This window comes from Haliaeetus leucocephalus, unplaced genomic scaffold (genome assembly GCF_000737465.1).
Source record: "Haliaeetus leucocephalus isolate CR32 unplaced genomic scaffold, Haliaeetus_leucocephalus-4.0 Scaffold506, whole genome shotgun sequence".
Classification (NCBI taxonomy): Eukaryota; Metazoa; Chordata; class Aves; order Accipitriformes; family Accipitridae; genus Haliaeetus; species Haliaeetus leucocephalus.
In genome coordinates this window covers 3,166,267-3,238,355 of record NW_010972942.1, presented here as the reverse complement: position 1 = coordinate 3,238,355, position 72,089 = coordinate 3,166,267, and positions in this window count along the sequence as shown.

Sequence of the window (72,089 nt, the reverse complement as noted above, 5' to 3'; positions counted from 1 at the left end):
ACTTTTATCCTGACATGCAGCCTATTTTCAAGGAAAATGGGTCAGTCATGACACCATTAAAATATTTTCCAAAGGATCTTATCTTTTCTAGGGGACCCTCATGATATTATAGCTTCATAACCTGAGTCATTTTTGCCATGAGAAAAATGCCTGGAGGTGTGCCATGATATAGGAGAGGGTTTTTAATATGGTAATTCAGGTAGCAGAATAACACACACAGTTAGCATAAATTGAAAAATCTAACTGCCTACTGGTAGCTGAAGGACAAGCATGCTTACTTTTAATTGCACTTATGCAGGTGTGTGTGTATACATTTGCATGCACAGCTTATGTATGTGTCAGGCCTGTTCCACAGCGTCTGCCCAGTTCTGCAGTTCTTTTACTCCTGTCCCAGGAAAGCCTACAAAGTTATCTAGCTACACACGTAGGTTTGTATATTGAGATCAGAATATGAGGAGCCATCAATTTCAGATCTCAAAGCTATCAATTTTCTCACCTATCATTTCTCAGATAACCACTTACTGTTCTGGTGTCAGGATTGCTTGGGTTTACTGAAAACAGAGAGAGAGACTTACCTTCCCAAATGACACCTGTGGCACAATCCATTTTTCTGATGGATTATATTAAGATGAGAGCACTAACTGAATGTACTCTGACATTAAAAAATTTTAGGCATAATTGGGTCACAGAATCAACAAGAACATAGCGTACAGAAAGAAAACAAGTTGCAAACCTTGCATAAGACAAATGAACATAAAAAGTATCATTCTCTAAGGGATTCTGTTAATTGAATACATTTAAAATTTTCAGAGGCAGTTAAAGCTGACACCTGCTGTTATATAGACTGACATGGTAGAAGCTATCTAGCTCTTTCCAGTAAGCTGAAGAAGCAAAACATCTAATTAAAACCAAAGATGTAAAGGAGTTTAGTCAAATTGTTTAAAGTGTTCTTTTTTAACACGTAAAATTGGCTGGGTTTTGTTGGCACAGATAGTTTATCAAAGCTAACGGATAAAATTGTGGAAGCCCAACAAAACTTGAATGTTTGAACAGACAAAGATTCTGTGGAGCTTCACTTTTTGAAAAGCCTAGAAGTGGATTAATACAGCACTTAGATTAACCTCAAAAGATAAATAGCTGTACTTTATCTACCAGTACAAGATTTAGGTCTAAGGCATAGTTATGGCCTAGAGGCTGAAAATGTGCCGATTGTTAATAAACCTTGCAAGTTTGTAATACTTTTCTGAAAAATATTAATTTTTGACATTTTAACATTTCGCATAATGTTTCTGGACTTTGTATGTGATATTTAAAAAGCTAGTGCTCACAATATCTATAAGTAACAGCAATGCTGGTATACCGAAACCTTCTTTGATTCCTTTATGCTGAAAAAAGGACGACATTTCTTGAGAACTGCCATGATTTGCCTTATGTAGTTGCTCAATCTATTATTAGTAGTATTTTCATAGCATCTTCAGTCCAAATTGCATTATACAGTAAGAGAAGTGTGAGAAAAGTGGCAGTTTCCTTCTCCAAGGACTTATCATTTAAGGGTCCTATTCAGCACTTCTTACTGTAGCGTATCACACACTGACTTCAGAGGGGGCTTTGCCAAAGGAGGGAGTGAATAAGGAGTGCTGAATAGGACTCTACAAAGGCACAGCAGGTACAGCTGGTGCAATTCCACACAGACAAAGCATTGTACAATACAATGTAGACAGTTAAAGCAGTGCATTATGTATCATTATGAAAACCATCCATTTTACATATAATTTATAATATGAAAGTGGTTATCCTCCCTCCAAGTTTTGCTCCATTTTTTGAGAGTTTTATCAAACTATTATTGCGTGATAAAGACCACTTAGTATGGAAATACTATGATAAAATTTAAATTCTGTTGATGAAACAAACAAGCAACAGATCAACTTCTCCTTTTAAAAAAGTAAGATGTCTCTAATTTGTTGATGTTGATAGAGAATTCTCTTTAGTATGGGACCAAGGATTTTTAAAGAAATCATTATTATTTCTCATTAAAGCCCAAAATCTATTATTCATAAATTTCAAGGTGCCATACATACATTAATGAAGGAAGCCTTACAGCATTACAGTGAGGACGCTATTGTTCTCTTTGTAAAGCAAGGAAAATCAAGATGGAAAGGTAACGTTACTTAAAGAGCTATACTTTTACTGATTATGGTATTTTAACATACCAGATAGATGCTTGGAAGGACTGAACTGTATTACTACTAGGCTTGCCTGAAATGTTAGATTTAGACCTTAAGCTAAATTACAGTGGCCTGAGAAGTTACCATGTTGGCAGAACAGTGTTAACCTGACCTCGTTTGCGTTCGTGTTGGTAGTGGTCCTGTGTTCTTCTCAATCACAGCAGCAGCATTAAGTATATCATTATATTTACAAATAAAAACACAAGTTCATGTCCTGGGACGTATATGAAGGAAGAGCTTTACATGCTTGAATTTACTGGAGAGTGGAGACTGGAAGGCCCTGGCAACAATAAACAACATCAAGTACGCTGTGAGATATAATAATACTTTCAGAAATCTGCTTCAGAGTGAATTTCTGGTCTCCATAAGTGCCCCCTTAAAAACAAATGGGCACATAGCTGTATTATAGTTTTATTAACTCTGCAGGTGACAGAGGGATAAGAAGGATCCTTCTGCTGCTACACCTTTTTTTAGCAAGCCTTAAGTTCCTCACTTGATTAAAAGAAATACATAAACTATACTAGTAAGAAAAAGGTCAGGAGGTTTCTGACTTTAAGCATTACTCCCATAAAACTTATTCTGACCCTGTATATTCATGAGACAATTTTGGTTTAAGAATTGGTGATTCTGGGTTGGGTATCACAATGCAGTAACTGCTGAGCATAAATGAAATTTAATTAATCTGAACATAGCTGCAGAAAATAAATGTATTCTCTATACCGCCTTCAGATTCCTAAAAATAATGTGGCAAATAATATTATTGCATTAAAAGATGAGCTAAAAGCCATCTGAAGAAGCAGATTACAGTATTGACTTCTATCACGAGGGGTGGATCTGCTGCAGACCAGTATGAGAGATCAGGAGGCCAGAGACAGGGATTCCAGCTCCTTGGAAAACAGAGACATACCCGAGATGATCTTGTTGCAATTCTATATAGAATTTTTAATTTTATGTTAGTCATTAAGTTTGAGTGCAAGTTCTGAGTCTCCAAACTACATTGTTCAAACAGACATAATTTATACAAACATAGCACAGGAAACTGCATTCACCACATTTGCAGTATAAACACTGTGTGAAACCAAAGAAAATGAGACAAATATGATTATTTTGTGATATATTTTTGATCACATGTTTCTCTGTCTGCCCACATATGAGTCATATATTTTGCATAACCACAAAATAATTTTCACTATTTTCAGTGATGGCTCTTTGTGGAGTTCTGGAAGGAAACCTCACTTAAAACTTGCATTTGTTCCTTGTGGTTTATTTGCTCAATCTATATATAGACCAAATTCTGAAATTCACAGAACTATGTTCTGAAAAAGAGCACAAAACCCTACCTTCTTCAGTTTCATAATTTTTGTGTGGCTTTCATTAGCAAATGTTTCAAAAAAAAGCTGTGTAGAAACTTTAAAAAAATAAACAGAACTGGCCCAGCATCTCATCAGGTTCATTTTTAATGTCCTATTTTTTTAGAGTTTGAGAGGAGCATGACCCAGGACACCATAAAGGCAGACATGTGCCCACTGGAGTCTCTCATGCTAATGGAGTGCTAGTAGGGAGATAAGGCTATTTGCTTCTCCCTTTTTGCCACAGCAGGAACACAAAAATAACAAACCAGACCAAAGTGGATTGTCGTGTCAAAAGCCCTTCAAAGACCACCAGGAAATTAAGGGTTAGTGCCAGGGCATGGGTGCCTGTCACCTGGAATTGACTACTGAGATTACACACGACGTGTGATTTATGGCCCAGACCAAGTTTCTGAGGCTTAACAAGCGACAGTACAGTACTTCCCACATGTATGTGTTCATTCATAGCATGCTGCCAGTTCGGCCTCGCCTACCTGTAGGCTTTAAGGTGAGTTACGTTATCTTGCCTTTGTACCAGCTAGGAGTGTAGGGATGGACAAGTATTGAAGCTCAGCTGATGTTTGGTAATTTGATCACGTGTCTCAGACTCTAGGCAGCCAGCCTAGCCTGGGTATGAACTACAATCCCAGAGTGGAAAGACACCATAGTCCACTAACTAATCATTGAAGAACTTGTGTTTTTCTTATAAAAAATGTTCAAAATCCAATCTGCCAAAATGTATATAGGGCTTTGGTTCAGCTGGGAGAAAAGCAGTATCTAATTTAAAATTGCTTTCTTGGTTAGAAACTATTTTTCCAATCACTACTTGTCAAGCAACTAGTTAAAAACGCAAAAATGTGTTTCAAAAGACTATCTTCAATCTAAGGTAGTGATGGTGAACAGAAAGACATTAAAGACATGAAAATTAACAAGCAGAGAACATAAATGATAGAGTAAGTATTTCAGACCAGTATGAATACCCCATTATTTTGCAAATTAAAAACTGTAAAAACTTAAGGAAAGATGCGTATAATCATGAACCAGTGAAGTCTGCATTCAGTTTTTAAAGCTGTTCACCCAGTACACTAACTTTTATTCCACACACAAATGAAGATGATACACACACATATGTATGTAGCTTTGAAACTGCTACTGAGATAGCTACTTTGAGGAGATACAGATTCTCAGTGGCACATTACTGCAGCAGGGACTTGAACTAGAGCCCTTGTATCACTCGCTAGGCATGCACACCAGAAAGCAGCAGCTAAGTGGCCTCAGCAGGAGGGCACTTTCTGCATGCACAGCCTGGGACTCCAGCGAGGGAATGGCAAGCTGCACAGAAGTGTGCATACTGCACACAGGAAAAATATCTGCATCTAAAATTTATCTTGTTTAAAAAATAAATCAGATTTCCTCATTTAATAACAATATTTGAGTTAGATTAGGAATGCAATAACTATTTCTTAGTTCATTAGTTAAATCTTAACTACAATTAGCGAGTACTTCTTTCTGACTGATTCCTAGGGGATTTTAGGAGAAAGGAAGTGCCAAAAGAATGTTTATGGTCTGAGCTGAGGTGAAGATCATAATTTGTTAAACATCGACCAAAATAAATTTCAGCAAGTGCTACAACATTTAACAAAAGATAACTGATGATCTGGCACACAGTGTTCATGTACTTTGAGTCTTAAATGCCTAAAGTATACAAAAAAGATTATAAAAATATAATAATAATAATTTCTAAGCCAAAGTGTAAAACAAAAACCCATCAAGCCCATTAAATTTTAAACTTGACACTACTAAATTGCTTTAATGCCTTCAACAGCACACAGTTAGAAGCATAATGATGTATTTGGTGAGTGTTGTTTACTTTTTGACATAAATTACTTTATTTGCTTTTTTTTTTTTCCTTGTAGCTGGTAAGACAAAAGACATTATGCGTGGTAAACACCATTACATAGCTGGATCAGAAGTACCCAAACATGACTTTGAGCAAATGTGCTTAATCTAAAAGAATGTAATTGTATTTTTATCGGCACTTCATGTGTCATCATTAATGGACATCTTCTGAAGATGATCTCACTAAACTGCGATGCCACTGGAGGATGAAAAAGACTGCTGAATGCCATAGTAAATACTTATCCTGTGTTCTTGGCCAGTGCAGCACTAGGTTTCTTGGGAAATTAACACAGGGGTTTACATCAGGCAGATAAACCACATACATATTTCTAAAGACTACCAGTTAACATAGGACTTTATAGCCACCTTAAAATAAAGCAAAATCACATATCTTCAGCTAATAAACAAAGCTAAACTTCCAAGGAAAGGGGTGTGTGTGTGGGGGGGGTGTTTTTGTTTGGGTTTTTTTTTTCCCTGTCATACATATGTAATGATGTTTTCTTAGTGTATTTCCCTAAAAATATCCCTAGAGCAGAAATGCTTAGGAGTTTAAAGAAACATAAGACCCTAAGGGGTCCTCACTTCAGTTAAAGATTTCCTACTTGGCATACAGTGAAAAAACTCTATGTTCTTTAGAGCTGATCTTACAAATTCCCGCTTCTTACAGAAAATTCAGAGTTGCTGTATGCCTGCAGTGTGTTAGCTTCACTGGGATCGTGGTTTGGCCACTGTATGAGTGCATGGAAAAGTAACAAGTCTGTACAATCTACACACAGAGAAATGGACGAAGCCACAAAGTGTGTTGCATAGATGCAATTATTGTGGCCTAAGTTTTCCATTGAGTGTTTTCTTTCCATGATGGATGAGCCTTTTTTCATCCTCCTGGGTTCCTTCACCACCTTTCTGGGGACGTGAGTTCTGCATACTAATGTCAGTGTTTTGCTAGCTATTGTTATAACCTTTAGCACTGAGAGGGATGTCATGTCTAGCATGGTAAGGACATGCAGCTAGCTACATAGCAATGAGTGGCAAAGGAAAAAAAAGAAAAAACGACAAACAGGTTTCTCCTCAGCAACTGGGAATGAGTCAACAAGAAGTCATGGTCAGCTGCAAAATCCCTTCAAGGTTTTTCATCAGCCTACACAGGCCATCAATGAGGAGGGGAGTGGAAGTGCAGGGCAGTCCTTGGGAGCACTGTGAACTGGGGAAAGAGAAACGAAAGGAGCATCAAGTCTGTGTTGTCCTAAGATGCAGCAGGGCCTGAAAGGTGAAAATGATATGATTACTCCTCCAGTTCTCTTCATATAAAATGTGGTGGTTTCTGATTCAATGTGTCCTTTCCACTTTTGCCTTATTTTGATAAAAAAAGGCCTCAGATAATATTTAAATTGTGCTTCTGACAGAGCTGGTTCACATCTGACATTCCTCCTCTCCCGGTTGTCCAAGGCAAGGACTTCTGTTGAAGATTGTGACTTACATCTGGCATGGGTGCACAGCTTTCCTCCACAGGAAATCCAGGCCCCAAGCAGAATGCTGTATGCCACAGGCTCATCCAGGCATGAGCTTGGAGATCTCTTCTATGTGCACTGCTTAGAAATAGCCTTAGTATCCAAACTGGTCTTGATAGGGCAGCTAAACTGTAATGCTTCTGGAGTCTAAGGAAAGGCTCTTTGTCTCCTAAATCGTTCTCAGAAGGGAACATTTAGAAACTTATTTATAAAAAGTTTAAGCACATTATGCATACTGTAGGGAGCACAGAAGGAGTGTGTATAACCTTTATAAAACCTACACATAGTCTGTCCCAGTGTGAAAAGATGATACATAAAAACATTCTGAAGTGATTATTTAAAACAATCTTTGTACCTTGAGGGATGCATAATCATTGCAAATTTTATACAAGTCCACACGTAACTTTTTGTCTTCCACTGAACCCTAAAATTTCCATGTTTCCTTCTGCTTTTCCTTGTTTTCATAGGGAATTCTGCACTCCTGTGCAACTCAAAACTAGTTTATCCCTATCAGCCCCCCACTCACCCTTCACACAGAGTTTTATGCATCTCCACCGCCCCCACTCCAGTGCTCCATGTTGTCCTTCCATGACAAGGGAGTTACTTTCTTCCTTTCCATCCACCTCTTTCTCAAGCCCACATCATACGCTTCTTCTACAGGTTATTGACCACCGTCCTAGCTACCCTCTGTTATTAGGGTTTCTTGTCATTCCACTACCTGTTGTCATGCCTAAAGCTCTGTGACAGTTTTAATACGCACACATTTCCCCTGAAAAAAACTCTCTGTGCTCACTCTCCCTTATTCTCTCAGAGCAGCTATGCAACAGCCCTTCTTTACCAACTACTGTTATTGGCTTAGAAGTCACACTATTCAGGCTGTCCATGTGCCAATATCTTAAAGTCTGTTTGGAGGATGCAGAGAAGATTGACAAAGCATGCAAGGATATTGTTTGTCTCTTACCTGTTCTACACACAGCTGCAAAGGTACTTGAAACTATTATGTTCAATAGATAAGGACCCTTTGCCACCTCAATTTTTTTCTTTTCTTTCTGGCTTTACTGTTTTTCTTTAAATTAATTGATTGATGCATTGAATACTCCTTAAAATTGATGAGATGTGGTATTCCAAAATTAGTGTCATGTTACACAGATACAGACAAATGCAGAAAGGCCTCTGAGTTGAGCACAAGATCTCAGCAGGCTCAGATAATTAAACTTTCAATGACTGAAACATACTCCAGCAGCAATAAGCCACACTGGATGTGTTTGCTTGGCTACTGACACTTCTTGGGTGATTGAAGGCACTCGACCCCTGGCCTCATACCTCAAAGTGCAGCTTAAATAGGCACCAGTAAGCCCTGTGGTAGCTCACTGCTCAATTGCCACTCATCTCCGATACCTGCTATGTAAGTATGTCCCCATGGATATGAGAAATATTTCCTCCTTAGCTAAGAGGACATAACAATCACCAAAGAGGGGTGATACATGGCTTTGTACTCTGTGATGTTTCTTGGAAATGTCTTCTGCAAAGGCTGAATTGATCTGAGTTTTCAAGTTGCTCAAAGAAACAAGCTTTGGGTCCTTATGTGCATGCATGTGCTGTGTGTGATTCAGGATTCCTTTCTTGGAACTTGTAGAAATGGTGCAAGTGCCTTTACTTAGTTTTCTTTGAATGGCTGAGATGACAAAAATTAATACAGTTGTTCCTAAAGTGTTTTTGAGGGGAAAAAAATCCATAATAACATATGAAGTTGTTGAAAACAACCCTCCTCCCCTTTCTTTGGTTCACAGAAAGTGTTTTTGGGAGGGGGAATGGGAAGGAACAGGGCTGGGAGGGAAGAAAAACATTAAAAAGCTGTGTTTGGGATGTATAAGAAGGCATTCAGGTAGGGTAAAAAGCCCTACAGCCAAGTTCAACAGCCTACAGTTTCACAGGGAGGAAGAAAGTAAGCCACCAAGCAGGCCATGTGGCTAGTCTGGGAACCCTCTGGAGTTCTGAAGGTTCAAACATGTAAACGAAATGGAAAAAAGTCAGGGGATTCAGCCAGGCATGAGTTTATCTCAGTGACTGGAAAGGACCCATCAGTACAAGCAGGTTGTTGAGGATTTGTTCCTATATGAGTTACAGTGTGTAACGCATAGTCACAAGGCTCTTAGCCATGAGCTGCGCTGTCTTTCTCTGCCAGAGTCCTTCTGCTCAAATACGGAGCCATAACTGTAAACCAAAACCTGCTGCCGTCTCCTTAGCAAAGAGACTTGGTTTCCTCTACCACTGCAGCTGTGAGCAGCTCTTCAAAGAGTGCCTCTTGCAGACTCTCATATTCAGTGCAGGGTCATGAGGCTTTTCCCTGTGTTTTGAGAAGAGGAGGACACAGCACTGAAATATTTGTCATTTAGGGAGTGAGTTTTGAAATGAACTGAAGATGAGTTAGAAAGCCCACTTTACACACTGTAAGCTCCAACCCCTGTACTGGAGTAAAAATTCTGTGTATTACCTGTGAAAATTTATCCATAACACAAAGCCAGAGCCCCAGGCCTGGTCTACACTAAAAAGAGGTTGTTATGTGAATTATACTAGAAAATTCTTTGAATTGAGAGATACTTTATATAATCAAAAGATTCCTTTTCAACAGTTACTTCTATACCAGTTTCCAAAAAGAATAAGAGGTAATATTGCAAGTAAAACATCATAGCTGTGTCAGTTAGGGAAATTATATATTTTTTTCACACTCTGTCAGAGTTGTGTCAGTAGCACTTTTAAGTTTAGATTGGCAGAAAAAGAGGCAAAGCCCTGTGTCAGAGTACGAAAATTGTCAGCACTAATACCCCACCCCTGAAAGGCCCTGTATTTTCCCTTAATAAAGGACTGGAAACTAAAAATTCTGCTGCAGAGGTTTAGAAACACCTTTCACTTAAACTGTGATGTGTCTCTTCTCGCCAAATGTAATTCATGAAAAACATTTTTTAAGTGCTAAGAACTAGTTAGGCTTGAGGATGTGTCAGACTTCACTTTTTAAAAATAATTTAACAAAGCAGGAAACCTTGCTTACTTAGGTTTAGATTAAAGTTAAAATGCACCTGATGTGTGATTGTACAAAATACAAATTATGTTAGTTTTAATGTAAATTTTAAGCTTACTAATTTGTTACTTATTGATAACACTAAGCTTGAAATACATGCTAAAAATTGTCTGGTGAAGAGAAATTCAGTATTACTGCTTGCCATGTGCAAATGAACGCTTAGTCTTTAAGAATGGCATTGAATTTCAATATGTATGAGATATTCTGCTGTTTTTATTGGAAAAGCTTACAAAGAATGGCTTACAATGGAAGGCAAAATGTTTGATCTTTCATATGAAAGCTCACTTACTGCTACAACTGTGGTCTTATAAAACATGACTGAAAACAGACCTGGTTTAATATAATCACGTTTATTAATACTTATTACTTATGTAGCATTTTGTATGTAAGGATTTGGCATATTTTATAAATATCAGTTAAACTTCACAACCAGGCTGCAATGCATGCAATACTGTGTCACTAAGCCCATTCTCTACAGGGATAAACTGAGATCCCTAGCCTACATCTATTCTGTGGGCTCAATCACTGAGACAGAATTGTCCATACAATTAAACTGCTAACACAGTCCCTGGAATCATTTTCGGCCTCAGCTAACCATCTCTTCCAGATAATGCCAGGGCAAAGGACCATTTCAAATAGGTCATTTGGACATAGTCACCCTTTTCTGGAGACAAGAGAGCTTGACTGTATGGATTTAAGCTCTAAGTCCTGCTGTCTGAGAATGGTCTCTGGCCAAGTCCATCTATTAGCATAGATGTAACCAGAACACTTCTAGCACACAGCACAACGTCGTTCATAGATTCCTCATCTAATCTGGGTTCTGCAAGCAGCACAGCCCAAAGAAGCATGCACTAGTCCTGATGGAGCAAAGAGCTAATGATCTTATTCTACTCCTTGCTCAGAGTTGTGTTCTTGATTTCCACGGTAAGGCAGGTAGAAGGCAACTGCTTTTGCAAAAAAAGCAGGAAGGGATAGAAAGGTGTATAAAGATATTAATGGATGGGACACAATGGCTGACTAATTAGAGGAGTTACTTGGGCAGTCGTATGTGCAGAGGTAGGAAACCAGACACATACACTAGCGCTGAGGGGCTCTGGAGCCTAGAGCTCACTAGCTTTGAATCAGGGTGGCCAGAGTGGTGGGTTGCCCAGCATAGTCGGTTTCTCAGTGCCTCAGGAAACACTGTATGTTATCATTCCAACAGGGAATGATCTTATCACAGAAAATGGAAGAGTCAAGACAGGAACTGAAACAGGAAGCTGTTTAATAACAGCTTATTAAGAACTTGAAACTCTTGGGAGAGGTAAAAATATGGAAAATAAGGAAAGGATGGGTGGTGATGGCTGCTGTTGGGAAGATTTGAGGAGGTTTACTGCAGCACCATTTTGGCCTTTCTCTGCAACAGTTGTTGCTCCACTCATCCCACATCCTTTTCCTCCGCTGGAAGCAACAGAAGTACAGCAAGCAGCAGTAAAACAAATCCCTGACTTTCCAGAGGTGTGGTCTAGTAGTTGGGTCTTTTCTCAAGTAACCACATATCTTTGGCAACTGACCACTGTTCCCTGGGGTCTAAGCTAATTGGTTGAGTAGCTGGACTCAGTTCAAGCCACACTGCAACACTAATGTAGCTATATTACTCTTGGGGCTCAACTTAGTCTCCCTGCAGAGCACCAAGTGGAGGTAGAACCATGCTCCTGGCCCTATGCATGCTTCATTGTGTCATGCAAACTTGCCCAAGCTCCATTCATTTCATAACGTTATTAATTCTATTATTTTATGAATTCATTATTTTATGGATTATTATATGGATAAACTATTCAACTATAAATATCATTTTATGTCTTATTGAATTATATGAAGTAGAGCAACTTTTCAGATGAGACTGAAAAATCTTCTCTCAGAATGTGTGACTGAGACATCTATTTGCAATGAAATCCCTGCACCTGCCAAAACATGAAAAATATGGAGCCAGCTTCCTGTGCCTTAACTGTGAGCCTTATGCATATGTCCCATGGCTTTTTGTGAGGCTGCATTATGCATAGGCATGTGCAGAATTAGGCCTTAGTAGCAAAAGATGTTCTCATATGAAATATTTGGGTTTGGAGTCTCTTGGACTTTATCTTAAACTAGGTTTCAAGACAGCTAGTGGGAACTTTGGAACACCTGTGAGTAGACAGCCAGTCACATAAATACCTTTGAAGACCTCATAACCTGACCATGAAGGATAAAAATCAAGCCTGGTTTGGAAGCCAGTGGCTTAGTTCAGTTTCTCTCTTTTTGTAGTTTTCTCTGTTGTTCCCCAATTCTTATTTATGCTATCGCTTGCTGATGAAATTTTGTTTTGATAAAATTGCCATACAGGTAACCGGTTTATCCATGTAAAAAACAAACTAATAATAGATGTAGAGTGTTGAATATCCTATTGCTTATCATGTGGCAATATCATTTTACAGGCAGAGAATGAGAACTGACCTCCAAATTCTTATGTTTTGTGTGTACATCCACTCAGGTAAAAAGAATAAGCACAGTTGCAAATCTTGAGATGCAGGCACTGTATCAGGCAGGTGCTGCAACAGGTAACACCGCAAGAAAGGATAGGATAATCCTGTTCCCGGAGCAGTGGCAAAAGGAGGCAGTGGAGGGGGAAGCTACAGAACCTGTGACCAGTGACCAGATCCTCCTTTCCCTCCATCTCCATCCCTGATCCATCTGCTTTCTCTTCAGCTGGTTTATTTTTGTGAAAACACAGCTTCCACTGGCTAAATCTTGATGGCAAGAACAACTTAATTTTGTAACTGAAGATCCACAGTGAGAGATGAGGGCAAGCTGTATTAATACACTTTGTGTGTGTACTGGCTACATCGCTTCTGAAGTCAAGGCCATTGCTGCACGAGTCCAGCCAGTGAAGTTGTCTTCTCCATGTTCAGAATGGAGACTGAGACACAGAATAACTGATGGCTTTGTTTTTTATTTACTGAAGTCAGCAGATATACCAGCTGATTTCAGTGCAGCGTTGCCAAGACTAGGTGCCAGCAATGAAAAAGTGTTCAGAGCTCCTTGCATTCAATCCTTTGAAACCAGGATAGAATAAAACACAACAAAAATGTGCTTCTTCGGAAGTTAATGAGCTAGAAAGAAGCCAGATGAGAGGAAGTTTTGAATTATGGGGACCGAGTGAGCAATTTTGCTTTTGATAGCTTCTCAGTGGGTCTAAGCAAACTAGAAAATATGGAAGTCTGGTGTTTATGAGCCAAAACACAGGCCAAGCCTGTGAATGGCAAAGTTCTTTATAAATATCTATTATTGAAAATCAAACACATATTATCACTTCATACTGTGATAATTACAAAGCAACACTGACCAAGTATCACTGGACTGGCTCTTTCTTGACTTATTCATAAAGAAACATCAAGCTGGAGACAACCCCTCAGCAGGAGTCTTCACATTTCCCCTACCACTACATCTAGCTGCTCTGTGAAGGATTTAAGCTGAAGTCAGAAAACGTAAGTGAAATTGAGTCATGATTGTTCCAATTCTGGAGTGAGATAATTTTAAAAAAAATATTACTCTTCAAAGACAAGTGAGCAATCACCTTTGAAACGTTTGTATATACTGATGAACAGATTTTAAGTTTTGTCACTAATTTTGTCACTAATCCATATGTGTTCTAATGAATCACTAAAATTTAAAGAATCAGTTCAACAGATAAAGGTCAGATGACAAAAACAATGCAAAGTCAGTATTCGGACAGATGACAGTCTTGTCAAGACCACATTTAAGCGTGAGGTATTAATAATGTTATGCTTTTAACCAGAGGTTAATCTGCAATTTTTTTTTTTTTTAATTACCTAGAGAGAGATTCTTTCTGGACTATTAACTTTTTCTTAGTATTTAGATCACAACTCCTAAAGACTTAGCTATATTTTGACAGATACTGACAAAGAGTGCCATGGAATTGTGACTCAATTGTCACCTTCGGCGTTTTCAAGCTGAAAAACTCGGGATGAGTGCTAGGTACTAATTAGAACTGTTATATTAGGAAAGCAAATACAATGGTGTCTAACATTAAACAAAGCACAGTTCTCATCACAAATGGTTTCTTTTGTGTGCGGGTTAGTCTAAAAAACCATTTTGCATGCTAATGAAGCACAAACAATAATTGCCAAAGTAACTAGTTTCACGCAATTACAAAAACCACATAAAAAGCCCTATTGTTTGTTGTCTTATGATTTTTAATGCTAATTTTGCACTTGATAATTTGGGGATTTCATTTGTACCACAGTGTGCAATTTGGGTTTTGTGTGTGTGAAGGTGAAGGCTTCTAATGAGGAGTAAAGGGTAGGAGGAAACAAGCCCGAGTGTGCAGAAGTAAAAGAAACAGTCACTCTCAGGGAAGAGATCGGACAACCGGAAAAGAGATGGAGAAAAAAAGCAGTGGTGAAAAGGGGACATTTCCTCTATGAGAAAGAGGGAAATCAGAGCCGAGAAGAGGGAGGCTGTAGGAGCTGGGAGGCGCACAGACTAGCTAATGAATATCGTTAAGCTGACACATCCTGTGGCTTGGAATGCATGACAAACCGGGGAGTCGCACAAAGATCTGAGGGAGCACGGAAAATTAGAGAGTAAAAAGTCAGATGGTTAAGTAGTTAAAAATAAAAAGTTTGGGGCCCTGCTCTTCCCTCGAAGGGTCTCTCATTACAGCCCATACAAACCATTTATAATCTTGTGAAAGAAAGGTTGGACCCCTTCTATTTTAGTGTAGACACTGACTGCTCTGGCTGAAATTTCGCCTGCATTTCTGTGATTTGTCCTTTCATCTTACAGTCACTTGTCTGCAAATTAAGTGGAGAAAAACATACCATATGGCATTTTTTTCCTCTGATTCACCCCAGCCTTTAGTTTGTTATTTTCTAATTGAATAAAATATCATATGGTTGAACTGGGATTTTGCACTAGCTTAGAGAAAATGTGCATTGCTTGGAATCTTTATACTTCTCTGAGCCTAAAGAAAATGTACCATTGGAAGCAGAAATACTATTTTAAGGTCAGGATTGAATACATTTTGCTCTAAAGTACATTCTCTACATTGTTATCAGGGGATACAAAATTTCTTGTTCTTGTTTCTCTCTAAGAAAACATGATTTTGTGTAAGGCCTATGCTACTCCAAAATCGTACCTACAGCAAGGTTCTAATGTAGAGAGCACAAAACTCGAGTGATGGTCAGAATTCATTTTCCTTTTGTGACAGTCGCTCTCCTTCCATTTACCGTGATGTTAAGCATTTCTGCAGATCTCTCTCTCCCTTCTTTTTCCCTGTGTCTTATGCTACCAGTGCTGGTACAGGAAATAAATTTGAAATCAATACATGTTGGTATTGTTAGATATTGTAATGTGTTGTGTTTGTTTTTTTTTTTAAATCACATTAATCTCACTATAACTAGCCGAGCCCAGCACTTTCACCCTTTCATCCTGTATACTCTTTCTTTTTCTGTCGCCAGCTTTCTGAATGTATTTTCCATAATAATATATCCCTCTACTATTGTTGATCTCTTCAGCATGTTCCCACACACACATACTTTCTCCCATTCAGTTTTTGTTTATGGTTTTTACTTGGAAAAATCATGAAGTCTCCAGGAAAATGCTTTTTACATTTCCTTGCTAGTCTGCAGCATTTCAGAAATATTACCAATTGCTACGTGAATAATTGATTCATGGCTGTCACAGCATGGAGGTGACATTGTACCTTCTTACTCTTCTTCCCCACCCCCTAGTGCTCGTTTAACCTTCTCTTCTTTTCTTATTCTTTGTTGACAAAAGAACCATTTAGATTTGGTCAGCACTAGGCTCTACTCATGCAAAGTAACTGGCAAACAAAGACAGAAGAATCCCTCTTAGGAAACTTTACCTTAGGTAGTGTAGATATTGTTGATTAATTTCGTATAAACACTATAATAATTGAGAAATATATAATCAACATTGTATTTAATTGGCACAGTACATTTGCTATATAAAGACTATTTAATTCTCTAGACAATTAATTAAGTCTGTTTATATGAAAACACATTTGAGGGAAAAGCAAGAAGTTTATGTAATAGCTATGCATGAAAAAAAGCCACATTTTTATCAGTTTGAAAGGCACATTTAATATAATACTCAAAGTCTAATTGGTCCACTACATCGGAGCATTAAATGCTAATTATGATTTGCCTTTCCTCTGCTATGTTATGATGACATTAAAATACGTTATTTTCTTTTTCTCCTTTTCCTTTTTTTACTAGCTTGTTTTAGGCACACACATCTAGATAATAGCTTTATTCAGCCAAAATACAGGGAAATTGAGTTTAATACTTCATGTTTCTGTTGATAGCATATGTAGATAAGAATTAGACTACTTAATAGCAAGTCTAGGAAAAATGCTGCTTGAAATGGGGATAATATTTTGGAAAACCCAAGGACGTTGGGTATAATGTCTTGCTAAATTGGACATTTATATGCAATCATGATCAATCTTAATAAGCGTAGGAGATACAAGGAACCTCAGATTTTTTTAAAAAGAAGCTCTAAGACAAATTAAAACAGATTTAATGCATTCTTTCTATTAGGTTGTAGAATAGGTCCTTATAAATAAAAAGAGTTAATGCGAAAGCATTCTCAGGAAGTTATTCATGTGAATGATCTACAAAAGGCAGATCTGAACAAACATGCAGAGTGCGAAGTAGAAGGGGATATTAGTGACAAATTACCTAAGGTAAACTGAAGTGCTAAATAAAGGTTAACACATATATTTCTGGGGTAGAACGGGTAGAAGAAAAGAGTAACAACTTGGGCAAATCACTTTGTAGCTCCATGCCTCAGTTTCCCCAGCCAGACACATTGAAGGAAAACTAGAGATACGTGTTATGAAGTAATGTGTTGGGTATTCAAGACTTATTCTTACACTTGGAAGTGCCAGCGGGGTTGCAGTCAGCATGCCTGACAGACAGACACAGCACTTCACAGAGGCCATGCAGGCTGCGCCTGGGCAAATGCCATCTCTTCTGAGGTTACCACACTTAGATTACCTGCTTCAGATTAGCTGGTTTAGATTAGCTGCTCTCCACCAGCTCCTGTTCGCCCCATAGAGGTGACAACAGGGAGTGATCTACCTCCCCTCAGCAGCTCTGGAGAGTGAGCGTGATGGGATCGCTCATCTCAAACAGTCTCAGCAAAAAGATTGCAGCTGTGCCAGCCGCTAGCACGAGAGCCAGTGAAGAGAGACTTAAGAGGCCAAAGGCTCCTCTTCTAGCTTCCATGCCTTGCAAGGCCACAGGCTGCCTGGCCTTTAAGCTTTTCAAGAGCTTTGAAACCTTTGTCTGAGAGGTGTTGGAATTGCTGGGTAGCCAGGGAGCTTCTCATGCCTGAGGCCAAATCCAGGTGTGAATATAATCCCCAAGAAAAGAGAAATTCATTTGAAGGAAATCCTGAACTCCATACCCAGAAACACAACACAAGCACCTCAGTGGGCATCATCTGGCAGCACACAACCCACTACTTAGCTGATCAGGATCATCACAATGAAGCCCCTAGAGGGGGCTTTATTGCTTTTCATCTGACCTACACCAGGAAAAACAGTATGTAGCAGTGAGGGGACTAGCATTCAGGGGACACGTTGGTAGTGCATGTTGAAGCTATAGTTACCATTACTTTACAAATTGGTAGCAATCATGTTAACTAGTTTAAAATTCCAGACACATGTCTAAAAGATATGTGCGGTGGTTATGCCCACATACATGAATCATTGCAGACTCACTGATGATACTTGCACCCCTCTTCATCCTATTGTCACATATCATTTCCATTACCCACTACATTCATCTTCTTTTGCCTTTCCTTTTGCAGAAGTGGAATCAGGTTTCCTAGCCCAGAGGCTGTTTCCAGTTGAAGTTCATCAGGCTACCTTATATTTCAATATCTTCCTGTCTCTTCTTTGGTTTATTCTTTTTATTTTTTTTCCTTAATTCTGCCCAAGCTGATCATCCTAGGACAAGAAGGACAAGAAACTTCTTCAAAACATGAATGGTTTCAGCAGGATACTTTGGCCAGAAGATGCTATAAAACTACTGCATGTTTTCCTTTCCTCTTCGATAAATGAGCATATTACTTCATTCTATGTCCAGCCATAACCAACCTAAGGGTCTGCCACCATAATTTTAACTTCCCAACTGGCCTTCCAGCCAGTATCTCAATACATCCTATGTACAGGATGACTCGCTCCACCGTTTTATTTACGATGCAATCAAAGGCTGTAGGAGAGTGAGCAGTAACTGTTTTCCCAATGCATAAAACCCCCCTCTTTCTTTTAGCCCTATATTATAAACATTTGAAAGTCTCCATTTTTTCCCCTTCCTCTTTCTTGTCCTCTCAGAAAGAGCAGCAGGGGGTAGATACAGTGTGCTGAATACAAGTCTCTAATTCGTCTACATTTAGAGCATGCTTTGCAAGATCTATTAGCAGAAAATGTATTAGTAACCCTTACACAGAACGGTTTTCTTCAAATCTTCTTTGTTTCCTAGCTCTGGCAACAATGACCATTTCTTATAAGAGAGAAAATAAGCATCCACCTGCAGCTTTCACTAAGGTAAAAAGTGAGAAAGATGTCTTGTTATTTCAGCAGTATCAGTGACTCACGGTGATACCAGGAACTTTATCTTTCACTGGGGAAGGACAGCTTCAGCAGCTATGAAAGCTCTGATGACAAGCTATCAAGCCAGCACCCAAAACAGGATGCAGATCTTACCATTATTCTTAATTAATATTTGCTTATGGGAGATTCCAGGAAGTGAGAAATGCTTTCCAATCATTCATAAAATGCAGGTCCCAGGTCTAAGATGCTTACATTTTCAGAACAGAGAAATACACCAAGAGGAAGAGAAAAGAAACAATAGCCTACAATTTATACATAGCTCATGAAGAGCAGCACAGCAGAAAAAGAGAGATGTAAATAGAGATAGGAGAAGGCTTGTCCATTTTTCGGAATTATTTTCAACTGCAGTCACAAATTTTGTAGTCTGCAGCACCAGAAACAATGACAGAACATTGGATTTAGCATCAAAATTACCTGCCTGGTACCAGAAATGCATCTCCCAACCTGCAGTGCATTAGCTGACTTCATACTGTAATTGTAATGAATCTCTTATTGGACCCTTGCTTCCCTGGACAATGCCATATTGTAAGGACTAAATACATCATCAGTGAGCCTCATTCTCGTGTATTACACTAATATATCATTGGAATGACAACTGCTTCTGATGATATATTAATGTAATACATCAGTAGTGTGGGGCTCCTATGGGGTATTACTCAGGAACAGGGGCCATCTGAAGAAAACAGACCCAGAGTCAAATTCAGTTTAATTACTGAATGAAAGGGCTATCAGGACCAAGGTTACACGTAATGCTAACATTCTTACATCATCCATGAGATTAATTTGCAACCTTATTACATATTAACCTTGCAATTTTAGATAGTAATTGCAGGATTTGGATTTGCTTGCTGATGTGAGTAACTCACAAACCATAACCTCCCCACTATTTTATAGTGGCCCATGAATAATGCAGCTATTTTTATTCTGTCCATCTTACATTCCATGATAGTCAAACAACACATCAAATGTGTAGCTATAAAACCAGATTTAGAAAGACAACAGTCTATTTGAAACTGTTTGTAGTCACTGGGCACCATATAAACATTTGCACTTGCACAAGGCACTCAAAAGAAGGCGACAACTGGTATTTGCTTTTGCAGTCAATTATGCAGCACGTTTTCATGTATCATTTGTCTTAAAGCTATCATAAAGCATGTACAATTCTGCTGGTTTTTTGTTTTGGTTTGGTTTGGTTTTTCTTTGTGTTTTTGTGGGGGTTTTGCTGTTCTTTTTTGTAGGAGACATGTTTTTTTCAGAATTCCCCAGGGACTGAAATGGTGTATTCTACTGTTCTTTAAGTTAAGTTATGAGTTGGATTCTGAAAGGCTTTTAACAAAAGGACTTCCATAACAATATTGCAGTGTCCACCGACACAAAATATATCCAGAGTCATCTTCCCTTGGCCCTGTTTCTCCCTAATTTTAATGATACTATATTATAAGTTATCCAGAGAATCCACCTATATATTATGAATCAAACTGGCACCAGAGGTGATATCATTTAAGCTAGAGCTTCTGGTGGTCTTTTATTTCATGTTTATTAAGATTATATCCAAATGCTGAAAAAAAATTTTCATAGAACAGCATATAGCATCAAGCCAAAACCATAATGTATATTCGATTTCATAAACACCTTACTGCATTTAATACAGATGCTATACTTATTCTTGAATAGACTGTTTTGTTTAATAAGCATTTATCTATTGTTAATGTCTTTGGAGAATTCATCTTGGGGTTTATACTGAAGATAAATGCAAGCGTGTGAAGGTTTATGAAAAATGTCTCAGCAAGTGACAGGAAGCCTGATATGAGTTACCACAGTCCGCTTCACATGTGGGGCAATCCACTACTTGTCTTGCATTTATTATATTTTCTTGCTAGGCATTTTCTCTTTCTTTTCCTGAGACTCTTTGATACTACATACTTTTAAATACCAAACATTGACAGTAAATCTGAAAAGAATGCATGATGTAGAAAAAGAGACAAAACTACTGATGTAAAATGTAGCTACAATAAAATAAAGACACCACAAAGATTTTCTTTTTTTTTTTTTTTTTTTAAAATAGTGTGTGCATGAGGGAAGGGAATCAGAATTTAAAAGGAATTAACTGAACATCAACTGCATGTCCCAACAATACATGTCATTTTACCTCACTAGGGTGATGTACGTATTATTTAGAAAACCATTCAAAGCTGCAGTTAGAAATTCTCCCAAGAATAAATGGAATTCTCAAAAAAAAAAAAGTGTCATTGTCTTGCGAGGAAAGTAAATTCTGTGCATATCTGTCTATATCTAATCCTACCTAATCTTTGTGTGCGTTATACCTGGGATGATAATAAATAATGTATTGCGGACGTGGAGAGAGGTTACGGAAGTACAGTAAATTAGTGAAAAGCCCCATGTGACCTATCAGCCAAGTTCCCATGATAGGTTTCTTTTCGTTATTTTCTAATTAGTAACAACTCTCCCTTCCTCTGTCGCGTATTTCCCTTAGCCCACAGTCTGAACTGAAGGCAGATCTGTTACAAACTCTATTGTAGAATCTTCAGGATGTCAGTAGTAGCTGGAATTAAATTAGATTTCAACTCTCGCAAATTAATGAGTAACCTTGAGGTGTTTGAATGTATCTGGTATGTCAATAACGTAATGTGCAACAGAAAAAGGATGAACTTTGCTCATACACCATGTGGAGGCTTTCCCCTGTGAGTTTTATATGGTGAATTATTTACTAGTTATTGAATTAATCAGACAATTTTTACTTTTTGGCACTTTTAAAATCTGATATTTAAAATCTGCTTATGTGCTTAATTGAATGGACATCACATGCAAACCTGCTCCTCGGTGAGCCAGCCCTGCTTGTTTAATACAGGAATTCAAAAATAAAATAAAAGGGCATTTCCCCCTCAGCATCAGCAGGACAGCCTGGTGAGAAAGCGCGCTGTGCTGCAGACACCTTGTGCAACTAAAGAGTGTCAGAGGGAGGGGAGAGATGGACTAGAGTGCATCAGTCTGGCTGTACTCAGGCGCTGAATGAATTTGAAACATGACCAAGTCTGAATGGAATAGTGGTCAGAAAGCCAGGAACAATTACTTCAGATTACAAAATGCTTGAACGATTTACTTCACAAGACAACTGCACAGTCTCCTTGTGCTAAAGGACTATCAATACTATATTTGGACAAAATTTGATGAGAGGAGTTGAAGGGGTGGTGGAGGTGTGGGGCGGGGGGGGAGGTTCGCATTGTGTAAGATGAAAGCAGAGAAGTATTTAAATAGAAATGTATTCCAGTAACCAAAATCCCTGCCCAACATCATCTTTGTTTCAGAAAGTCTGATTAGTTAACATATTCCATCACCTTGGGAAGAAAGCTGAGGTAAGCGGCTTAATTTATAAATGGATGGAACAAACTTATTTAAAAATTCTCACTACGTTATCATGAATCATGTAGGCCTATTAAACTAATTGCTAAGTAAATTTAAGCAGTATTACAGTAGATTTCAGTGAATTTATCATCAATCTAAAGAGATCTTTGGTGGTCTCATGCTGCCCCCCACAGATATGTCTCAGAACATTCATTATGCCATAATTACAAAGTCTCTTTGAAGAGGCTAAAAATCCCAAGACTCCTCTCATCAATTATTTTCACCTGTTAATTCATTTTGTGTGAGGTAATAACCTCAGCATAATAACAAATGTGCAAGTACTCCGATTTTGCAATTAAAAGCAGCAGGGCTCCTATTTTGATCATACAGACTGTGACATCCATCATAGAAAACAATTTGGGCCTAGCGGGATGACAGATGCCACACTGATGGCTCTACTAACTAACTGCCTGTCCTGAAAAAAAATGGTCCCGTTTCAGCCTGCAGCTGCAAGCTATCTGATAGCTCCTGACCAGTCAGCAGGGGAAAGCCTGCAGTGACTAAATTACTGAAAGGTAATTTTACTTCGCAAAATGAGGATTTTGGAGCCATATATGTATGCATTCCAGTGGCTGGTGTAATTTGGAAACAAATAGTCCTTTTCATTTGAAAATGACTGGAATCGCTGCCAGTGTTCAGAGAGTATTGTTTCTCAGCCTTTTACATGAGAAATACAGTGTAATACTCATTATTTCTCCCCTTTCACATCTTATTAGACACAGAAGGCAAGGTGGTTATCTCTGCTTTCTTTAGCTAAATCCGCACAAGTAGGATTTCTTCCAACCTCTGGACAGGTGCCTAAATAATAGAAGAGTGCTCATTTTAGCCTTTCAGTTTGTATCGAAGCTGAGTGAGCCCTGTCTGGGGAATGATCCCGCTATCACCAGCAAGCCTTAAAGTGATATGCCCTCATCTGAAACTCCACTAAAAACAATGAAGAAAACTGCAAGCACAGGCAGCTCATTAGCCTCCAGACTGATTCACCAAGGAAATAATTTGACGTTGAATTAATGACAGAAAAGCTGTTGTCCTGACTGGGGGGGGATGGAGGGAGCTGGAGGAAGCAGGGGGGGGCATATACTCTAAAAAGAATCTCAGAAAACGCAGCCAATTTATTTTCCTCACTAAAGTGCATAATGTGATGCTTTAGTATTGGACCAATTAGCTTAAAACATTTAGTGCTGAAATACTGCATACTCTGAGTAAACAAGACGACTGATTAAGCCTATAACTTTCTAACGGGAAATGCACGATGTTGCTGTCAACTAATATGAAATATGTCAATACGGTCTGGGATTTTTGGGTTTGTTTTTGTTTGTCCTTTTTTTTTGGTTTTGTTTTATCCAGTAAGGCTAAAATCTGGTGACTGGGGGTAAGAAGCTGGACTGTTCGGGCTGCTAAAAGCAGCAGATGCAAATTATGAAGGAAAACCATACAACTGAAAGAAAGGTGGTAGGTATTGTAAGGATTATGTTTTCAGATTTCAGCACACTAATGCAGAGCAACAAAAGATCAGCAGAGGGCCAAAGGTTAAGTATAGCATGAACTTTCTCAGTGGCTGTGCACCTTAAGATGAAAAGATAGCTCTGTTTATGACATCTGCAGACTACAATGCTTACCATTTTATACTTCCCTCCCACATTCTCTGCGGACAAAGAGCTGTGCTTGGCTTCTTGGGAAAAATCTACTGTTTCTTATTCCGTCATATTACACTCATAAACCCTGTCAGCAATAATGCATGTATGGGTAGACAGAGGCAGGGATGTGCAGCTAGTAAACTACGTAATCATACCAGAAGAGATACCAGCATTTCAGTCTTTCAATTGGCTCTCTATTCAGGAATCTGCACCTGGTGGAGGTGAGGCTGATTCCTGGGGCAGGGGGTGCTCCAACTCGGGCGGACAGCCTGGCTGAGGTGTTTGCCCGGCATTTCCAGATGCAGAAAGCAGCCTTTCCTAACCAGCTGCAGGATTTACAATGCAGAACGTGTGAGATTTTTTTTGTAGGATTGTACTGTGATAAAAGCAAACAAAAGAGATTAATCAAAACAAGTAAATTAGTATTACCCATCTTAGATGTTCTTTAATGCAAAGCCAATAGTTCTTGCCCTTTATGCACATGCTCGTACAGTAACTAATGTACAGTGGCCATCAACAAATTACGACTCGTGACACTTTTGCTGCTACAATATTAAGCCCAAAGTCCTATGGAGAAAATATATGGTTTTTATTACCAAATTGTTCTTGTTTACAATTCTAATATCCTCTTCATTATCTACTTTTCCAGACATTTTAGGCAGTTCTGAAGACCTGGGGCAGCACTAGTCCTGTCATAAAGAGAAATTAATGTTGTTAAAGATGGCCTGGCTGCCCTCTGGGACAGCTGAAGATGTGAAAATATAAGGTTCTGTTTTAAAGATGAAAATGATTAAAGGCACAGACACCTTGCTCTTAGTGCAGCCACTAAAACTTTTAATAAAATACTTCAGCAGAAAAAAGCTGCTTTACTTCTTCCACTGTAAGTCTTAAGAAAAAAAATGAGAGAGGGGAAGGGGGGGGGGGAGAGAGAGAACTTTGTTCTATAAGAAGAGGCTTGCTTTAAGGACTAATAAGCGTAAAAAAGACCTCATCATTATAAAGAACCTATTCGTCTCAGCAACAGCTCACTTAATAAAGACTGGATGATAGAAAAACCAGTAGAGCTGTCTCCAAATAGCCAGTAAGCTAATTAGGTGCATTGTAACAGGTAGCCCTTACAAAAACTGACAGGCTTAAGCCAGCATGCCACAAATACTTAAGAACATCGTAGCAGATGTACAGCAGTTATTGTATCCTCTTCAAGGCTGTTGCTGCTGCCACAATTTTATAAGCTTACGCACCTCAAGCCCTTAAAGAAGCTCAAAACGGGTTTCAGTGGGAGAAACGAAAAGAAAAAAAAAAAGAAGAGAGCGTGAGACAAGAAACACAAACCTGCTGAAGATATTATATGAGCTTTTAGGGGCCCCAGACCAAAGAGACCTTTCAGAAGGAATGGTTCAGCTGCCTGCAAGAAAATGGCAAGAAACACAAAAGACGAGAGCATAACCTTTGTCCTAGCAGGGATGGAAGAATATCTGTCAGAACTTCACCTTCATAATCTTGCCCACCTCAGTCATTTTTTACTGGTTAAATGAAGGTTACAGGATTTGCTCTGAAGACAAAATGTCCCTTCCTCCTTAAAAAATATTGGTGAAGTTAAAAGGCAAGTTTACATTCTCATTTCCCCAAAGAGTCATATTCAGTGCTCTCTCTTTTGTTTGGTTTTGTTTGTTTTCTCTACTTTGGGAAGAGGTCAGATTTTACAGTTGTGTCTCTCGCATATGCTTTTGATTTTCTAGCAATAATCTGATGTAATTGATGGTATACAGAAGCCATTTGAGGACTTCTAGGTCCCTTAATGCTAGTAGTAGTGCTGCAAAGGAAACCACTGCTGGTCTGGACGCTCAGGGAAGTCTAACTTCCCGTCGTTGGAGCTGGGACTGTGGTACTAACTCGCTTTGGGTAAAAGCCCGTGGCAACAGAGAGGTCTGGAAGCAAAGAAAGCTTTGCTCTCAAGCAGCAGTGGCTCTTCAGAAACCAATGGCTTCTGCTGGAAACCATGAGGGAGCCAGAGGCCTCAGTATTAGAGAAGCAGAATTATGCGAATACTCCCCCACTCCGGCTGCATTCATGTGGAACAAGTGATGCAAAAAATCTCTGTCAGGATACCTTCTTTCTGATCCGCAAAGCTAACTTTATCATGACACCAAATGTAAATTAATATCTGCTAGCATGTATGTGAAAAAGGTATTTTTCAGTACAAAGTGTTATCAGCAGACACTTTAAAATCCTTGCCATCCCCTGGGGTGAATACACTGAATAACACTGTATTCCTGCAAGAGAGATCTAGTACTATATTCAAGACCGGAGAAAAATACTATGAGCTTTGCACATCCATAGACAATTACAGAAGTAACTTTCCATTAGGGAAAACATCAGTGCCAAAATGTGGTCTACAGGCTATAGAGCTCCAAACAAGTGTTATTACTTCCAAAGATGTAAACTACTACATCAGATAATTAAAACGTATTCTTCTTGTGATATAGACTACGAAAGTGTTAAGACTTAGTAAATAGGATTAGTTTGTAATTATCAATGCTCTTTCAGGGCTGAGTATATTGTATGATGATCTCAAGTATAAAAGCATCTATGTTAGGATCAGCCTACGCTATATTACACATACGCTTGCTCACACATAAGCTGTTATTGGAAGAGAAGTTCAAAACTGATAAGTTAGAAGGTGCCAGAATTAAGGTTGTTTGTGCAACGTTAATTCATTCATTGAGGTATATGCATGACAATGTGGGGTTTAATTACATGAGCAAATTATTTTCCTTTTGTAGGAAGTCTGCCTCATTTACTTTGTGGCCTTGTGTCTTAATAATTTTAAGAAAATGACACTTTTCAAATCCTTCTGTAAAGCCAGGCCTATTAATTTCCTTGTGTACTTTCTGAGGGCATACACTCTCAAAATATCTGAAACACTGGTTTCTTTCCACAGAAACTATTTTTGTGAGGAAATTCCATTATTCCCTTTTTACAGATGAAGACTTAAGGATGAAAAAAAATTTACATCAGAAATGTCTACTAATTTTGGGTGCCCAGGTGAATGAAACTGGACACTAAGTTTTGAAAGAATTTTAGATTTTAGAGAACATAATCTTTTTTGCATGGCTCCAGTAACTTCAGTTGCAACTTTAAGTTTCCAGCACACCTGCAAATCAGCATCTCAAGAATATGCAGGACATACAATTATTGTTAGTAGTGCAGCTTAGGCAGCATGCCTAGCAACATATAGGAATGCTGTGGCAGAGACAGATACAAAACCCAGTTTCCCAGGTCAGCACTTGACTGTTTCAGCTATGAGGGTCTCCTTTGTCTTCTTCCAATCCCTTCCCTTGTCCACTTCATGATCCCCAGCATGCCCAGCACATGAGATTTCTACACAACTCTGATTGCTCTCAAGAACATCATACGTCCCCTATACTAAAAATCTTTTGGAAAAATAAAAATGTGACATATAATTAAAGACTGCATCTTTGTATACACACATAAAAGAAATAAATTGTGCCTTTAACAGTCTTTTATGTTCAGTTTCCCAGGTATTTAAAAAAAAAAACCAACAAACAAAACCCAACAACAACAAGTTGAAAACCAAGAAGTATTACCATGTTAGTTCAGCTGAATAGAATAATATTCTATCATGTAATTTAATGGTCACTGAGATGATTGCCACTATCTCCACATTAGTGTATTTAAGGATGCCAATTTAGTCATTCACAAATGACATCAGCTATTTACCTTTGATTGTTAGCAGTAAACAGATAAGGAGAGATGTTGCTGAAATGAAGGCAATGGAGATGCCAGCCTGGGACAGTAGGTCCTCCTTCTGCAACAAACAGTCACAGATGCAGCTTGGTGGGGCTGTAGCTTTATTCTATACCCCACTCAGTTTTGTGATTTTTCTCAATAAATCCATTAGGATTTTGAAAAATTATAAACAATTGAAAGCAAGATATTCAAGTGGGAAGCACCTTAGTAGCTAGCAAAACTAATAGCTAGCCTTGCCTTACAAAATTATCACAGTCAACAGGAATCTTTGCTTTATTGCTACAATAATGGAAGATGGGGGAATGTGCTGTCACTTGATATTGGAAGGTACAGAAAGGAGTGCTGTGACCTCGCCTGTGGGAAGGAATATAATCAAAGGAACCAACCAGCATCAAAATAAGGACAGCATGATGTGTCTCCTAACAACATTTCAGAAAGTTTCACAAACACTGAACAGCATTGATTAAAATTACAATTTCCACCACGACAATGCCACATGTGCCACTGGCCTATAACACTTGCTCATACTTGCTCATACTCAGTAAAAATGGCATGATTTTATCTTCCTTGTCTCTACATACTGTGACAAGTGGCAAGACGGGGACTTAATTCAATTGGCAGACATTACGGTACGATCACAAAAGTGAGTGAGGCGTGGAATAAAACTTTAGTCACACAAAGTGCATCTGTGACTTCTTGTCCCAGTCAGAGTCCCAAAGTGGGAACTGCAGGAAAAGAGTTGCCTCAGCCACAGCTCTAGTTGCAGCTTTATGAAGAATTCTGCATGCAGTAATACCTTCCTTCCCCTCCCTCTGAACCTCAGGAACTCTCCTAGTCAGCATCAACAGCAATAGGACCATGATTCCTCTTTCTTTTTAGTCATCTTCTACACAGAGGATGCGGTTAGGGAGTCTTCCCAGGGCTTTGCAGGGTGCAAGATTTACAGACTTTAGGAGCTCAGGATCTGGTCCACAGTTAGTAGAATTTACTGGGGATCGGTCAATTTATATATAAAGTTATTGTTAAAAAAAAAAAAATAAAGAAAAAAAACACAAAAAAACCCAAAACCAGAAGAAAAATCTGGTATTTTCTTAGGACAGGATCACAGCTGATATTTCTTAGATAGTTATGTCAGAGGGTAGCATGAAAGTTAACATATATACACATAATGTAGGCCATTAAAAACATACTGACACATTAAAATAAAGTGGTCCAAGAATAAGAACTTGTTAAATGCTGTTTTCATTTTCTTCAAAATATAAGTGGGTAAATATCTTTCAGAATGAAGGTAAACCTGATGTCTTCTCAAGATAGGAGAGTTGCGAAAAAATAATGGCTACATGTGTTTTTTTATTAATTCTTTATAGCTAAAATTTCCAACTTTACAAAACAAAACCAAAAACAACAAAAAAAAGAGGAGGTGATGATGAGAGATGCAGACAATAAAAAAATCTCAGTGGTGTAAAAGAGCAGCAATGCTGGATGCTAAAGTGTTTCAGAAATCAAACAAAGAAATAAATCAATTAAATAAATATAATTCACAAAGCTCCACAGTCAGTATAAACATCAAGCAAGCAATGTCTCTTGTCAGTCCATGAAAGGAGAACTTTCTGGCCTCAACAACCACATGCTGAGATTTCTAGATCTCTTGTATTTCTTATAGAAATCGAACACTAAGAGATAACAGTGTGAACTTACTTAGTACTAATAAAGTTCTTCAGGATGCTATGGAGCATAAAACCACTGAAGCTAATTTAAAATGTAATTTAAAATGATGAAAACTGTGCATACTTTTTGTCCTGGTTTCAGCTGGGATGTAGTTAACTCTCTTCCTAGTAGCTGGTACAGTGCTGTGTTTTGAGTTCAGTATGTGAAGAATGTTGATAACACTGATGTTTTCAGTTGTTGCTCAGTAGTGTTTAGACTAGAGTCAAGGATTTTTCAGCTTCTCATGCCCAGCCAGGGCACCTGACCCAAACTGGCCAACGGTGTATTCCATACCATGTGACGTCCCATCTAGTTTAGGAACTGGGAAGTGGGGGGGCAGGGAATCGCCGCTCGGGGACTGGCTGGGTGTGGGTCGGCGGGTGGTGAGCAATTGCCCTGTGCATCATTTGTACATTCCAATCCTTTATTACTACTGTTGTTATTTTATTAGTGTTATCATTATCATTATTAGTTTCTTCTTTTCTGTTCTATTAAATCGTTCGTATCTCAACCCAGGAGTTTTACTTCTTTTCCTGATTTTCTCCCCCCTCCCACCAGATGGGGGGGAGTGAGTGAGCGGCTGCGTGTTGCTTAGTTGCTGGCTGGGGTTAAACCACGACACTTTTCTAGCACATTTTTACATTAAAATAACATATTCTAATAGTTCTTACATCAAGCTGTATAAACAGAATAAGATCTACTAGTAGTTGTGCCATTAGCAGAGGTAAACTGCAGCCCCATATCACCAATATGTGAAAAAATATATACTTGATTTTGTATGCAACTTCAATAAATATACAGGAATCATTTGGTCATGTTAAATTAATCTCATGCACTTCTGCAATTACTTCTTTCAGAGCATGGTCTACAGGCTTCCATTATGCAAACATATTTTGGGAGTATTTTCTTGTGTGGTTTTGGTTTTGGGTTTTTTTTTAAAGCAAAGCCATGTTTCCATGTGAGAAGTGTGTTCTTTTGATATGTAGGTATTGCTCAGCTTCAAGAAACTGCCAATGTCTCTGGTGAGATGAACAAAATTCTCTCTCAGGCTTAGGTCCTTTCCAGTCCCTTTCCACCGACAAGAAATGTGACGTCCTCTTCATTGTGAATAGTGCATAGTCTTGTGCTATTCCAGAGGATACTGTAGCCTTTTGACAAACCTTCTTATCTATAAATTGTGAAAACATAGTCTGCTCTGCTTGAATGCAGCATAAAGCAATTTTACTTGTTAATTGCACCTGCAGTTAAAGAAAATTTCCCAATCTGATTGGCAGGTGGAGGAAGACATGGGGATGAGAAGGCAAGGAAATAACCCATTCCAAAACTTCTGGCAAGCACAGTATTCGTCATCTCGCATCCCAGGGTGTCTGAGCACGCTTCTCCTCAACTCTCACTGTGCAAGGGGGAAGGCTAATCTTCAGTTTGTTTCCTTCCATTCTGTCATGCAATACTGGGCAGTGGGATCATGAGTCCTGACCTACTCAAGAGAAGGGTGCCTCATTCCTCACTTTCATCCATTTATGATAATCTAGCTCCAGATTAAAAATCAAGACAGAAATGAAAAAAACTGTTCTCTTCTCTTCCTGAAATCTGAGCAATTTCTTTTTTAAATTGCTCCTCTGTTAGAATTGTGGCACAGATCAGGTCTGGTCTATAAATTCTACCAGCAGACTCGTTCATCATACTCAGACTCATTTTTTGTGTTGTTGATGTTGTTCTCAGAGGCTGGAACAAGTGTCTAATTGTTTACTTATGGAATGAAGAAAGACCTAAACTGGAGGAGTGATGCCAGAATTTCTGCACTTCAATGTTACCTTTAAATCTTGGTCTGCCTTTTGGCCTGACTTTTTTTCTTTTTTAAGCAACGTTTTTGTACACAAATTTGCTACTAATTTAGCTGTTTCATTCCCCTTTTATTGCTCTGTTAGATTTCTTACATCTGGACCCTGTATTCCAGGTGTATTAGATCATATTAAAAGCCTTCCTTCTGCTCTTTGTTCTAACATGTGCTCTTTCAGCTGTAAAAGATACTGCACAGCAGTAGCACTTTGAACCAAAAGGTCAAAGAGCTTCCTGAATTAGCAATGGTCACTGCTGGTCTAGATATCAGCTTATTTGTTGTTTGGATTTACCTGAAGTCTGCAGTTCGCCTGGCTGTTTTAGGAATTGTATTCAAAGGATTATTTGAAAAGGTTCATATCATTCAATCTCTTGTTAAAAGACCAAAATCTGAAGGTAAGCCTGCTCTGCAGCTAACTTGTCTGACTTTAATTGTAAAGACAAACCCTTTGTAAAGGATTGCAGAGGGGCATTCAAACATTGAAAGTTTGGTTCCACTGTATCTGAGGACTTAGGTCTGATTCAAGATGAGAAGGGAAAGGAGGATTACAAGCTTAAAGTAAAGATAAAAATAAGTTTGAAACAAGCTTACTGGAAGAAAGAGAAACAAGCTTGTCGTGACCTTGCCACAGGGAAGAGAACAGGTTTACCAGGGGTTTCCAAGAAGGCTAAGACAAAGGCCATCTTGAAATTGTGATCCATTTGCTGCTTTAACCTGCCCCAATTTTAAGTGAGTCAGTTGTGGTTAAAGCATTTAGAAAGGGTGAAGTTTGATCTCTTCTTAAAAGTGCTATCAGTTCTTCTTTTATAAAAACAAAAGCAACCTGTAGCTACATTGATTTAATATTTTTCTATCTTTGCAAAATAGCAGGCTTACTTTTGCTGCAACCACAGCTGCACAGATCCATGATGCATAGTAACAAGAAAATGTATCAGTATCCCACATTTCTGCAGTACCAGGACTCCATAAAAAGGGAGGAGGCAGAGGGGTAAACAACAACAAAATCCTCTCATTTAATCTATGCTACTGGCTGACTTTTCTGTTGACTTGGATTAATCAGCTACAGTTGTTGCATAGAAGCCAAAGCAGGGGAAAAATCTCTAACTAGACTTTCCTCTGTATTTCTGATAACCATAGCAAGCTGCCTTGCCAGCAACAGAAACATATAAAGTTCAGTTTCTTTCCACAGTGAGATAAGAGGATCTTAACCAGTGACTGTGAGCACTGCGTTTCCTATTTCACGCTTAGTGCATAAAACTTTGGTTAACTCTCTTCATATGTCATGGACTCTTTAACATGAAAGCTGCCACTACTCCCCACTCTGGAATCTAATTCTTTTAGGATATTTCTTTTTTTTCTTTTTAATGGGAGACTAAAATAGTTTTGCAGTAAGGTGGAACACCTTTTTTTTTATTATTTTTTTTCTTTCCCTATGTTAATATTTGCAGATGCACTCATTACACCTGCAGATTCTAGCCCTCTTATCTGCCAGCTTTCCTGGCTTTGAAGTTGCCATCCAGAGCTAGGAGGGAGGACTTCTGAAAAAAAAAAAAAACAAACCAAAACAAAACAAAAACCCAAAAAACCCAAAACAGTCTGTGGCTGAGAACTTAGTACAGCTTCCACGTGTAATTTGGCATTCAGCAGCTCCCTTGCCCTTCCAGGTTCTCCCTGCTTCTCATACCAACAAGTTTCTATGCCTGTTGCATCTTCATCTCATTTTCCTTGTGGGTGTTACTTCTTGGTTCCAGGCCATATCCCCATCATGATAGCATCCTTATTTTCTCTCCCTGGGCAAGATTGTATACAGGCAGATATTTGAATAGAGGTGGCATAAGGAAAAGCAATAATTGAATTTGAAAATGTCAATGGGGCAAATAACTAGCTGTTATATTGGTAAGATTCAGGGTTCCTCTTCCAGATATTGGTCTGCTCAAATGTAATTCTGGTCCAAATAAATCAGAGACAAAACTGTTTTCTCAGATTTCTGCAGTCTGGATTTTGCCTATAGCTATCACTGATGATAAACAAGATGCAAATAATTGTCCCAGTCATTTCAGAATATTTGTACCTTTCCTCATTTTACTGCTTTAGATCTATTCCCTCATTCTCCTCACCTCATGCTCCCTTTTGTGCTTTCTTCAATATCAGCCCAATGACTACAATAGTCTTGTAAAAACCTGATCCAGAAGGAAAGTGACTATCAAAGCTAATCTCCTATTTAAAGACACCTCATCCATTTTTACCCATAACTATTATATCCTTATAGCTATATATTCTCAATACCTATATATCAACTGTGAATACAAAGTAGTGGATACAAATGAGCCATATTTTGCATGGCTAAGCCACCTGGGTCCTCTGGTCAAGGTTGAACTGGGCTCAATGGTTACACTGTCTGTTGTAATAAATTAGTAGTGCTTTTGTGCTGTGCCTCTAGCTGTAATAAGGATACATGCATTATGGGTGTCACCCTGTCTCTGAGGACAATTTTAATATAGCTTAGACAATAGCCTAGCTAAATAAACAATGAACCAGTCATGATATAGAAAAACAGTGTAAGCTCCAGGGTACGGAGCTTAGCAAGGGAAAAGAAAGAAGCAAACAAAACATTAAAAAGATTAGCAAGCAACAATAAGAGAGACACTTACAACACCCTAGATAACCTAGGGTAGTCATTTGGTATCGCTGTTGAGGATCTGATTCAGCAAGGCGTGTAAAGATAGATGTAACATTAAGCGCTTGCTAAACCATCGTTAACCAGCTTTGAGTAACAGAAACATGCTAAAAATGAAAGTCACTTTAAATTGTTTGATGAATCAAGGCCTGGAGCTTCAAAGTACAACCCTAATAAACAGAGTGATATTAGCAAACTAAAGTAACACTGCTATCACCACTGCCAATGCTCAGCTAAAGCTGTGGTCAACAGTGTGACAAGAGGAAATCCAGAATGGATGAAAATGAGAGTAATGTGATCAACAGTGGTACATAAATAGCAGGCGTTCCTGACCAGACTATTTAGAACTGTCTAAATTTCGATTCTCACAGTGAGAATGAAACTTAGCCAGTTGGCTCCTGTCTTTCATTTCCCTGTAATTAAGTCCATGTCTCACTGGACCGTAGTGTGGCCTCCACCTTGATCTATGACTTCTGGTCAGTCTGTTCTCTCAGGGTGCTGGATGTAATGTAGTTTGGGATATCACCTACTGGTGGGCTAACCAAAAAGAAGTCCCAATAAAGAATCATAGAATCATAAAATCACAGAATGGCTTGGGTTGGATGGGACCTTCAAAGATCATCTAGTCCAACCCCCCTCCCATGGGCAGGGACATCTTTTACTTGATCAGGTTGCTCAAAGCCCCATCCAACCTAACCTTGAACACTTCCCATGATGGGGTATCCACAACTTCTCTGGGCCACCTGCTCCAGTCTCACCACTCTCATCGTAAAAAAATTTCTTCCTTATGTCCAATCTGCATATACTCTCCTCCAGTTTAAAACAATTACCCTTTGTCCTTTCACTACAGACCCTGGTAAAACATTTTTCTCTGTCTTTCATATATGCCCCTTTTATATATTGAACAGCTGCAATAAGGTCTCCCCAAAATCTTCTCTTGTCCAGGCTAAGCAGCCCCAACTCTCTCAGCCTTGAACAGAAATATGCTGTTTGGTTGCAAATTAGTGCCATAGTCCTTTCCCTCCCACAAAATGTCTTCTTCCTCTCTGACCAATGCAGAGGATTTCACAGACTGGGAGAGGAGAACCTGATAGGTCTGGATCATTGTGTACAAAGTTTTGTAGCTCACTTCAACCAATTTGCCTCATCAGCTCAGTCTTTTTGTTCATTCAGGATGTCTTTGTACCTCCAAGCAGTGTGTGATACCCAACCTTATCTGTAGCCTGTCACTTAAACCAGCATTGAGTAGAGAATTATGAATTTTGCTATGTACATCCTTAAAACATTCATTAGAGTGTTCCACAAATCTAAACTAATTAAGCTTTGCAAATACTTGTATGGAGTGGTATTATTTTTATCCTTTTTTATAGAAAGGAAATTAAACCACAGAGGCTTTAAGTCAAGGAGTCCAGTGTCCATGAATTTTGGGTCCCAGAATGAGATGCTTAGATCCCAATTTCCCAGGACATTTACTATTTTATAGCACTTTACATGCTTTTACAGCATGTTATTTACAGCGTTCCAATCAGCCACAGTTATGTTTGTGAGACCAAACACTTCTGCAAATGTGAAAGCTATCAAGTAGATTACAAGGAAAATGAAGAGCACATTCAGCAGTCAATTGTAAAAAGTTGAAGTGACTTCCCTAGCCCCATACGGGCATTCTGGTAGGAGGCAATTTTCCAATGGGACATTTAAGTGCCTTACCAATAAAACAATCTTTTCTTTTCTTGAAATCCTAGCCTCATTTTTACATGCCTTCAAGCTTCTTCAGAAAGTTCATTTTTTTGCCTCACCTCTAAATGAAAAATAAACATTTTTTGTGAGTGGAATTCTTGGTATTTACTAAGAGCAGCGTGTGAGACTGTGATACTCCATGTTCCTGGGATACTGGGGCAGGCAGAATGGATAGCTGTAGATAGCTAAACTCAGGGTCTAACACTGGGGGTGGAAATGGCATGCAGGGCTTGTGTTTGTGCTCATGGAAGGATGCATGGAGCGGTAAGGGACAAGCCCCAGAGTCACGCAGCATCTGAAAGCAAGGGAAGCCAGACAGTGGCCTCACTGAAGCATGGCAGTTCAAGGGGACCCTTGTGGGTGTAACTGGAAGGTGTCCAAGCTCCCAGGTGTGGCTGGGAGCCTGGTGGTCATATTGACCTCCACTCTGAGGTTAGGCAGGGCGCTGGCAAGGTCCAGAGCATACCTGCTGGATTTGTGGCCTCTTTCCCCCTCCGAATGCTTTGGCTGCCTGTGCTCAGGGTCAGCTCCCGTGCCTGGGTCAAAGTTGGGAGGAAGAAATGCTGTAGGGACCTTGCCAGAGGATCCCTGCTCTGCTTGGAGTCCTCGCCCTGGGTCCTTGCCTGAGCTGCACCACAGCCATGCCTGCACCCAGCCTTGTACCTCCTGATCCTGACCTCATGAGCTCGCTTTCTGGCTTGATCCTGGACGTGGCCCATCACTAGGGGTGGTGGTTGTGATCCCTGGTCTGAGGCTGACCACGGTCCCCATCACCAGACCCTGCCCTGTTCTCCTGGTTGGGCACGCTGGGATGGCACTCCTTTGGTGTAACACTGACTTGCCAGCCTGGCTGTCACCCGTGGCCCCCAGCCTGACTCCCCTCATGGAGCAGCTCCCTCTGCCTCCTCCCCAGTGGGCATGTCTGACGCTTTGGTCTCACACTTCTTGCTCCCACTGAAAAGCAAGCCAAATGTGTGACCCAAACAAGAGACACATTTCACTCCAAAGAGATCCCATAGGCGGGCAACTAAAAGACCTGATCTGCAAGGGACATGCTGGGGCATCACCAAAGGTGTCTATGTTACCCAGGATGACTGTACTTCATGTACAATCTGTACTTATTCCTGATTTCCTATTACTGTATTCACTGGTAATGATAGGACATCTTGTTCAGTGAAAATTCTTGGTGTGCAAAACGGAAGATTTTTTTCTTAACCTTTTTCCTGGAAATGACTGTACCTTTTGTATTTGAAATTTTCCCCAAACATGCAACATGAGGCAGCTGTCTGGCATGAGAAACTTCATCCTGAACAGTTTAAGTCTAACAATACAATAAGCAAGAGTTTTATTGTGGAGATTGTTAGTCAGTCTTAAGTATAGGCATCATTTTCTGTGTTACCTATAATAACAGGTAGTACTTGTACCCATATATTAAAGGCTGCTGAGGAAAAAGATTGCACATGTTAAAGCATCACCTGTTCCAAGAACTGTGAAGCAGTCTCTTATACAAAAATCTAGTCTAAAGTAGCTTGTAAATGACAACATCAGAATACAAACGTAGACCTCTTTCAGAAAGCTTTCTGTACTGATTTGTAGGAACCTAGCTTATGACATAAATAAATGAATGCCATTATATCAGGGAAATGTTATCAATATCCCCAGAAATTCGCCCAGTATTTACCTTTTAGAAAGCCCTCCCTACTCCCTGCATAGAAACAGCATGTCTTCATGGACGTTTTAATATATTACATAGGCCTGATACACAAATGTCGTGGTTTAACCCCAGCCAGCAACTAAGCACCACGCAGCTGCTCACTCACTCCCGCCCCATCCAGTGGGGTGGGGCAGAAAATCAGGAAAAGAAGTAAAACTCCTGGGTTGAGATAAGAACGGTTTAATAGAACAGAAAAGAAGAAACTAATAATGATAATGATAACACTAATAAAATGACAACAGTAGTAATAAAAGGATTGGAATGTACAAATGATGCGCAGGGCCATTGCTCACCACCCGCCGACCCACACCCAGCCAGTCCCCGAGCGGCGATTACCCACCCTCCCTTTCCCAGCTCCTAAACTAGATGGGACGTCACATGGTATGGAATACACTGTTGGCCAGTTTGGGTCAGGTGCCCTGGCTGGGCATGAGAAGCTGAAAAATCCTTGACTTTAGTCTAAACACTACTGAGCAACAACTGAAAACATCAGTGTTATCAACATTCTTCACATACTGAACTCAAAACATAGCACTGTACCAGCTACTAGGAGGACAGTTAACTCTATCCCAGCTGAAACCAGGACAACAAAATATATGTAAGGTGCCTGTTGCAGCCAGTGAGGTGAATGAACATATTATTTAAAGTTAGATCATGACTTTCACGTGACTTTCAGATTTGATGTGAAAGGCAAGGAGGTTATTTCTTCCCAGCTCTCAGGAAGGAATTAGGTTACAAATTAAAACAAAAGGTGTGAGACACAGGAGATAGCAATGATGCCAATTTGTTTTATTATACACACATCTATGAATACTGCTTACTGTTCATGCAAAGAATTTTGCTAAGATCATGTGGTACCATCATGGAAAGTTTTGTGGAGGCTTCTGAATGTGGCTGAATGTGTAGTTGCAACACTCAGGCAACATATCCATTTTTCATGGAATTATACCTGCTTTCATCTGGCGCCTAAGCAGAGCATGTGAATAAAAGAATTAAGAGACCCAAGGCAGATCAGTGCTGCCTTGTTACAAGTAAGTGTCCTGTTTTATGTGCCTGATGTCAACATCAGAGGAAGCTCACTGCTTCAAATTCATTGTGCTGGTTAGCATGAAAAGCTGACATGAAATGGGAAAGTATTTGCTTTAACAGCTGACAAAGTGAGCTGTGGCAGCACTGAAACAATTCCACTCTTCAAGACACAGCCTTTGAGAGGACAGAGGGACAGCCTGCTTGCCGTAGCACAACCTGCCAGTTCAGCAGATCCCTTCAGTCCAGCTGGTGTCTACAACTAAAAGCAAGGGGAGTGGAGAGACCCAGATGTGCTCAGTGTTACCACTGAGCCAGGTGAGCAGGTGCACCATAACTGGTAGAAATCACCTACATTATAGTCAGCTACCCAGGAAAATTAATTGTGCCAGTTCCTTCTGATAGGAGAGAAGGATGCAACTTCCCTCTTTTCTTACAGGGAGAGAGAAGAGTCTGGCACTGTGCCAGAGCTTGAAAAACAACTAGTGCAACCTGTGAGCATCTTTCCTTTTATGAAAGTTCTACCACAGATGTGGAAGAGGATGGCAACAGTGGTGCTGTATGTTGTCACACCAAGGTACCAAGAGTACTGCTGTGTAGCACGGAATAACACTGGGAAGAAGTAGATGTGAATCCAGCAAGTGACATAATTCTATCAAAATAATACTATGCCTAGGTTAATTAGTCCTGTATTTCAAGCCTCCTGCATTTATTTGTGTAGTTAGGTTGTTCATCCCTGCATATATCACATTGTAAAATTGAGGAAAATAGTAAACAGGAGAGGACATGGAGGGGGTGGAACACAGTCCTGGGAAAACCAGCTATAAAGACGCAAGTCATATCATGTACATGCAAATAACTACCTACGTGCAAGCAGACACAGATGTACATATTTGTGGGCCAAAGTACTCCTGGCAAGCTTTTTAGAGGAGGTAACTGATGAATGAATTTCCTGGTCCTCTGCAGTTTGTGGGCAGCAATGACTCATTCATCCCCAGTACTGAATTGTGAATAAAACCAGTTCTTCAGGGAATAAAAAATTTTATGAAATTTTATGAGGAACTACCCAGGCAGTCTTCTCTGAATAAACCACTCTTCTTTCAGGTGAAAGAAAAAAAATATTGTTGTTTGCAATCTTCTTAAACACCTGCTCCCTTGCCCACTATATACCGCTAATGGCAGCACTGCCAGACTGAATGGTGTAAAAGTCATGGTTTGTGCCTCCGAATCATGAGATTAGTTTATGTGTCATTAGATTTCTTTTTAAAGTTTTGGAGTCAAGCTACTTTTTCCTTCCAGGATCTGAGCCATTAGTGCAGTTGAATGAGTAGCAGTTTCTGAATATACCAATAGTATTTTCTGAATAATTTCCTATTCATAACACACATTGTGAAATTGCCAGCCTGCTGACAAATTCAGTGTATTTGAAAAGTGAGGCAACTTCTCCAGAGAACCAACTGCCATTTTGCCGTACAGTGCTTTGGCTGCTGGAAAAGAAAATAAAAGGTGGACTGGAACCCAGAGTCATCTTAGTAGATTAGTGCTTCATTGTCTATCACTTTTATGAAACAACATTTTTTTGAAGTCAGATATCATAAATCATTATTGATTTTCTCAGAGAAAATTTTGTTCAGGTCTTTGTCCATGACCTCAGAATGCATTGCAGATGAGAAAAGAAAGCACAGATTTTCCTGGACTGAAAGCTGAACAGCAGGAAGCAAGTATGGTGTTACAGCCATGGAAGCTGTACTCTTTGATAGCATGAATGTTATCTAAGCACAGACTGCAGGATAAAGGCTTTTATTACTATGTACCAATGATATTAGTGATTTGGATGAAATATAAATATATTGTACTGACAATAAATGTATTTTGCTAACATAGTGGTCTTCTTAACTAAGGTAAGTTATACTCTGAAAAAAACCTGCTTAAATATAGGTAGAAAAGAATTCCCACACAAGTCACTCGGGCTTGGAACACACTATTTATGGAACTTTAGTTCTCCTGTAGAAAGGGCATTTCTGGGGTTAACTTGGCCAAGGAGATAAATTTGTCACTTGCATTGTGCACTTCTGCGAAATGCAAATACAGAAATACAATAGGATGCAGTTTTCATGAGTGGTGTAAAGCATATGACAAAATCCCTTTTCAGTGACTAAATAGCAGCTCAATAAATGATCCTGCTAAAGGGAAGGAATTTATTGTTTTTAAAGGTGAGATGTGTGAAAGTTTCTATTGTACTTGATTTCCTCCACCTTCTTTTTTCACAACATAGAGTTAGAGAGTGGAAAAATATAATTAATAGTTTGGGATTTCTGAAGCCCTGACATCAAAAAAAAATCTTGCACAAACTGGCTTGTCTCCATCAACAAAAATTAAATTTCAGAGGAACCTAAAAGAAGATTTAAACCTTTCATTATGGGAAACAATAAGCACTATTGAAATGTCTGTCTTGCCACAAATAAATGATCTAATATATCACTTGGTTAGGAATGGATGATTACACTCCTTCAGAACTTGATAAGCTCTTCCCAAATTCAGCTCTTCTAAAAAGGTTACAAAAAATACTTTTATCAAGCAGCTGATAAGAAGTGAAAGGAAATACTTTTTAAATAGCACATGCAATTAACCTGGGGCAATCATTGTCAATGGGTGTTATTGAAGCCAATTGATTATTGGATCTTTAACAAGGTGAGATTCGAATATGAACAATGAGAATATTCAGCACGTCATTAAACTGAGAGAAAAAAGTGGTAGGATTGTGCACCCTCAAGTGTCAGTACAGAAACCAGTAACTAATTGATCATGGTTTAGAAACTTCATAAACAGAGTTATTCGTAATCATCCATCTAAGGACTTCAATATCACTCTGAGTCATGTTCAACCTATCAGTCAGAAACACTGTAAAGGACTGAGCTGTCTCTGGTACAGTGTAGTACTTGATATTCCACGTTCCCTAAAACTTCCCTCTGCAGTCAAGAACCGTATAATGGGGTATTCACTGAACTTGGCCTGAAGGAGAGAAAGATGGCCATTTGGGCTCACTTGCATAAGGTGAGTGAACGTGTGTGAGTTGGTTCAGACAAAGTTTGTGTTGAGTAGAGGTCTACAGCTCTGCCAGAGCCCTTCTCCCTCCCAGCTAAAAGCCCATACCTGTGGTGCACCCTGAAGTCATCAAAAGGCTAATCAGTAGAAGCTTAGTTTCTGGTTTTCCCTTCATCTAAGTCTTTCCATGTATGCATGGTAATTTCAGTGAGATTGAAGACCTTGCCGTTATTTCGTGTTCCCAGTTATAGCATATATATGAATTTGGAAGCGCTCTCTTTTACCCCAGAGGACCTTGACTTAGGTCTTCTAGAAATACTCACTACATGTCTTGTTTTCTTCTGGTTTTAATGTTAATAGGTCTAGGAATAATTTATTGCTCAAATTTCTGTATGGATAGAAATCCAGCGATATGTGAATATAAAGCTGGGGCATCATTTCCATATGTGATGAGTTTTTATAAAAGAAAAAAATATTTGGGGCTAATTTATCCTTCTAAAATATAAATGTTGCGATTAGCACTGGAATTACTTCTTACAGTTCCAAAATAATTAAATAATGAGGAAAAAAAATGTTCACTCACTGCATAATGAATCCATCCAACAGGGCACAATAGACACAGTCATATTAAAACCTGGATCATTACCCTTCTTTTCCTGCAATTAAGGGCTCCACAGGATGTGGATGTTCCACTGATATCAGTCAGTCTAATAACACTTTAATTATTTTTAAAAGTCAGATAAGACATGCAGAATCTGAAATAAAACTAGCTCAATATTGTCACACAGACACATCGGCTTACCTTCTCCCTGCTTGCATACACTTTCAGAAAATATGCGAGCAGAACATGAGCGCCAGTACCACATGCTCTAATGCTATCTTACTGAGAAGTAACCCTATGTCTATCATGTCATTTGTTTCCTTTAACTGTTCCTCAGGGATTAGTTTGACTAGCCTATTGCTTCATGTTTGGATAATGTGGCTAATCCTTTCCAGTTTCATTATTCTAATCACTTGCAAGCTGGCTCCCTTTTGCCTGACTATATGGCAGCCAGACAGTGCTGCTTTCCTTTGTAAAGTGGCATGCACTGAAAATGCAGAACACCTTTTTTGTAGCCTCTATTTAAAAGCCAGGTTTGGCAGCTGGTTTAGTGTATGTTTCAAAACTACGTAGACAGAAGGGCCTTTGGGAGATGATGCTTTGCATCAGGCTGTCTTCTTAGATCAGTGCAGATTTTTTAGATTTTCACTTCCAATTGCATTCTATCCATAATTTCTGTGTTTAATTGCTAGCTATAAATGTGCATGCCACTGAAATATCTGAAAACTTTGAAAGGTTTCATTTTAAAGTGTCCCTCTGGTGATATAATATGCTCTGTAAGAAAAAGATATGTTGGTATTACATGCACTCCGCAAACTCCCTCTATGATTTCCATGTCATGTTTGCACGGTTTACTAGTAAAAACATGTTTGTGCTGTCCTCACTATTTCAAATTCAGCATAACTTATAAAAAAATGGATGGACATTTTCCTCTGCTTTGTGCATAAACACAAAAAAGTCATCATAAATGTCCTAAGAAAACAAATTCAGACACCACTATAATGAGCATGGAAGATGCCTTAAATAATGAAGCAAGAGCCTAAGAAGAAACAAAACAGTTTGTCATTTGTTTAAGAAAGGTAAAAAATTTGAAATGTTAGAGGGAGCAATCAGATTTTACTACCATGATCACTACCAGAAGAATTTACCACAAACAGACAAAACCACTTTTCACTATTTTCAACTTATTGAAACATTTCTCAGCTTCAGATACTGCATCTGTAAAACTGAGGCAATCATTCATACTTACTTGGCTGCTCTCACTGAAGACATGTAAAACTCTATTTTTATGTTTGTCACAAGCTAAATACCACTTACTACTCCCATTTTAAAGGTGAAAAAACTGAGCTTTAAAGAGGTGAATTGTCAGCTCTGAAAATTTCCCCTCAATTACCGTGACCTAAACTGAACTGCTCATATCATCTTGAGCATATACCTGAAATGAAGCTTTCCACTTTTTTTTTTTTTTTTTAATACTGTCTACTGAACAAATGTCAATCTTTTTCTCCTTTGGGCAGAACTGCAAATCGTGGGTTTGTCTGATGCAAAAAAAATGGTGGAATGAATTTAAAGATCAGTTTCATCCACCTCATATTCCTCCTGGTGTTTTTCCAAGTGTCTCAATTTCTTCAGAAAACATCCTGAGTACATTTATTTGGCTTCACCTCCAAATTACCTATTGCATCTGTCCAAATATGCACTTTCCAAATGACGAGCTCCACCAGTCACAGAAACTTTCTGTTCTCTCTGTCTTTTGCCAATGGGAAATGCTCCCTTCTAAATAAAAAACTTCAGCTGCCACTGAATGTTGTCCAAAAGAGACTGTCTTTTGGAGTTACAGGTGTAAGAGAGTATTGGATGATTTCTTTTTGGAACTCTGTAGGGTTTTGTGCCTTCTGTTTTGTGCAAGGACAGCCATTTGTGCATTGATTCAGTGTTGTAAAGTCTGCCTGGTCCTACAAGACCAGTCTATTTCAGTTTTAAGTGTTTTGAGTGCTAAAGTGTTTTGGAAAAGGCTCATGGAAGACATCTATCAATGGCTCTGAACTTTGATTGCATCTCAACTATGGACCTGTCCTCAAGCATAATAAACAATAAATGACGAGACATTTGCATTAAATATTTATGTGATTTAAATAATCTATTGCAAGGACATGGGAAAGAGGAGAGAAGGGGTGAAGTGGGCTGTGTATTGGCCCTCATTACAAATCTTAATAATAATGTGAAAATTAGATTGGTGATCCTCTCTCAGCCACCGTTTAAGTCTATTGCCAACCTCCCACACGTTATATGATGCTGCTGTTCACCAGTAAACAGTATTATGATCTGTAATGTGGAAAGTGTCTAAGTTTCACATCATATACATATACATCGACTCACCTATATCAACTAAACATCACAGAAATTAAAACTCCTGCCAGGCTTTCTTGACAGGATGATCAGGTTGGGAAAACAAGACTTGCTGGAGGCTAGAGTTGAGGTGAATTTACAGATCTGTGGTGAATCCTGTATGTTTCCCAGCTGATTCAAACCACACTGATAGGTTACTATTTGTTTGATAATTAAGTTGGTCCTAATGTAGTAAAAAAACCCAAGGGGCTATGGGGAAATGGACAATTGCTTTAAATCCAGATTTCCATAAATACCCTTTGCCATTGTCATAAATATACTACAGTTCAATTTTTCTGGGGAAAAACCTTGCTATTGTCTGTGTTGCTTGCTAAATCTAGGTCAAGAATGAAAGGTTTAAGTGACTGAGAAAAAACAGCTGATAATTTTTCAAGCAGTTAATAAAAACCTGGTTAATTGTTTCTATTGCACTCTCAGGGAGGGAAAGAAATAAAATGAGAATCAAACTACCTGGTAGCATTAGCGTTTGCTAAACCTTTTCTTCACCTGTCTGATATGCAGAAAAGAATTCAGTATTTAAGAATTTGTGACAAGTTTAGTTATGAGATTTTATAAGGAGGATGCACTTGAAATTTCTTTTAGTTACAATATTTATTCAACAAACTACAGTGCAGTTATTATGCTTTAAAATTGGTATAAATGAAAACATAACGCTAATGTGTGCATTTTATACAACTGTCTTGTGATTTAAATGGTCCATTGTAACAGGCTAAGACCTTTTGTAACATTAATTCCACTTACGTTATTGTGAAAATGGCATGCTTTTACTCTGATTTGTTTCTGCATACACAGAGTCCTTGTATACCTCCTTCAGTTTAAAAAACAAATAAAATATTGTTTTGTCTTGAATTTGCAGAGTTAACCTTACAGACAGAGCTGGTATTAACATTTCTTTTTTGATGCATTGTAGTGTTCACAGAAGGTCTAGCACTGCTTCACAGAAGGCAAAAAACTTTTACAGGACACAAGGTAGAGACTTTAGGTGTTCTGCTTCATGATGCTGGAAAAGGAAGGAAGGCAGGCATGTAAAATACATTTTTTAAAATATTTGGAGGACTTTATTTAAGGAAAAATGTATCGTGAAGACATCCAATGACTTTTTACTGTGCTTCTGTCTTAATGCTGGTATAAAATCAATTGAAGACGATGCAGGCTACAACTTGAATGGTCTGTGGAAGATTTAGAACTTTGATGTACTCTTGAATGTAGGATTTCTAGACCATTTTCTTGGCTTTTGCGTTTACTAAATACAGCTTAGGTTGCTTAATATTACTTTACAAGCACCCATAAGTCTTGACTTGGATTAAAACATCATGTTAGAGAAATCTGGCTATGTTATCTTTTCCTTTTGATGGTCCTAGCTGATCAAGGGCTTTTAAATACTTTGGTGACTCTGGACCTAAGCAGCCTTGCCTGCATTAAGGAAAGGAATGCAGAACTTGCCTATATGATCATAGCTCATGAGAAAAATTACACTGATCTTGAAAGACTGTTTCTACTCTTTAAAAATGTCATTTTCTATTTCATTTATTGTTGTGTACACTGTCTGTCTACTTAAGGGCAAGTAATAGATAATGTGTAAAGAGACTTTGTCAAACCCACCTGATATTAAGCCATGCTTCAGCTTTATCAATGTTGTGTAGAAAGATTGTGAATTAGAAAATAATAGACACTACATTTGATAGCTTTCCTTTCACCAGCCACTTTATGTGTTTTCTCAGAACACTTTGTCATATACTAAATTAGAAGAAACCAAGAAGTCTGGATAAATATTTCGGATACTAGTTCATAGTTGTACGATTACTCAGTTTGTCTATTTGTTAATGCCAGCTTCAGTTTGAGAACACATGATATTGAGAAAAAAACCAAAACATAATGAACTTTTTGTTATAACTACAATAGATTTTTTCTAAGACCAATTAAAAAGAATTCTGGCCTTGAAGCAATAATTCAGTTTTCTTTATAGCATAATCTTGGAAAGATTTAAATTAAGATAATTCATAACTTGAATTAGATTATTCACAACTCAAACCACAACTGTATCTCATCATCTCCATCATATGGATGTGTTTTTCCCATTAAAAGTAAAAAGGAAAATACATTAAAGATAAACTTCTAACACAAGTAAGGATGGAAGAGAATGTGACAGCAACCTCCCTTGCTGCTATTTGCCAACTGATTTTATTTAAATCCAAATTCTTCAGTTATTGAGGGCAGTGAAAGTTTGCCTTTGATTTGGTTGCAGCCATGATTTAGCTGTTTGGAATACAATCAGATGTAAGGCACCACCCATTTGTGTGCGATCATTGGATAAGGCATATACTGAAGCGGCAAGGATTCCTCTGGAATGGAAGTAAGTCTTTGGCAAACACTGGAAACAACAGAGGGCTTAAAGTTTCATTTGCTTGACGTGAGTGGAAGGATGGCAAAGTAAGTAACAAAAGTTCAGTCCTACTAGCTCTGATCATTGCGTGCTTGACCCACGAAAGCATACGCTTAGCTTTAAGCACATGAGTAATCCTACTAAAATCAACTCTTTTCCTCAACAATATGATGCAAATAAATGCATACTTGTTAAATCCTGTAATCTTCTTTTTTCTGTGCTGCAAACATATGAGCTGTGGATGTTGTTTTCAATTTGAGTTTCTAAAACTTTTTTTTTTAAAACACTAGCAGTTCTTCCATTTTTCATAACTCAAAGCCAACTACTTTTTTTGTGACATAAAATCTACTAAAAGTTTAGCTTAGGGTGGGAGGAAAAAAATTAAGAATTTGTGTTCAAATTCATGATCTGATTTTTAGAAAAGTTATAAGTGTCTGAAAGAATAGTAAATAATTCAAGTTACCTATCCTAAGTTATACAATATTGAAAATACTCTTTGACATAAGAAATATCCCTAATAAGCTACTGATTCTCGAATTTTGGGACTAATTCTGACTGGGGGATTGTAAATGTCTCCTGCAGAAAATAGCTCTTTTAAAATTTATGCACAGAAGCTATCAGCAGTTTCTATTTCACATGGATTTATTTTGTATTAACATGCTACAAACAATTAAATTCAATAATTAAAACAAAATCCACTAACTCTTCATGTAAACCATTGCAGGGAAAAATTTTAAACTGAAGCCACTGTTTTGGTTAGGAGACGGAGGATAATAGACAACTGAATTAGACTATAGGCCTATCTTTTCTATAAGTCAAGTTAGATAAAATTAATTTTCCTATTTCCCTCATTCCTCCACCTCCCATTCTTCTCCAGTCACAGATTGTTTTATATGCTGTTTTCAATTTCTTCTTATAGCAATGTTCTCTGTGCATATAGTGTTCTCCTTTGTTATGGTAATTTTATATTATATCTCAAAAAGGATGTGGACAGTGGATTGGTATAATCTAAAAATTCCAATCAGGAAATAGAATGAAATCATCTTCATTGTTGCCAACAAAGTCATTGTGCTGCATCACCAGTTTTTAATAAGAACAGTAAGGAATAATATCAGTTAGTATTGAACAACTCTCACTCAGCAATTTTTGACCATCACAAAAGCTTTTAACTTCAAAAACTATAATTTTGGAAGTGAGAAATATGTCACAGTCTTTATACATATATGTACATGAATTAGGGAAGTGTAGCCCAGAATAATGAACACAATAAGTTTCTTCACTCCTATTCCAAACATTTAAGTATGCTTCTAAAGAATGTTGTCGTATAACAAAACAACTCCAAACTTACTAAGTAGCCATCCAACCAGTCTTTCAATATGCATTTTAATTTATTTCTCCCTCATAAATAAGATATATATATATTTTCTTTAACTAGGCAGTTTACACTAGAGTGGCTCCTTTAAAATCTCACGCCAGTATTGAAGATTTTCTATGAAGCATGTAAGTGCTTGCACATTTGTAAAACATATATGGATAGCATTTCAATGAAATCCAAATAACCCTATTATTTTACATGTGCAAAAAATAGTCTGACTGGACTGCCAGTCTGTTTGCTATATTTAACAATTAGTTTAATACACAGGCTCCTTGAGGACAAAAGACAGAAGGGCTGCCAATTTTCTGTATGGTTGGTAGATCACTCATAGCCTCAGGCTAATGAGCTGTAGTTTATTTCTCTGACCCCTTCCTGAAATGCCTGTAACAGTGTCTGAAGTGTGGTTCTAGGGTTGCTATCATCCATCCTGATTTCACATTTCTAATTAGGCCAAATGTATTCTAATCAAAATGTAAAAAATATGAAAATGCTCTGGTATGAGTAGAGTGATAATGATGCTATTCACTGGCAACATGATAAAAAATAAAAAAAAGGGCAACAGTGAAAATACAGACATGTTTTTGGAATGGATTTCTAAAAGAGCTCAGCACCAAATAGTTCCAGTTTAACCACTAATAACAGTGGCTGTATTTTTATAAGTCATCAGCATCACTGACAATTTAATTCAAATATATTAAAGGGAAGAGAGTTCTTCTGAAAGTTTGACCCTAGTCATGGGAATCACTTTTCAAAGTCTAACCTGAGATAATTTATGTACTAGGTTTACAGAGCTCTAGTAAAATAAATATGTAAATAAAACAGCCTCAGCTATTTGTTCCAGTATTAACAAATGACAGCCTACTAATTTACAGCGGCATGGTTATCTTGGCCCTGATTCACCAAGGAAGTGAGCTTGGACCACACAGCAATCATATCAGTCAAGGCTGATGGGGTGTCTCTGTCACTCATATGCACACACCCTTAACTAGATCATGTGGAGTGTGAACCCATGCAGTAGGTGGATTTACCAAGAAAATTGGAAATATTTCTTATATGATGTGAGGGGATTAGGGGGTGGAAGGGAAATAGTAACATATATGGAGGTTAGTAAGCCAGAGAAAGAGAAAGACAAGTGAAGTCTTTGAGGTAGGTTTTACGTGCTTTGACAATATTTTAAAATACAGATCAAAGAGGTTACAGGGAGCACAGAAAGGGAGGGTAAGTGAGAACTGTCTAGGAAAACCCTGGGAAAAAAAAAAAAAAAAAAAAAGAAAGGCTGGTACTGCCCAAATTTGAATAGTTATATAACTTCCTGAAAAATTTCTTGGCATTCAGTACTTTTTGAGAGATGCTGATTACTGCTTAAACTGAGATTCTTTGCAGTAAATTCCAGATTGACAAATTTTAAGGTGAAATGTGCTTCAAAACAGAGATATCTTTTTTTGTTAATTAAAAAAAACCCTATTGGCTAAAATATGACTAACATTCTGCCTGATCTTATTTCTTGATCAGTGAAGAGAATATTCAACCTGTAGTATGATTATTGCCACAGCCTGTCAAAGTGGGTAACTAAGAATTTCATATGAAACATGTAGAGCATTTCTGAGCATCCTCCTAGTCCTAAAGCCCCCTTTTCCATGCTCCTTTCTTCCACCCTCTTCCCTCCCTGTAACCTTTGTTCTTGACTCTGTTTCTCCTTTCCGTTTTCTCCAATCTCCTCCCAATTTTCCTTTCATCTGCTCTGTTTCTCTCACCATTCAGATGAGGTTTGCTAAGGTGGTTACCATTTTGCTTCTGCATCTGCTCTGAAAGGAATTTCATTTAAACTTAAAGCAAATGCTGGCCATTGGTCTACAATTCCTTTGCCACAAATGTTCTAAAAGCCTGGCAAATTGAAATACAGCTTTTGATTCACTGGAAAGGTTGTGATTGACTCCTAGTCCTCCACTCCCGGCCTTAGAATTGAGTGTAGATAAATGCAGTTCAGCTTGTTTTGTTCCTGAAATAAGTTTCTACAATGGCACTTGCACCCTGGGACACTTGTTCCCTGGAGGACAGCCTCACTTTACTGAACTACTCTCAGTTCACCAGGCACTGGTTCAGTTGTGTCAATTCTGCCTGCATCTGCAATATTTTCAAAGGGTCTGAAGCCTGAACTACTTTAGGAGACTTGAAGGAAGCAACCCCTGCACTTGGCTATCGTATTGCACTGGTGACACATGACACTCTTTGTGTACCTGCTGAGTTCAATATTGTGAAAACTGACAGTCTTATTCTTGAAATGGGCCTTTTGACTGCTTTAAACCTCTAAGTTGTTAATGGATGTGTTTCTTCCCCAACAGAACTGAATAAACCTCCTTGTTTAACCTCTGTCTCCATTGCGACAGGCTGTGCTGAGTCCAACACTGGGCTGTGCTCTGGCACTGGTGCATCAGAAAAGAAGTTATTCCCATACAACAGAAACTTAGATGTTTGACTTTGTCTGGGGAAAAAAGCTGTCCTAGGAGCTACAAAAGCAGGAAATGAATGGCTTCATAAAATACACTAGCTCCCAGAGCAGGAGTTTCAAATTCTTGCCAACAAGGAAAAAAGAGATAGTTGTATGAATCTGAACTTATGCAAGCTGAATAAAATTATTTTGAGGGACAATTACACACTCCCCCAGACAGGAGGACATTAAATGCCAGTGATATGTAAAATCTTTTTTTATCAAAGGGTTTCTGTGTAGCACAGGTGTTATCATTCTGGATTAGACCAGTGATCTATTTATTCCATTCCTGATTCCCCCAACAGGGCCAGTAGTAGATGCCTCCGAGGGGTATTCTAGAAGCACACCATAAAAAGGCTGGGGAGAATGGCTTACAGAGAAAACACTTTTTCAGCTTCCCCTTTCATCAGAGGTTAGCTTATTCTGTGTAACGTTACTTGTTAAGACCCTTAATAATGTCATTTGAATATTCTTACTGTTTGACACATGGGACAAATTTTGCAGAACGTTCTGGGCACGTTGTTTCAACTACATACTTTATAAAATTCACTAACAGGAAGACAGAGGCACTTTCACACCAACGTGCTGGATTTATGCTTTTATTTAATGCTGCCTAGAGAATGATGCTGCTGATTTTGCAAAGCTATATTTGGGTCTGTTGTTACTGCATAGTTTTATGGTGCTTAAGAATACACCAGCAGACCCTGAAGAGAATTTCTGCATTGCATTGTACACATGAAGTTGGTTGGAAACTGATTTCTTTTTTTCCATATGGCAATTTAACAGGATTAAATGATTTTAAGATGCCTGATCTCAAACAGAAGCATAAACTCCATTCCTAGGCCACATACTAGTATCCAAAGAAGTAGCTGTGGTTTCTGTGGTCCCACCTGTGATCTTTTGCAATCAAATCTTTTCCTCTCAAGTTTAATCCAAACTTTCAGCAATTATGGAAGTGCTGTGTGACATTTTTACCTGTGACCTATTAGTCTCAGACTAATAATACATGTACTTGTTGTAAGATAACTAATGCCCAATAGTAAAAACTGATGCATTTGATGATAAACATTGAAATTGTAGTAAGAACTATGTGAGACAGTTCCTTCCATGAACTTTGTCTAACATAACTGAAGACATCTCTGGTTCTACAATGCGTGAAACAATCCATGAAGTCAACTTTTTTTTTTTTAATCAAATAAGTTAATTGAGGATGAACACAATCTTTTTATTGATGAATAGGCATCATCTATCATCTGTCATCATTCTGTCAAAGTTGGTGAGGATATTGAATTTCAAGTCCATGGAAATATTCTGAATTCTCAGAGATATTTTCTTCTAGTTCAGGGCAATTCTTTTCTTTTGCTAATTCATCTTGGAAGCACAGAGACTGCTGCGTGCCTGGTGGTCACATGTGGGCCTGGAAACCCTGAGAACATGAGGAGTAATGAAGGTGGGACCATGGCAGGCACTGCTCCCATAGTATCAGGCTTTTAGTACTATAAAACAGTCTAGCAGTTCGTAAAGGGGACGAGTGCCTGGGAAACGACCTGTGCTGATACTGAGGAAACAGGCACCTCTAGGAGCGCCTGCCAGCAGCAGGGCTTCTGAAGAGCTCAGCTCCTGGAGATAAGACATGCCCACCAGCCAGCCAACTGCTCGGGGGGGGAAACAAGCCACCTAACTTTCAAATCAACCTACTTCTTGCAGAATGTTTTAAGTGAGCCAGTAAAGGAAAAATGTTCTTCTGAATCCTCTCCAACCTGTTTTACCAGTTCCCTATTTTGATGAACCTGAACAAACTCATTGTGATACTGTCAAAATCACAATCAGGTTTTGAGTTCTAATGCCACCACTATAATGCAGCCACAAACTGAGAAGTCTATAAAATTCTGTAGTACTTTCTAGCCATTTCTCAAAATAACTATGTAACTTTAATTTATTTGCATTAAATTCTGCTGCCTGATCCTTCTTTCCTAATAGATGACTACAGACATCCTTGGGTCTTTTAGAAAGGCTCTAGTAAACCGTCCTTACATTCTCACAGTAACTAATTAGCAAATAGCCTGAAGCAAACTTTATTTGCTGTGTTGCTTCCACAGCTGTAATCTAGTTCTTGTTAAAAATTTTTACTTACAATGGAAATCTGAAAACTAGACTGACAATAGACTTCATTTCACATCTGTGGGAATCTGCAGAATTTTTAGAGGAAGAAGCATTAAGTATAGACACACTCATCCATGCATTACCCTCAGGCCAATTGGAAAATTGAATGTTTTAATCACGCTTTGAAAAACTGTTTGCAAATGTCTAACCCAAAAGGAAAAAAACCCATACCCTGGAAATCTTTTGCTTCAGCTATCTCACACAACTACCAGGTAAAATGACATGCTCAGATGTCTCCCAAAATACAGCAGTAAAATACAGATAAGACTGCACAGTAATGGTGTGCAAAGGCCAATTATGATAAAAAGTTATAAAACATCCAGGACAAAAGTACATGTGAGAATGATAAAAAATAGTACATAGCACCACAGAATTATTTGAATATTTTGTATGGGGCTTGTTGTCCTTGATTGATAAAACAGAGTAATAGAAGCAGACAAGATAGTAATTTTTGAAAATAAGAGTTACAGTAGAAGAGGCCTTCGATACTTATGAGACACTTAAATTATTTACTTTTTGGTGGTAAGGAGCTAGTGATGCATAGCCCTCATCTAACCTGAGCATCCCACCCCTTACTTGTCCCTCACACCAGGCTGAATGACTCAACGGGTCTGATGCTGATCTCAGTTTCAGAGTGGGTTGTCATTTGCGTGAGACAGCTGGGAAGTGACCGACTCACTGTGCCTCAAATGGCAGAGCTGGGCGGCAAAATCAGTCTGTTCAGATTCATCATCAGTGCAGAACATCACTGACCAGCCAGCCAGAGGCATGAGCCAGGTCCAGGGTCAACCAGAGAAGTCTGGGAAGGTGTTGAGGATGAGCCAGGGACAGGATTGAGGGCCATAGGCTGGGCTGAAATGGGGTCCTGGGCCATGGGCAGGGATGGGGGAGGCCCCAGGGAGTCTGGGCAGGGACAGGCAGGGCTGTTGGTTGTCTCCAGAGCCCTGAAACAGAGTGACCAGTCATGGTCACAGCCCATCACAGCTGAAAGCCAGTTCTCACAGACACTCATTAATCCCAGGTATGTTATTGTGTAAAACATTATCATTAAGCTGTGTGCATGGAATATAAAACATGTGTTAGAGAACATGTCTCTCTGGGTTCTGAGTGGGAACGAGTGTTGTGGCCCACAAAGGAAGAGTGGCTTATTTTAAGGACTCGGCCAAAAATGGAAATCTGAATATCCAACATAGTGCTGTATAAGTCTTATGCAAATATCTCAAAACTCCTGAATATATTAAATGGCACCAGAGACCCATGTTTAGGCAAGTAGCTGGAGACTGTAAATTGAGATATCTACAATCACATGGTGAATCCTACTTTTAGATCTCCTAAAGGAGTCTTGTGCCATTCTGGAACAGCACCTAGAAGCCACCTACAGCGTCCCGATAGAGTGGGCATAGCACTGTATGCCTGTACTTAAGGAATTGAACTCGCGAGCGCCTAAAAGTTGTTACCTATTGTCCTGGTTTCAGCTGGGATAGAGTTAACTGTCTTCCTAGTAGCTGGTACAGTGCTGTGTTTTGAGTTCAGTATGTGAAGAATGTTGATAACACTGATGTTTTCAGTTGTTGCTCAGTAGTGTTTAGACTATAGTCAAGGATTTTTCAGCTTCTGAAGCCCAGCCAGGGCACAAGAAGTTGGCACAGGACACAGCCAGGGCACCTGACCCAAAATGGCCAACAGTGTATTCCATACCATGGGATGTCCCATCTAGTTTAGGAACTGGGAAGTGGGAGCAGGGAATCACCACTCGGGGACTGGCGGGGTGTCGGTCAGTGGGTGGTGAGCAATTGCCCTGCGCATTGTTTGTACATTCCAATCCTTTTTGTTACTACTGTTGTCATTTTATTAGTGTTATCATTATCATTATTAGTTTCTTCTTCTCTGTTCTGTTAAACCGTTCTTATCTCAACCCAGGAGTTTTACTTCTTTTCCTGATTTTCTCCCCCACCCCACTGGATGGGGCGGGAGTGAGTGAGCGGCTGCATGGTGCTTAGTTGCTGGCTGGGGTTAAACCACGACACCTATATATGACCTAGATTTATAAGCTCTCATTAAAGTCAAAAGAGTTCTCCCTAGCCAATAGAATTTGGAGAACTATTCAGAAATAAAATAGGCATTTGCAATTACACATCTGAATGATTCTCCAGATTTCTTTAACTATATTGACTAGATCTCCATTGCTTCTATGGGGAACTCAGATGTGGTTCCATCTGTGGTTAGACACCACATCTAGGTTTCTACAGTTTAGGTCTGTCTCTGACCACAAATACCGCCATGTGCATATGATAATTTTTTAGGACATGCCCAGTGTACATTATTGTCTCCAAAGTGGTAAATGGTAAGTAACAGCCAAGTGGGAAGAACTGTTTTTTTCTTCAGGTTAGTGAATATGAATTGCCGATGAATGTCTGAATCTGAATGACCTTAAAAGATTGATTTGTAGTGATCCCCTGGGTTTTCAGGTTCCTCCCAGTACAGTCCCTGTAAAAATAGGGTGTGTTAATAGCAAGACCTTGTTTTGAAGTATTTGCCTGCATGTCCACTGAACTGTAAAAAAGAGGAAGAAACAGAGTTAACCTAAATGCTAGAGATACATTGATATTTTTTTTTTCCTTTCATTTCTAACCACTCTTCCTGCAAAATCTGCAACCTTCAAAAAACAGAACCCTGGATTCTCTAAGGGTGACCTGAGGGTGGCTGGGAGAGGCACGAGATAACAAGGTGCATCTCCGTTAACCTCCATGGACAGGCTGGTACCGCAGCAGCCTCTGAGGAAGAAATGTCTCCTCATCACCTCTGTTGGCCAGGACAAACTTTCCTTCTGGAGGGCAGGTGAGCAGCTTGCTTGCACCTGTGAGAGGGGGGTTGTAACTGTTGTTTTCAAATAAAACTAAGTAACCCTGGAAAGGCTATCCTGATTGCTTGAATTTGGTTTGGACTGGCATTAGTCTTATACAAACTTCCTAGTCCAGGCACTCCAATCTGATTTCTGATTCAGTTCTGGAAAAAAAAAAACCACTTTTGTATTTCAGGCAAGAAATAACAATTGTTTAAATATTCTTTATTCATGCTCAGCTCACTGGCTTTCCTCACTGTTGTCAGATTAGTGGGAATGTGATTTTGGTTTTCCCTGAAGGGCTGAATACAAGTAGTGAGGTTCTAGACTACCCTGGAGAAGAGGGCCAGCAATTATTTTTTCCAACAGTGCTCCAGGAATACTGGATTTTTTTTTCTGCCACTGACAAAACGACATCTGTGCTCAGGCTCTTTTCCTCCCACAGAAGAGAAATAAGATTCCACAGGAAATTAAGTGATAAGTGAGATAGGTGGAGTATAGGTAGCAGAAAATACTACCTTCTGATTTCAACATTTTAAAAATCTCAAAATTATAGCAGTAGTAAAAAGTTACAAATAGTCCCATTAACTTGGATTTTCTCAAACAATCTGTGGCATCATACAATTTTTCATTTCAAAACACTGACTTGTATCTCGGATGAGAGGGATCAGATGTGAGTAGGCTTAATGGGAGTAGGAAGATTTTCCAAGTGGCAGATTTACATAATCTTTTTTTTTTTTTTTTAACCAGTTTCTGTATAAATTTTTAGGAACTTCAGACACTATGAGACACCATCTGCAAAATGGATCTATTTGTACATATTGAAGAGTGTTAAGCTCCCCTTCAGGAAAGCAGGCTCAAGAAGTTTGTGATTAAATGTGTTTTCAGAAAGCCAGTATCTTATATTAATAACTGGTTATATATAACTCCAGCCTCTCCATGATTACATACAGTATGAAGATTTTGATGTTATCTGTTAATGCGCTGAGAACTTTTATTTACTCCTCTGTTTTCTGTTACAGATATAGACCTGATAACGTACGGTTACTAACATTTAGATGACTTCTCCAAACACAAAATGGAGGTTAGATGTCTAAAATTTATATATTATAAGGACACTAAGAGCCATTGTGACAGTCTAGCTTGATCAATTTATAAAGTATCTATATGATCTGTGTGCATCTTTTGATACCGTTGATCACAAATACTTATCACTTTACTTTGATGTTTCTGCTGTGGTGACTCTTGGCTGGATCTTCTCTTCTCTTTTTTATAATACCCAGCAAGAAAATTCTAAATAGCAGATGTGACTTCTTTCCAATTGAACATTGTAGTCAGAAGTTACTGGCTATTTCTTTTTCTTAAAGATACAATAATAAATGTATAAACAATAGAAGATGAAAACCATGAAAAAATGTTGATCCAATGCTTCCATTTCCCTCATCAGAAGTTGCTTTTGACCATCTTTCTTATTTGCATGGTGTTTAATTGCAGAGCGCATTTGATTGAATAGGTTATGTTTTACCCCTACAGGCATCTACTCTGGGTTAGGGACTGGCTTCTTCCCAAACATCTTGTCTGGGTTCATTGATACAGAAGCTTCTGCATGCAAGGGTCTGCCTGTGGAGTTGATAAGCAAGCTGCTGATGAGCTACCTTTTCTTCCTGAGTGCAATTTTCCCTTGAATGGTTGTTGATTATGAAGAATATCCTCCTCCTCATCTGATTCAGATAAACGTCTTGTACAAATAACTCTTTAGAACTAGGTTCCAAGTACTGTGTATTTAGCAAAAAGTTGCATTTGCCACATCCCCATGCACAACACATTTTGCTGCTCCATCCAGCTGCTTTTCTCTTCCTGACAGTGGCTTATTCAGTGCTCCCTTTTTAAATAAGTAAATCCAATAAAACATTTGAAAAAGCATCTAGCACTGTTTTGTTGCTCAATTAAGTATTAGGTATTCATGCTGAATACCATGAAATAATTGTTGCCAAAGAACTATTACTTCTTAAATTATAGATTGGATTTGGAGAGTAAGGACAATGTTTAAAGAATGATAAATTATTTAATGTTTCTTACAGAGAAATTTGTTAGAGTTTTACTTATTTGGCTACTTTAACAGATGAGTTTAGCAGTATTGAATTCTGAGTGCAAGTATTTCTGCATTTGGACACCGAACACTCCTCTAGGTATATAAGTTGTTATTACATCTAACTGAGTGGGAGTAAACTTTTTGTGACACCTGTGTCTTTTTAGAAGACTCTGTGAAAATATCTTGTGAATTTTGCTTGCTGTAAGTACCACTTATTTTTAATACAGAAAGGCATTGAGTCCTGCACTCAATTAATAAAAAAAAAAAAAGTACTGATGATCCTTTTCATCTTTCAAGAGCTCTTTAGTTTTCAAAAACTGCCTGGTCCTGAACTGAAACATGAAATCAAAATCTTGAATACTATAAATCTGCAGAGAAGTAGGAAGCAGTGCAATAGTTTTAGATAATTCTGGAAGAAAATATGTATTTCTATTTGGATTTGTATATTTCATTTGCTTTTTAATTATATTTAATTATTTTAATGAAATTTTGTTTTGATGCAGGAAGACAGCATCACTGCTTATGTTTTGTTAAAACAGAAGCTGCTACCATTCAGAAACACTTTCTGTCTTTTAAACTGTGTTGAGTCCAACATTTACCTACCAGTGATCTACATTTTCTCAGCTTTTTTCTACAAATAGCACATATTCAACTGATAACCTTTTGACCAGATTGAATAGATACATACATTCAGCCATCTGTAAACTGATGAATATTGTCTGATGAAGTTCACGGGTTCAAATTAATCCCTACACTTCAAGGTCTTTTCTGGATCATGTGTCTTCTGCCCCTCATGCTCCCCCCCTCGCCCTCCCCCAGCAGTGCCCTGACTGGTCTCTTCCCACAGCTCAGTATCTTATTTCAGCCCTTATGTGTCATCTCTTTGTCTCCAGCACTCTGTCTCCTGGCCTTCCTCCATGGCCTCCACCCATTGGGAGCATCATTTTGTTTGCTGAAGGAAAAGAGCTTACTTTGAACCTTCCACTTGATCCCTGTCGATGATGATGTCTGAGTGTCACCTCTTAGCAGTGCCTTGAAAGATGTGTGCCACACTCAGCCTCTCCCTCTGTTGTTTTTGGTTTGGTGGGGTTTTTTGTTCATCTTGCACCACACATTATTCCCTCCACTGTGACAATGTTTCACACTTTTTGCTGGAGGTTTGAGAGATCTGTGTTCAGCATGCAGGACTGCCACAGATTATGTTTTGTGTGAACTCAGGTAGCCCACCAAAAAGCCCACATGTATTTTTGTTCACTTATGCAGATGGGTAAGAGGGAATTTTGAAAGTGAGTTGTTAATTTGTGTACAGACTGGGGTCCACGTAAGTGCCTGAGTAGATCTACCCTTTTGGCGCTTTTGCAAGTATTTCTGCATCTTCTTCTATGTTTGCCATTTACTATGCTGCAACCTTTTTGACTGTCCCAGTAAAACACTACTCCATATACATGTAAAGACATCTTTTAGATTAAGCTACCAAGGAAGCTCATGGCACTGAGTTCCTATTGAAAATTTTCCTTCCCTACAGGGAGTGAAGAAGTAATTTGACCAGCTGTATGAAAGGGCATTTGGGAGTTGCTGGTTTATGTCAAACTGCAGCCCCGTATGCCATACTCTTAGCACAGGAGAGGGAAGGGCAATGCACAGATCCAAATCTGGAAGGGGACTGGAGAAGACCAACACTCAGAAGCACCTCTGACTAAACCCAGGGCGAATACTCCATCTAGAGCATGTCTTTTTGCAAGTGAAGAGATTGGTGGCTTCTGTTATGAAAGCATTTTATATCAAATTGGTGGAACTGTAAGAATATGACCTCATAACCAGCTGCAAATGGGCTGCAGCTTACAAATATGAAGCTGTGTTATCCCGTTAATGTATTATGTTAGAGTAACATAGGAGAGTTTATGATAAATTGTAGTACAGCCATGGCCTTTGAACTCCAGATGTAGGCTCTGCGTTTCATGGGTTGTGGGAAATCTTGGGATTTGACTTAAATAACCACAGGAAAACACATGTCTCATTCATTTACAAATGAAATGCAAATTCACTTCTGTATTAGTATAAAAGTAGTATGTGACAATATACAGGGTCTTCTGTCAATTAGGCTTCAAGTGAGGGATCCTTTTTCCCCACAACGCTGTTTTTAAAACAAAAGGGCTATAATATTCTAAGTGTAAAATATGAAGCCTTAAAATTAAAAAGACAAAATTAGTAATGGACACATTTGAAATATTCAGACAGTTAAAGAAGAAAAGAGAGAAAGCAAGTCAGAATGGGAGAAAGAGAGGGAGGGAGAGAGGAGAATGTGAGAGGTGAGGTTTTTTGTATTAAAAAAAGCACGCAGAAAGAAAAAAATCAAAATATTTGATAATTAGTATGAAAGGTATTTGGCTACTGGCATTTTCTTTGTAATGTTTTATGTATGAAAATAGTTTTATAAATAAAATGCTACAGGCTTTTGTTCAAATTGATATTATGTAGATTGCAGTGGTACTGAACATCCAGCAGCAGGCTAAAAATAATGATGAACAGAGACATCTTTGTATGAATTGCATGTATAGCCTTATTTTACAGCAAGCACTTGCTGAAGCTACCATGCAGCAAGCCAAATACCACACATAGGTATCATGACGAGTATTAAAAAAATATAAGAATGGGTTTATTATTTTCTGTGAGACATTCTCTGGTTTTATAGGCTGGTTCATTTAGACTCTGCTGTGAAATACCTTAAAAGGTAACACAGTATTCTGACTACAGCAGTAATTTATTACACCAGTTAATCTTGTAAAATTGCCCTCTGGATGTAATAATTTGTTATTCTTTTATTAGGCCTTCTTCTGCATACCATGTTTATCATAAAGATGTCACCAGTGTGATGCCTAGCAACCAGTACAATGTTCCAGAGGTGTTTGCATACATTTTCCTGAGGGAGAGATCTGCCTCGTCCCTGCTTGGGAGAGCTGTCAGTGTATTCTGATGTATGAGGGATAAAAGGAGTCCCTGCTGCAGTCTCCAATAAGCTGAAGTCACGGCCTGAAAGCACTGACTTGGGCATCACTATGCTGTGTTAGAAAATGTGTCAATTATCAGATGGACTGCCTAAGGGTATCGCCTGGGTCTAGGTCATAAAACCATCAGGACTAAGGGGGAAAAAAATTGATGAGGAAGTAAGTTGAATTAATTGATAACTAGGAGGACTGTATGTGAAATGTATTAGGTATAACCCAGACCCAGACATTTTCTCTCTTAAGCTCTCTTCCAGTGTAATCAATGAATATGTAAAGTCTAAAATGCCTCCCAATTTTGGCCCAGTATCCATCCAGTCTATCCATGCTTGTAATATTTCACTAAATTTCTCGTTATTTCTGAAAAATTAAGTCAAGCAAGACAAGGAGCTATAAAAATAAAAGTAAAATCATGCTAATATTTTATAGCTATTTTTCTATTATTGCAATTCTTAATATACTGTGCAACTGTTTGTATGTGAATACAGTAGGGACCACTTAAATGTCTAGCCTGAGGCCTGATTCATGAAAGCTTTATGCACCATTTATGTAGGTATCTGTGGCGTTTACGCAGAAAAAGTAAGGAATACATATTTTTATAGCAAAGTTTATTCCTGTGCACACCCCACCTTCTGCCACCTGGCTGTAGCTTTCAGTAACAGAAATGGGAAGAACATCAGGGGTCCTCTAAATATCTGGGCAGCTCAGAATCTTAGATGTAATAATTAGTAGTGGCTATCCAGTTATATCCTGGAAGTGCAACACCCTGCACATGAGTACTATGGCCTTATTTCAGCCATTCAGAGTCATGTATGTAACACCATGGACTCATCATGAGCTACATGCCTTGACAGGACAACGGGATTTGGGTGCTTGCTGGAGGGCAGGGGTCACTTGAGGTGAGTTTATAATCTGTGCAGATACTCCCCAATAAAACAGGGATTTTGGAGGTGTTTCTCCTTAACTGAACAACTTAATTGGGCAACTAATTGTTTAAATGCCACTCAGTCCATTACTTTCATTACATATCCTTCCTTCCTCTCAGCTTTCTTGAGACAAAGTTTTTCCCAAATAACTATCTACCATCTTTAACAAGTTCATTTCTCATTAATCCAGTTCTTCTCATATGAAAGCAAGCTACTCGCATGTAGGTCTCCAACATTTACAAGTACCTTTCACTTTCTGCTGGAATGCCACATTGTGAAAGCACTGTCGTGATTTGGCTCTAAGTGTAAAGTCTGTACTTCAATAAAAAGAAAAAGCCACTTCTTACCACATTGATAACACAAATTCACCTCTCCATCCAAGGGCAAATTTGACGAGGGACAAACAAATGCATTTTCATCACTTCTCTTTGACTCTGTGCACTCTTTAGAGAAGACCTCTCCTTGTGCAGCAGTGCATGATTTTGTACAAGGTGGATTTCTGGAACAGCCACACGCATGAATGCAAGACATTCTTTGTAGCTGAAAGGAAAAATACAGTATAACATCACCCTTTTGAAAATAGTCTGGGAATTACAGCCAAGAACTTCTGACTTTTGTTTGGCTTGTTTCTTCACACTCAAGACAGGGAGGGAGCAAAGAGCCCTGCTGAACCTTTCACAGCAGCTAAACACAAGTGTTGCCTTTGCTCCTTGCTCTGTGCCCTGGGAACCTTCACTCTGCAAATTCCTGGGACAGTCACATCTGAATCCACAAGAAGTTTGCAAAATCATAGACAGAACCAGTGAGAAATTGGAATACCTGTTGCATGGGAACCACTAAATTTTCAGGAAAAAATAAATTACTATGAATCAGATTATAACTTAGTGTTTATAACTTCTCTAGGAGGGAAAATTCTGGAATGTATTTCCAAGAAGTTTTCACTGTTAGCTTTTCCAAAATATTTCTAAATGTTTCTGAATACTCTCGTGATGTCTAGAGCACTGTCTTTTTCACTCCAAGCAAATTACTGAGTACTGCATGGAACAACAATCTATGTCTTAGCAGCTTTCTATGCATCAGACTTTTAAGGAACACAGAACCTAAGAGCCACAGCTGGAGTAGACAGACAGACTGGTGCTTCAGTAACACATGCAGGATCTGGAAATGAATTTCTGAGAGAAAACTGAAATTAGCTGGAGAACTGAAGTCATTGCAGGGAAAGTTTTGATTTTGGAGAAAGCCTGCTTTCCACCTGACAATCATTCTAATAACAAATCACAACAAACTCTTCAGAAGCATATCTGGATCCTGAATTCAGTGGGAGCACTGTGCAGAGAGAACAATATGACCCATACTGCTGAAGAGACAAGCAGATGCACTCTAAACCACCTTGAGGTTTGTTTTTTTTTTTCTTCAGCAAGCTTCATTCTTAAGTCCTATGATTTGCAGTAATCAAGCCTGGATGCGGCAGGAGCATGAATCCCTGTGCCAGATGACAGTCTGATAGAATCTGGGGTAATCTTCAAGGCAGACATAGATGAAAGGGAATGTTTCTTACACTCATGTCTACCTAGATGTGACATCAAGTTTAAGAGGATTCCAGACCATAAATCTAGTAATATTTGCCTTTGAATGTCTTGTTTAGGGAAATCCTGAACTGCCAATATAGGTCAGCTTTACAGGGCTGGCATTTTGGCCCTCAGTCTATCACAAAAGCTCTACATTGCAAAAAGTAACATGCAAGGCTATTTCCTCACTTTCTAGGGGAAAAAGTCCACCAAAATCCAGAAGCACTGCTAGAAAGCAACAGAAATGAAACAGACCTTTCCTGAATGATAAAATGAAGGCATTAGGACACTCTTAACAACTGCAAGAGGAGTAATCTGGGGTTGAGTTTCCATATACTAGCTTCTCTAATTTATCTAAAGTACACAAACTTCTCATAACTGCAAAGGTTAAATTCCTAAAGGAATTGGGGAATTTGGTGATATTTCTGGATGTTCCTCATTCCAGTTGTCTTCTGTGAACAGCTTTTTCTTTTTTTCCTGTGTTTTGACAATTTTGTTTCTGCTCCCCGTAGAACTCAGATGTGACAAAATGTGGGTGAATAGTGAAAAGAAAATTAAGGACATTCTTCAACTTCACAAGGAATCTGTTTGGAATTAATTACTATGTTGACCATGAAGAAAATGGAAGATGAGAAGCCCTTATTTGGCCTGCTTCATCCTTTAGACATAATGAAATAGGCATTACTGTCTTAAGCCTATATAGTCACTGGAGGTAATAACAAAATTCTCACTGATTTCAATAGTGAAGGAAAAATTCTCAAACTGTCCAAAGACTTCTGACATTTTCCAGTAAACCCAAGAAGGCCAAATGTTATACTGTTGTAACTGACATTCTTTCTGCTCTTTACAATCTGAAATAATCAAGTGTTATGCTACAAGGGCAGAAATATGATGAGTTCAGCTTCCAATATATGTGTCAATATGACAGAATTCTGACAAGAAATGTGGGGCAATTACTTCTTAAATATACACTAATAAAGGACAAATCCTGCTTCCTCACTCTCAGGAAATATCCTATGAGCCTGCGTCAGTACTGGATTCACAGCCGTTTTCCAAAGCATGACAAAACCCAGTTTGAATAAACAGACTGCTGGAGATGAAACCAAATTGTACAGAAGATGCATCTGTGCTTGCACAAAGACATTAATTTTGTCTTCCCTTTGCCTTTTTAAGGATAAAAAAAAAAAAGAATTTGGTTTGAATAAAGCTAAGTTGCAGTCTTAGTCTAACTACTAGTAAATATAGTAGCTATTTTATAAGTATTGCTGTCATTTTCTTTGACTAAAGTTACAGAAATTCTTTGAATTTTATATAGGGGACTAAATTTGTAATGGAAAATGATGTTTGATGGTGTTTAAATGCAGAGTATGTCACTGTATAAAGCATAGGGCTCTTTTAAGTTATTTTTTTTAACTTCTTGACATGTGTCACAATTTGGAATTCTGCTCTCATGGGATAAATGCCAGATTACATGGTGTAGTATTTTTATCCTCTGTACTTTCACTGTAGAAGCATACAACATCAAAGAAGAGGCAGATCACTCACATCAGCAGAAAATGGAATAGGACTATAATATGCTTGCTTTGATCTCTCCTTCTAATAATTATCTTGGCTACATGCATACATTGAAAGTAAGATTTGAATTAATAAGGCCAAGAGACCCTGGAAAATGTAAGAAGGATATCTGAATACTAACTTTGACTATCTATAACAAGATAAACTGCAATTGAGCCTACAAAGTTGTGGATTGTTAATTTAAGGGAATAATCTTTAAATGTTATTCTTTCTTAAACTTGTCACCACTACATTCAGCAGATGCAATCAGTCCAATTAAGACAATATCTTTTCAAAATCACACTCACCTATAGTTGGGATGGGGAGGGTGCTATTTAGCTAGCATCCATTTGATTTCATATAGGTTTTCAAACAGGAGGGCCTACGGTAAAAATCATTAAATTTATATAAAAAAGTCATCACTACACAGTCTGTTATCATTAAAAACTATTCTAATATTGCCTTAGGAAAGATATTGCTTTTGATATGGAAAGTAAATCAAATCATCCACATCCACATAGGATTTATACAGAGGCAAGCAGCATATTGCATGCCTGGTCAGTTATTTTTTACATTTTTTAACCAGTGTTTATTGCTATATTGTGTTTTGGGAATCCTATTTCTGCCCGATGTGAGTAGAAATTATAACATAAACAGGATAGTTGTGTGTGAAAGCCTAATAGGGTTAATATTGCTGGAAAGGGGGAAACCTACTGCAGTTTGATGGTCCCAGAGAATGAAAATATGTTATTCTTCTGCTTCATTTCTGATATGTGTGAGTTATATCAGTAGTTGGGTAGAGAGCACGTTGCTCCCAAACCCAGATGTTTCAACTTCAAATTGTTATTTGATAAATCTCAGCTGAGCTGCTAACCATCATGCTAATACAATGCCTTATAGTGTACAAAGGGATGCATAATGTGCTAGCCAGGCTGACTTAAGCACAGTATGAATTAAACAAATGAGAGCGAGCACATCTATGGTTAATATACCAAATGCAAGTTCCAAAAAGCCACTTGAACAAAGACAGTCTGTCAAAACAGCAGAGGCTGCTGTTGTCCTCAAAATCCCAGTCAAAGGTTAAGAATGTTCTTTTAAAACGGGGTTAGCTGGGCATACATGTAATAGATCAACATGCAGAAAGAAGTGCTTTGAAGAAATGCTCTCTCTGCTGAAGACAGGCACACTTTTCTCATCTGCTGAACTTACCTGACAGTGGATGGGAGTTGCAAGAGAAAAGGTTTGGTTCAGCGAGGATGTTAGGAATGGCTTTGTTAAGTTCTGAGACCAGCACTTCTAATTGAAGCACAAGCACTGCTAAATACTCATCATGGTCCTATGTCAGACAGAGAAACAAAAGGAAGTGTTTGTGAGTGGGTGTAGGTATCATCAGGACAAATTCCTCTGCAGAGAACACTTGTCATAGGCAGTATGATATTTGCAGAAAAGCACGATGTGCTTCAGCAGTCACAACCGGTCTCCTGCCCTGAGGTTCTTATACTCTCAGTAGCTACTGAGCTCCCACGCTTGCCAACCAAAATTCAGAAACCTGTTTTTTTTTCCTGACTTGCCAAGTTCTTTGCTAGTTTTCAGTGTGGGAGAATAGGTCACTGGAGTTAAAGCAGTGGCTGGGAGTACGTCCCATGTAAGCAAAAACTGTTCCCAGTATTTGTTACAGGCTAGCTTTCTCCAGCTGCACAAAGTCCAGCCACAGCATGCTAGGTTTCAGGTTCCCATCAACCCAGCCACTTCAGTAGAAATGTTAGACTAGCCCCGGGGCGATTTAGGGAGCACCTCGTGCTGCTTGGGCCTGGGAGGTAATTCAGCTTGGCTGCAGCTTCTTAACACTACCAAGAAGCAGTTAAGTTCAAGATTTCTTTCCAGTTGCATCGAATTATTGTGGTACACTGTTCTAATAGGGCGTAATATAAGACATCCACAGAGGCTTTGGAACATAGAAGGCTTCTTCCTCCCAGTCAAATTTCAACATCCGATATGTTTAAAAATGTCTCGAGCTATTCTGTTACCATGTAAGGATATAGAGGTAGTTTCATTTTATATATCTGTCCCAGAAATATTCCAAGTAGGTGCTATGGTAATAGAATAGTGTGATAAAAGACAATCACAGCATAATCCCATCAGTGGTGGTTTTATTATATCTGTTTAAAATAAAACTCTTGAAACTTATTGTAGCAGTATGTTATTCACAGTACTGGCATATTTCTGAACTCACGAGACATAGAAAGTTTCTTGTAAATGTTAAGCTCTCACCTCTCCTAAGTAAACAGCTGTAGTGGGTTAACCCTAGCCAGCAGCTAAGCATCCACACAGCCACTCACTCACCACCCCCAGTGAGATGGGGGAAGGAGTAGGAAGAACAAAAGTGGGAAAACTTGTGGGTGAAGATAAAAAGTTTAGTAAGTAAAGGGAGAAGGGAAAAACAAACAAACAAACAAACAAAACCCACACACACACCCCAAAAAACACCACAAGTGATGCAAAATCAATTACTCGCCACCTTTCCCAAGCAGACTGATGCCCAGGCTGTCTCTGAGCAGAGACCAAATTCCCAGTCTGTATTGCTGAGCATGACAGCATAGGGAATGGGCTACCCCTTTAGCCAGCTCAGCTCAGCTGTCTCGGCTGTGTCCCCTCCCAACCTCTTGCCCATCTCCATCTTACTCACTGCGAGGACAGAATGAGAAACAGAGGACTGGTCAGCAACAGCCAAAACACTGGTGTGTTATCAACATTGATTTGGTCACAAATCCATAACACAGCACCATACAGGCTGCTATGAAGAAAGTTACCTCTATCCCAGTACAAGAGCAAACATTTGTACACAAGGTTTGCCTGACCTGATGACTCAACCTCCAGCTTTTAAAAGAAGAGGATTCAGAAGCAAATCTGAATTGTTTATTGTATAAACCAGTGGGATTGGAAATTGCTGTTGTTCAGCTAATGTTCAGTTATGTTGCAGAGAAAGATGCAGAGTGAAAACTGCAGAGTGCATTGTCAGGGGGTGAGATAGCTGGTTGACACTTTTGTCATGATGGTGAGCGCTCAAGGACAGATTTGGTTTCATTTCAGTAGAAGAACTGGGAGAAGAAGAAAAAAAAAACCATAGTAGGCTGCTAAGACTTGTGATTCCACAGGGCAAGATTTAATAAATTTAGGGAAGTAGTTACAGAGATCAACTACACCTAGGAGCAGTGAGATGTAAATATTTAGGAAGTCTGGAAAGCCTTCAAATCTAAGATATCAGACTCTGTATCCAAAGCAAGGGAAAAACACTCCTAGGAAGGAGATCCTGACACATTTGAAGGAATAAACACACCAGGAAAAAATATACAGAAAAACAGAAAGCCTACAGGGAATGGTAAAAAGTCTTTATGTTTTTATCTAGAGACATGAAAAAGTTGCTAAGAGCCAAGCTAAATTCATGCAGATAAAGAGTGTTAAAACAAAGAACAAATTGTTCTTCCTCAATGTGAATTTGAAGAAGCAAAAAAGTAAGTGTGATATCCATGGGGTATATTAAAGAGAAAGTATTTCCAAAAGGCCACAGTAAAATCAAAGGGAAAAAATAAATACTTCATCTCATTTTTCAGTAATGAGTTGTTGTTGACATAACTGCAAAAGACATATGGACAATGTGAAAGACAAAGAAATTAATTTCTCTGTAATTAAGGGAAAAGTAAAACAAAGAGGTGAAATATACACAAAATATAGAAAGAAATAATCCCAGCTATGGAATTGTAAAGTTCCTGCTCTAGGAAAATCTCAGCCATTTAGCAAACTGAGGATTACTAGAAACAAATGAAGAGGGAAGGGAAGGGAAGGGAAGGGAAGGAAAGGAAAGGAAAGGAAAGGAAAGGAAAGGAAAGGAAAGGAAAGGAAAGGAAAGGGAAGGAAAGGAAAGGAAAGGAAAGGAAAGGAAAGGAGATCCAGACAACCACAAATTCTTCAATATGACCTCACATGATTCTATCCAGGATGGGAAGGGGGGGGGGGGGGGCGGGGGAGAGGGGAATTTTAAAAAAAATATTTTTTTTTTTTTAAATTGAGATAAATGGATTGCTGAATAGTTTTTTCTGAGTTTAGTAAAAGAAGATTAATAGATTGATGCAACATAGATGTATACATAACCAATTACTAGACAAAGGAAGTGAGGCAAATAATTTCCTACAAAGTTATATTCAAAATGAGAAAGGAGAGAAGTTGTCTGAGAAATTGACTCAGGTTAGTTAATAAGAAGGGGTATTGATAGTCTTGGAGGGAAATTTATTTGGAGCTCCTCAAGGATCAGTCTTAGCATCCACACTGCATGATATCTTCATTAACAGCTTTTCCACAAAAAAAGTAGCAGTGCACTAATGGTGTCTGCTGATGCTAGTATGGGGAAGTATCAACAGTGAAGAAGGATTGGAATATCATACCGAAATACCTGTCAGTCTTTGAAAGCTACAATGCTGGAAATGGGATAATATTTAGTAATACTGGGGAATTAATAAAGGAACAAAGATGAATCAGCTGAAGTGACATGGGAGCATGGGGAACAATGCATGCTCACCTGATCATGCAATAACAGCTAACCACTAGTTAAGCTGCCAAAGTGACAAAGTCATGAAAAAAGAAATGTTATCCAGGAATATAAAGGCAAGGATGCACTCGTACCCCTGAATACTAATGAGACCTTTCTGGGAATAACTTGTACCTGTTGGTCACCTGTCAACAAGAATGTTTTATGGCCAGGAGGGAGAAGAAGCCCTCACAGTGAGCAGTTGTCTAATTTAAGAGCAAGAAGCCCAGGAAGTTATATGCTTGATCCAGTAAGAGGAATAACTACCACAGAAAGGGAAGAGCTCTTTAAAGTAGAAGACCATGCTGGTCTTGCATGGAAAAATGTTCCCACCATGGCAGTTATGTTCTGATTCAGAAAGTCTCTCTGCTGACAGAGGACTAATTCTGTGTCATCCTAAATGAGAAACATGTAAATGTAACTATGCCAGAGAGTATTGATACAGAATAGTTATTTTATCAATATCTCCAAAGACCAGAAAAGACAAAAGGACTTATTTTCTAGAGTAAAAAATATGACTAGCAAAAGCTGAGATAGCCTTCTGAGCTAAAAATAGATGAAAAATTAATGTGGTTCCTTTTTCTCTTGGTCTCTGTACTAGTGCTGTAGCACTGTCTAAGTGATGAACCAGTGCCATAGAAACCTTCTTTACCATGAGGCCATGGGTTGGAAAGCCTAGTTATCATCCTAAAATGAATAAACTGTTGGCTGCAAAGCAGGGATTGACTTTTGCTAAAATATGCACCCTTTTTTCTATAAATATTTTTGTATACATTCAGTTTGAAATTAGTGAAAGTGTGGCTCTTCATCACTGCAGCTCACTCCGAAAGTTTTCTCCATCTGCACAACCTCTTTGTCACACAAGTATGCAACCTTCATATTTAAAATCTGTTTTTATGGGAACAACCTTCCTTGCATAACAAGTAAATAAGCAAAAGCAGACGTTAGAAATTTAATGGAACCATATTTTTATGAATACTTTTGCTCAGTCCATGACAGGATTTTGATTAGGTTTTTTTTCTTCACTTTGCTGTGATCATCTGTACTGTTATTGCTGGGCTTTTTACTTCTTCGTCATGAAAGTCTGGAATATTTTATCCATGCAAACATGCGTATTCATGTATGAATGAGCCTATTTGCGTGTGAATCAACATATTTATACACAAACAAGGTTTTTTTAAGCTGAAAGTGCTTGCCCAGCTGATCTATATATGCACATGGCAGAAAATTGAATGTAAAAATAAAATTGAATGTAAAATCTGCCAGGCAGCCAATAAATCTGGCCTATATACTTCTTTCCTTTCTAGACAGGCAGAACTCCAGCTTTCCTTTTTTTCTTTAAAATAAAACATCAGGAGACCACATACACAGTGAGATTCCCCACCCCCACTATAGGAATGAATTCTGCAAGTGCTCAATAGTCAGAACTTCAGTTAAAGCCATTAAAAACTGCAGGTGCTCAGCACTCTTTACAGGCTGATCTTTTGAAGAATCATTCACAAAAATTTGCATGCCTTTCTCCTAGCATTCACAAAGCTAACCTTACCTACCTGTTGTTGTCATCATACTAAAGCACCCTACAAATGCTACTTCTCCTGTTCTGTTAGCCACCCAGGGTTTGGCCTTAAGTCTCTCCCAATATGAGTCTGTCTTTCTTCTTTCTCCTCTTGAGAAACTGAAAGAACAAACATTTTGTCTTCATAATTATTTTCAAAATAACTGTTTGTGATTAATTTTACATTTATCACCCCTCTATTAAGTAATAATCATTACGTAGGTCTAATTTGATTCTCATCATTAAGATAAAAAATTTAGTTTAAAGCTTCCCCTGATAGAAACAATTGTTATTAAGCTCCTGCTTTTGTTAATTTATAGTAATATGCATTATTTCCAGGCCCATAAATTTGAATTATAACTTGGTGTAATATATGTAGTGTTTTTCATTCCTTTGGGTTTAAAAAAATACATGAATAGCCATACTAACAGTTTACAGTGCTAACTGGTCCAGTGTCCCATTTTTTAACCTGGTCAGTAGCTGAAGACTAGATAAGACTTTAAAAATAGATAACACATGCAATGAATAACACTTCTTACATGATTTACTCCTCCTGTTTCCAACACTATTTCTGATTGTTTCAGTGTCTTGCATAGCAGCTTGGAAATAGCAGAGGAAAGGAAAGATGCTACACAAATAGGAAGCCAGGGAGTTACGGAACTGATACAGTAAGTTCCATGAGGCAAGATATTCACTTGTAAAAGTTAGGCAATCCACTGAGAAAAGAAGAAAGGTACTAAGCAAGTTAAATGTTTATATTACAAAGAAAGAAAGAAAGAAAGAAGGAAAGAAGGAAAGAAGGAAGAAAGGAAGGAAGGAAGGAAGAACAAAAGAAAGAAAGAGAGAAAGGAAAGTTCTGTGTAACAAATGTCTAAAAGATTTTCTGGGCTACATAGTTCATTAAATGCTCCCAGCTCAGAAACATTTGTAAACACTATCCATTCAACAATAATAGGTAAGAAAAAGATGAGTATAATGCAATAATTTGTGAAATGAAGGAATTGCCAGCTCTGCTTTAAAATACTTTGATCCATGTTTTAACTATGTCTAATTTAAAACCTTTCAAGTCCAAGTAGGAAAAATGTCATACACAGAATTTTTTTACTCTATTATCTTTCTGCGTTCAGCCTGGAAGCTGGAGGAAGGGTAGCTTTCCCTTCTGTCTGCAGCATACTGGGAATATTTAGAAGGAAAAAAAAGGAAAGAATAAAACTTTAACTTAATGATGT